The sequence below is a fragment of the Trichosurus vulpecula genome, chromosome 2, assembly GCF_011100635.1.
Source record: "Trichosurus vulpecula isolate mTriVul1 chromosome 2, mTriVul1.pri, whole genome shotgun sequence".
Taxonomy (NCBI): domain Eukaryota; kingdom Metazoa; phylum Chordata; class Mammalia; order Diprotodontia; family Phalangeridae; genus Trichosurus; species Trichosurus vulpecula.
Window position 1 is genome coordinate 181,688,448 of NC_050574.1, and position 72,089 is coordinate 181,760,536.

General features: G+C 37.6%; 1 pseudogene; it reads right to left on the reverse strand.

The window, feature by feature from the left end:
• Window positions 1-9,907: 9,907 nt before the first annotated feature.
• Window positions 9,908-58,020, reverse strand: LOC118836871 (annotated as a pseudogene).
• Between the last annotated feature and the right edge of the window lie 14,069 nt (window positions 58,021-72,089).

Genomic DNA, 72,089 nt, shown 5'->3' on the forward strand with positions numbered 1-72,089 from the left:
ACTCAATTTGAAACCCCATTCTTATGATACTGTTATGCTTCAATTCAGTCTATGTCTGGCTAGGTCCCTTGTGGGCTAATTGGCAAGAATTCTACATTTGGAGCCAGGGGTCCTGGGTTCAAATCAGAGTCCTACTAGTTAAAATTGATTTTATCATGATTAACCCATTTAACATTAGTGGGCCTCAATTTCTTCACCTGTAAGATAAGATCCCTTCTAGCTCTAAATCCTATGGGAAAAATATTTTAGTGACACAATTCTAAGAGATATCCCTGTAGATTAATTACATGGACTTCTTAGTCATAGACTCAGAGATAGAAGGATCCTCAGAGGTTCTCTAATCCAGTGGTATCAAACCCAAATAGAAATGGGGCCTCTAAACTCTACATAAGGATCCCTACAGTTGACAGATTGACTTAAAAACCACATATTAATGTGGTTTTTAAATATTATGTTTTATTGGATTTTTAAATTTTGTTAAGTATTTCCCCATTACAACGTCTCCAAACAATCTGGTTGCACCATACTAAAATGTATTGAGACTGGGATAGTGTAATAGCAATTTAGATTTGAAGATCTCTCCCACCCATTAATAGGCCATATGACTTGCTTACATCACAGGAAGCCTAAGTCATATGTGGTGGGAGGAGCTTGCTGAGAGGAAAAGGAAATTGTGTCACAGGAAATGCTGAGAGAGGAGTTACTACAGTTAGAGCTGAGGGAAAGAAAGCAGACATGTGATAACTGTGCTGTGAGTCTGCTTGTTGGTGGCAAGGCCCCAGCAGGAGGCAGAAGCTTGTGGGATGGAGTAGTTCTCTGCTATGATGTTGTGGACTTCTTGGTTTTGGGATTTGGTTATTTGGTGTCTGAATAACTGGTTTACTTCTTCTACCTTCTATGTGGAGAGTCTCATATATTTTGCTATATAGAACCACATAGGCATTTTGACAATTATCATCTATATTGTGATTATTGCCTTGCTGATACAGGTAGCATATTGGACACTTCTGATCTAGTTTGCTTTCCTCATTTTACAGATGAGAAAACAAAAATGCCAAAGAAGTCAAGTGATTTCCCTAAGGTTAGGATCCAGGAGTAAGTGACATGGCCTGAATTCCAGGCCAGATATTTTAATTCTAAATCCAGCACTGTATCTTACCATAGTACCTGTCACCTCATACCAAAGACAAATGAAGCAACAAAAGAGACTAGTCAAAGGTTTCATTTATTGGATGGAGTGAGGCTAGAGCTTCCAGGAAGGGATTAAGGGCTCCCATGATATACTGGTCAAATATACACTCCTCTGAAGTTAAAACAAACACTTCACAGTAGATGGCTTTAATTTGATTTAAATTCATGTTTTCCAAGTAAATTTGTGGTCAGCATCTCAACCTTGTAGTTTTTGAACTTTCAAGATGCCCCGTATTTAATCATGGATTCTTCACCTGCCTATCTTACAGTCACAGCTGGACTCACCCATGTCAGGGACCACCGAAGCCAAACTTCACATTTGGTGTTAAACAGGATGACCAGAAGTACAATCTTGGAATGCAGCCTGTCTATCAATTTTGAGGCTGAGATTGTTGACACAGAACTCTGCCAGGCTGGGCCTATATGGGGAATGGATGGTAGCTGGGGAGTCTGACATCTGGGAGAGAGCTGGCAAAAACCAAGCAACTGCAAAGGAGTGTGGGTAGGTAGCCCAAATATTCTAAGGACATCCTGGAGATTTTCAACTGGTCAGGGGAAATTCAACTTCATTTCTGAGATTTTCAACAGGACAAGTTATGATTTTCCAGCTAAAATTAACTACATATCAAACAATTAAAAAAGAAAGACTCGGCCCTTCTGGAAAGTTATTCCAAGGCACAAATAAAGCAACAAAAGGCATTCAATTGTAAGACTTTTTTGCTTTATTCACATACCTTCTCTCCCCGCTTCTCCCTCCATCATTGTGAGACTTGTCTCTCCCCTGGTTCAGTGTTCTCACATTATTTCTCAGAGTGGTGCCTGTGTTTTAAACAGTCCTGGGGCCACTGGCAGGGATTCTGGTGCTCTGTCTTCTTCTTCTGTTCTGTCATCCCCGCCACTAGCTCTGCAGTTCTCTGAATAGAGTTACTCATGATACCTTTTTCAAATACAATATGAGTTCTTTATGTTTTGCTAAATGAGTCCTTTTACTCACCCTTCGCTTCCTTGCTTTTTTCTTTAAAATGTAGTTCTGTGTCTTTGTGTCTGATTTTCTGGGCACTGGGCCTAGTTTAGCTTATTTTTCTTTTTGTTTCAGCATTGTTTTCTAAATGAGCTCCTCCTTCATGATTATCCTTGTTCATTCATAATCTCACTGGAGGAATGAGCAGTGAGTAGAAAAGGATCTCCTTTCTGAAACTTCAGGAGAGACATTTTCTTTTTTGTGTATTTTAAAATGTTACTCAATTTTGTCAGGCCTTATACCTTCCTTGAAGGGCTCTTCAATGTCTAAAATGAGCTTTATTTCTCCATATAGCCACATAAGAGGCAGCATTATACAATAGAATGTGAACTGGCTATAGACTCAGAGGGCCTGGATTCAAATCCTGCTTCTGAAGCTTACTTCTTTAACTTGTTGCTTAACTTCCTTAGGCCTCAGTTTCCCAATCTGTAAAATAAGAAGGGTTAGATTAGATGATCATGAGAGCTAGAAGGGACTTTAAAATCTAACTTCCCTTTTTCAAATGAGAAAACTGAGGCACGGTGAGTTTAAGGATTTGCCTAGGGTCATATAGCTATTAAGTATATATGAGGCAGAATTTGAACACATGCCTTTCTGACTCAGAATTGTTATACCTTATGTACTATACTATACTGTCCCTTTCTCCCTTAGCCTTTGAAGTGCCTTCTAGCTCTAGGTTCTTTGATTTTTTTTCTGCCTACTTACCAATACTGATAACAAGTACTTGGTAGTAGTTTGTGTGTCCGTGTATGCTTCTGTGTATAGGAAGTGAAGGGAATGTGTGTGTGTATGTGGAGTAAGAGAGGTGAATGTTACACTGAGTATTGGCATGGTTATTTTGCCTTGTCACATCCAATTAAATCTAACATTTATAACCTGCCTCCCTTTGTGGCATTCTGTGCCACAGTTAAATGCCCAAGAATAAACATGTCAGCTCTAAATGGAAGATGATGGCAGCAACCAAGACAAGATTCCATCTCATCAGTAGCTTAAAAATTAAAATCCTGCTCCTTACCACCCTCAGCATGCCCCCTTCCATCCCATGATTGAGCTTGCTTATTGCTCCATTTATGGGTGGTAAAGAAAGGAGATAAGTAGGAAGTACATGAACTAGCTATATGATCTTAAAGTGACAAAAACACCTTGCCTGTCAATGAAAGTTACAGAAATAGCATGATATTGAACCAAAACACTTCTAAGAAACTACTCCGAAACCTCTGCTGTCTGGTGAAAAGCTGTTGTCTTTGTAGTGGGATATGCATTATAGAGGCATTAGGAATCAGAATCCCATATTAGTGAGCTATAAAAGCTACCCAGATATTACTAAAGCCAAAAATAATGCACCTCTATACCGCTAAATGTGCTTTCTTCCCCTTTGCTACATGGTAATGAAGTTCTTCCCCTTTATTTTTCCTTTTTTTTTTCTTCCTTATAATCATACTCATGTTGTCAATACCAGTACTACTCCATCTCTGTCCCCAATCAGTCTATTTATAAACAACCCATGTTATTTGGAAAACTCATCAAATGTTGCCCATCTCCTTTGGAATTGTATAGTTTGCTTTTGTGTCTAAAAGTGAGCATAAGCTCAAAAGGAGTGAATGTTTTGGTAAGTTCAACACACATCATTTCATGCCCTAATCCATCACTAGTTCTCTTCAATTTTAGAAAAAGAAGGAGTTGAATCAGAACTAATATTACCCCAGCACTCAAATTTAGTAACTACATGATCTTATGTAACTAAGTCAAACTTGATTTGATTTATTTTCAGGTAATGAAAAATTTGAAAAAAAAACCCACTACATTAAAATGATATGTAAGGTTGAATTCAGTGATATAATAGTATTGTACATTATATTTATAATATGGTTCTGTTATTATATTTTATCCAATATTATATAGCTAAGTATTGTGAATTGTAAAATAACACATTTCTTATCTTTCACCATCACTAAGGTAATTTTAAATAGATTATTTGAATATTTTCAAAACTGCTTTTTTTCCTGTTATTTTTATTATGTCATTCACTTTTCTGGTTCATCACAAGAAAATTGCTCACTGTCTTAAGATCCTGTGATCATATGATGAATGTTTAGCCATGGAGACTCTTAATATGGGCAACTAAACTTTGAGAGGAAAAAAAATGCTATTTGACATTTCATTCTGGTTTGTTAAGTAAAATAGCAGAAATTTCCAGGAAAAAATTTCTGGTGTTTATAACAAAAAGTGTGATCCTCATGAAAATCTTTTGTGCTGAAGAGATCAGAAAGAAACTGCCATCTCCTCAAATGATGGGATAGCACAATCAGCTGGGCTGATATTGCCAAATAGTATCATGACTAAACCAAACTCGAACTTCCTTAATGTGGAGGATGAAAACATCCTTCTTGCCTAGTTGTAGCTGATCATAGTAGGCTATGAATGTCTTCTTCAAAGGCAGCTGTGAAGAAACACCACTCACTCTAGGATATTATTTGGGGATTATGAATAATCTCAACTCTGGTAATTTATTATAGCACAAAGGCTTTTTAATTGAGGCTTCATGAAAATAGATGGTCCCTAAAACACTTAAAAGGGATTCTCCAACAAATAACTCTAGTCTCTACTGCAATATGAAGCCATAATAGTATCTCTTATGAGTATAACAGTTGAAGTCCAGTTTAAGCACTCTCTGCCTACACTCTATAGACCTTTTAGGGTTCTGTGCATAGATTTCAGGGGGTCTATGAACTTGGATAGAAATGTACATACACGAATATAGGTACCTACATATATATCTACACATGCATATATATTCAATTCAATAAACATTTATTAAGAGCTACCTGCTTCCAGGCGCTGTCCTATGATCACTAACTGTTGGTTTATCACCCTACATTCTCTATTACACATTTAAAAAAATTATTCTGAGACGAGGTCAATAGGCTTTACCATAATGACAAAAGACTCCATGTCACAAAAAAAGTTTAAGAGCACCTGATCTAGATATTCACACAAAAATGAAAAGGCTTTCTTTGTTCTAAGGAGCAGGGTTGGAGGAGAGGGTAGGAGGCAGGAAAGAAACAAGAACAGAGATATATTAACAGATGTTCCATGGGATTGTCATACTTTTCATCTGAGAGAGCATCAAATGAACAGCTGTTGACCTAGTGAGGTGGATAAGAAGAAACTTGAATTTGTTTTCTTATCTTTCAGTTGGGGTCTGATTATATTTCAAACCCAGCTGCCTTTAATAGGTAGACCCATCAGAGTTGGGGTATATGAGATGGTTATTGGGTATGACCTGGCCATGCATATAAATAAAATAGAACAGCAGTGAGAAAGTGAGTCTGGGTCAGATATGCACATCCCAAATGTGGTATGAGATGTTGTGTCTCATGTGGTAACTGCAAGAGGCCAATCACTTCTTTTCAGGAAGTGGTTAGCTTCTTAAACAAATGCTTCAATGAATGTTCTTTCCATTACCATGGGTTAGTTTAACTTAGGACCTTCCTCAGATGAATGACAGTAAATGATGACCATCTTGTTCTCAGCACACCATTCAGGCTGTGTTTAATCAATTTAAATGTAGTGGAGAATTGAAGCATTTGCCAGGTTAATTCCAGCCCCAATCCCTGTTTCTTTCTTTATGTTATAGGTTAAAAATTAGTTATTTTTATTTTTTTTTTGGAGCAGGCTGGAGGTGGGCTTGAATTATCTGCATAATTGCCCAAAGGCTTGTTTCACCTTTCATGGGTAGATCCAACTTAAGAAATTCTTATTTTAGAAAAATAAAGAGCTGATGAGCATTAAACTCCTATTCTTAAATCAATGGGAGATGCAGTGAAATGGAAAGAGCATTGACCTGGGAATCAGGAAGCCCAGACAGTGCTCCCAATTCTGCCAATAGTTAGCTACGTGATCCTGAGCAAATCATAATTTTTTGCAGTCTGTTTCCTTATCTCTAATATAAGGGAATTGAAGTAGACCTAGATCCCTTCCTGCTCTACCATTTTATGTTCCTGTGTATCCAAAGTTACACATGGCTCCTAGATTTGCATATCATTAAAAATTCAAAAATAAAGCAGCCCTTGAATGTATGTACAGGTTATTATGGCAATTAATTAGTCATATGGGTGAAGTCCTGCTGATACACTTTATAGTACTCGTGAATAGTAATCCTTTCAATCTCTTTGCTTACAGAGAAATCAAATGAACCAAGGCTATCTAATGCTGTATCTGATATTTCCCTACTCATAGTATGACTCTGGTTGAGAAAACTGATTTTAATCTACTTGCCCTGGCCTGGCAATATTCCCTTTATTTCTATAATGTTCAGCAGACAGAGCTGACATGTGGGTCAGATGGTGGGCACATGTGGGATTATGGGTGCGAACTGGCCTGGAAAACCTCAAATTCACAAGTAAACCCTGCTGTACATGGTGTCTTATTTACTAGAGACATTCATAAACATTTTCTTCTTATTTCCCTTCAAAGTAGTGCTGGACACAGCTTGTCTTTCTTTCTGTATTCTTTATTAGCCTACAACCACAGACTGCAATATGCCAAGAGGGAACGAAGAAAGCAAGTGAACTGCCTCAGTAACACTTAAGACCATGTGTTGATGAACTGAAGTCATATTCAACAAAGCATTTACTGTTGCACAGTGGATTAGCTCCTATTCTCATATCGTTAATTTTCCCCAACAAGTGGCCCTGGGCTTACTTTTTTATTAGAGGGTCCTTGCAAGATTGTTCTATACTGTAAGGGTCTGGGGCTGGGCGCGAGGAAGCTGTTGCTGACCTCCTGGAATGACTTACAAATATAAACAGAACATTGGACTCACTTCAAACAAAGGTGCTAACTTGATCCATGAGGTTAGATTTAGCAACAAAAAGAAGACTCACCACTCTAGTGGAAGATAGGAGGGAGGACACCTTTACTTCAGATAGCTTGCACTGTCTTGTGCAAGGGACATTGAGTCCCTTGTTATTAAAGATATAGATTTCCTAACTGATGCACCTAAGTTGTTGATGAGACAGCAAGATTCCAGAGGACTAGAGCAGTAAGTAAAGTCTCAGTCATGGTCTAAACCAGGGGTGGGGAACCTGCAGCCTAGAGGCCACATGTGGCCTTGTAGGACCTCAAATGTGGCCTTTTGACTGAGTCCAAATTCTACAGAACAAATCCTTTTATTAAGAGGTGAAGTTTGAATTCAGTCAAAGGACTGCACTTGGGGACCTAGAGGGCCATAGGCTGCAGGTTCCCCACCCCTGGTCTAAATCAAAGTTCTTTGAAGTTTGAGGAATTTGAAGAAAATTAATTGATAAAGGATTCATTCTGTTGGCTTTAATCAAACAATTTTGTTTACTGCCATTGGTTGAATCTCCATAGCTGCTTCCAAATGCCTGAACTGAGCTTAGTTGTCACTGTTCTTTTTCTGTGTCTCAGTGAACAATTAGTGTCCCCGCACCTCCCTAATTTCTTGTCACACTTGAAATCAGAAGGTGATGATCTCCTCTAACTTGGGGTATAGCCTGAATGATGACAGTACAATTAATCTCAGAGGGAAAATAAGAAACCATGAAACCAAAGTGAATGAATTCTATTTCTCACAGGGCCTACTTGTTGCTATGTTTTCTATATCATACTCAAAGGGGACCAATTTGTCAGACCATTACTGGTAGAGGGAGTGTCATCTAGCATGAGACAGAGTATTTGTGAAATATGAACAGATCAATCTTCTCATTGGAAACTAAATGACTAATTCTCTGTCCTCTAGCAAGACACTGCATGACTGAATTAGTTTGTTAGGCCAAGTACGGTGAAAGATTATTTAGTAACATTTTAGTAGTAATTTCTCATTTTCAATCATGGAGACATTTATAGTGATCAAAATGGTCTCTGTTATTCACTGGAAATCTTCTTTAATGTTGAGCTTTTAATTTTTCTTTTCTCTTTAGAGTTTCTTTGGAATGGTGGTGTAGAGATGAAGGAAGAAGAAAAATATGTTGTACCCTGCTGGTGACATGGAAGATTGTAATGAAGAGAAAATGGCACTGTGGTTGCAAAAGACCAAAAAACATGTGTCAATTCTCCAAAAACAGCTGTCAAAAGATAAGAGTGGGAAATAAATTACAGTGTAAAACTGTGCATTGAATACACACTGAAAGGATTTCTTGGCCACTAGGTTACCAGGGGAAAAAATTAGTTCTTCGATCACATTTTATAATGTCTTGTAGGAAAAGACTGAATGGCCCCTTATTGTAGCTTGATGAATTGGACTGATGTTTCTGGTTTGTCCTTGCTTCTTCCAATGTACTCTTTGTTGTAAACACCCTGAGACTCCTTGAAGACAGTTTTTTTTTGTCTTTGAATTTCCAGAAACAATTATAGAAATGGTCATATAGTAGATGCTTAATAAATGTTATTTGAAATAAATTTAGAATTATGAAGTTATTTAGTCACCCCTCTGTACTTTCATAAACTCTTCTGATGTCACGTTCCTTCTTCTCCAACCTTAAATTCAAAGTTAGGCATTTTAATCATACATCATCACATTTTTTGGAATCTTTACTTACCCCTACCCCACCATACCCCATTGCTGTTCTTCTTACCAAACCTTAGCCATGGGTTATATCCCCCATCCTCCGCCTCTACGCTTACTTGTGAGAGGCTGAACACAGCTGGAAGGAGTTTCACAACCATAACAAATGGGAGCATTACACATTCATGTTATTCAACCTCAACTGTGTCCTCACTGCATCAAGGCAATCCTTTTATTCCTCCCTAATTAATTCTTAACTGTACTCCCCACAGAAGCTATTTCAAATCTCTTTCCTTTTCATTTTCTATCCCCTCCCCCATTTAAGGACTTTGCCTCTTATTTTACCAAAGCAATTGAGGACATTTGGCTTGAGCTCTCGTTTCTCCCCTTCTCTTCATCTTTTGACATTATCTCCCCTTCTTTCCTGTTGTCCCTTAGCCTCTGACAGGGGTTCCTTTTCTCCTTGCCAACCTTTCCAAAATGTGTACTTGATACCACTCCCTTCCATCATTTCTACCAGATTTCACCCTTTTTCCTCCCTTCTCTCTTTTGAGTCTTCAGCCTCTCCCTATCAACTTGCTCCTTCCTTACTTTCTTCAAACATGCCTGTCTCTCCCGTATATAAAAATAAAAACCTTTCAAAATATATTATGTAACAATAATTATCTGAATTTCACAATAGCAAATCATTCTAGGCCTTTTTTCCCCCTCCCACTCTACAGAATTTATTGCATTGATAACTGGGCAAGTCACACGTGTACAAAATGGAGTTCATACTATCCAAAAGCAGGGGGCTGGGGTGTGGGAAGGAGGAGGCAAGAGGCAGTTACTGGTCTTTCAGGGAGGTGCAGAGGCTAGGGGCTCTGGGAGAGGGTCAGAGGCACCTCCCCCCAAAAGACCCTGGCCTGGCTTTGGTCACAAAACTCAAACAGAGCCCAGAGCTGGGCTGGGAAGGACAAAATGAGGGTTGGGCGACTTCAGGGTCCTGAGGGCCACTCTGTTCATCCCCTTCATGGTAGGGTAGGTCCAGTCCAGACCTAGTCTAGGGGCTTGTGCAGGGGGTGTGTAGCGATACAGGAAGGAGGAGTTGGAGCAGACACAGCCCAGCCTGGCCGCTCCCCAGGGGGCACCCAGGTTGGTGAAGATTTCGGGAGACCATGGCCAGGCAGCTAGCAGCGCGTTTTATAGATACTACTGCGGCTGATGTAGCACATTCATTTGATGACATCACGGTCGATGTAGTTCAGCTTGGGTTCAAACACCTTTAAGTATCGCACCTTCAGGCCAGAGGGTACAAAGGGTACCTCCAAGTTCATGGAGACAGAAGGCCGGGCCCACTTTCCACTTGGGTTCAGCTGTGTTAGGACACGGACCTCTATTTTCTGGGCCAGCAAGAAAGGTTGGACTTAATGACAACTTGGGCCTCCAGTTTGGTCCGCCCCACATCCTGCACTGGGGGGATCACCCGGAAGGGAAGGAATGATGTCCTTGGTGGTCCTGTACCTCATAAGCTCAAACTCTCTATCAGGGAGAGTTCAGAGTCAGACTCGCTGAGCCCCAAACACTGGTGGAAGGTGCAGTCATCTATGGCAATGGACTGCTTCCCGCTCTTGCCCGTCTCATCTGATGTGCCCTTGCCCTGCTTCTTATCAAAGACAATATTATCGTTCATCCCAAACTTGCACTCGGGCATCCCACGCAAATAGCGCTTCCTCAAAACCCGGTCAAACACGTACGTGCTGAGCACCTGCCCTTGAGGATACGTGAACAGGTTGACACTTTCAAGAACATCCAGGAAGAGCTCATTCCGATGATATTTGATGCTCTCACACTGCCAGCCAATGTGTCCTGTCTCCTGGCTGGTAATCTGAGACTGTTCTTCCATTTTCTGATGCTGGCTCTTAATGCCCTGCTGAACTATGAACTTTTTCAGAACTCGGGTCTCCGAGTTTTGTGGGAAGTCGAAGTCTAGGATCTCATCCAGCACGAAGCTGTTCTTGCCAAAGTAGGCGGCCATGACGTCACACATCTTTTCCAGGAACTCAAAGACCGTGGTGGCGTTGACATTTTGCTTGGTGATGGCTGCCAGCCAGATATTGGAACGTTCGACGTGAAAGACCTATGTCATCTTGGTAGACCTGGGAGATGAGCACCTCCCGGCTGTGGTTGCAGATGAAAAGCCCTTCGATCGTGGTGGAGACTCAGTCTCCTCTGCCCATGGCTGTGAGGCCAGAACAGGCGCCGCCCGGGGATCCTGTCAGTTGCTCGGGCAGGTGACCAGTGGGAGGGTCTGGCTCCGCCTTTTGTTTTGATTTTTGGTCATGACTGTAAATGATTATGATGTAGAAGATTTATTTTATTTCTATGATGTAGAAAATTTATTATCATTAATTTGATAATAACTGGACTTTATATAAGGTTTCTAAAGTGCTTTACAAATATTAATTCATTTGACCCTCACAACAATCCCAGGACAAAGTTACTATTATCCCCATTTTACAGGTAAGGAAGCTGAGGCAAATAGAAGTCATGTGACTTGCCCAGATGTATGTAGCCAGGAAGTTTCTGAGGCTAGATTGGGGACTCGGGTTTTTCTGACTCCAATCCTGGTGCTCTATCCACTGCCCCATTTCACTGCCATCTAGTAAAAACCATCAGTTACTATGATACGGGAGTTGGAAATGATCATTCAAAGGGATCTCCTCTTAATGTTTCTCTAGTCCTAATAATTCCTGTTCTTTAGAGAGGCAACTCTTGCCCTGAACCCCTTATGACCAACCCTCCTCCTGTATAGCTCAAGGGCCCCACATCCCTCAAACCTATTGCATGAATTTGGGTATCTCTCCCTTTTGCATATTAAGAAAGAAAACCAAAAGGGAAGGCATTTCGGATAGACACAGACTAGAACACGGAGGAAATGCATTTTTTGCTTGTTTGGTTCAGCTTTGTTAACATGTGGCCTAATGTAATAAAGGTATTTTATAGATGATTGATTATATAACATATTCTTGTATGTTTATGAAATGTACTTGATAATGTAGTAATTGGATGATTCACTTTTGTCAATGATTATAACATTTACAGTTTGAAAAAAACCTTGAAAATTAAGATTTAAAACAGTAGTATTGTAAATGTCTGCAGTTCACACTACATTGACTATTTTTATGTGTCTGCAACTTAATTTATATGTCTATCTTGTCTAATTCATTATCCTGATACCTCTACCCTTTCTCCCCCATATTTTAAATTATAGTCTTAGAGTAGAATAGAACAATACAATTTCTAGGGCAGAACAACATTACTTCTGAACAACCTTTCAGTCACAGGCCAGTAGTTTTGATAGTTGAAGTTGTATTTATCCTGTACAGCAGGGTAGATATGGCTGCTCCCATGGAAAGAAATTTACTAAGGGACTAAATGCTTCCCATAGGACAAAGATAGGCATCATTAACAAGGGCAAGTACCAAAGCACATTTTATTGTGAGCTGGAGCTCCATGATGAAGTTTGGTGCTTAGACAGGCATAAATCACATTCACAGATTAAACTCATTTTCTATGGCCTAAAGGAGCTTTGCTGGATTCGGTCATTAAATTTTTAGTTTAACCATTTTCATATGTGGAAAAAAATGATGTTTTCCACAGAGATGCAAATGGTTATCACTACTCCTGAAAAATCCCCAGCATTAGATGGGCTGGTACTTAATAGAGATTTGCATTGAATGAAGGCAATAGAATTGAGGTAAAATCTAATAGTGCATTGAACCACAACAGTGGGTAGTAGCCATAAGTCAATTGAAGAAACTCTCAGAGATGAACACAATTTGCCTTCTTCTGGGTAAATAAAAATGTGAAGAATCAAATTAGAAATGACGTCTTATAGTATGATTTTTTTATTTCTTTTTTTTGCCTATAATCAAGCATCTCTTTATTATTATAATTTGCCAAAGAGTTTCCTGTTTTGGCAGTGGGATTTTCCTTCCCACAAACTCTGCATGTCAATGAAATCATTGGTCTAGACAAAAGGAAAAAATCAAACATTACACAAGATTATTGTACTCTGGGATGTGGAGAATGGGAATAAAATTTAACTCTGATTAACAGTAGTTATAAATTTTTTCTTGTTAATCCAAATGGGAAAAAAAAAAAACCTAATGGATTCTTACCTTCTTACCCACTCCCTACCCATGGCTTTAAAACATCTATCAAAAAAAGAAGAAAGAATATTCAGATAAATAATACAGTGGTAAGTCCCTAAGATTAAGGCCGTAAAGTATAGTCCTGGTGCATCTCATGAGTCATTGTAATAACATAGAGATCGATTTAGGAGACTCAGAAGTTTGAGGCAGAGTGGGAAATTCCCAGAATGGTGCTAAAGTGATTTTGAGGGGCCCAGAACTGGTGAAGAACAAATGATAATGGAGGTAAAACTCACCTTCATGTCCTTCTTTCCAAGAAGGAAAAATGGTCCCCATCCTAAGGGATCCAGTATGTGCTAATAACAGACTCATATATAGAATCCCTATAGTTTGAAGTCCTACATAACCCTTTTCTCTTGCTCTGGACCTCTTCTACCCACCCCTCCTCCTTGAGAATTTCTAATACTGCACCCCATTCACTTAGGATTTTGGTGTGAAGTTGGAAAATATTTTAATATTTATGACAAAGAGCAACACTTTTTGAATAACAGGTGAAATTTTATGATCATTGAAATTACATTAAGTTACTACATGGCAATTCAGCCTGATGTCTTTCTACTCAACTCTGGCTCCAGCTCACTATTTATCTGCAGTGATTGTCCAAGCTATAATTGCTAACACATAATTTCCATCTAGCTACGTGTTGAGATATGGCCAAAATAAATTTTCATCTACTTTGTTTTTACAGAATGAATTTTTATTCTCTAGGTTATCTTTGATTCCACCCTCTACTTTACTACATCCAAGTAGTTACAAAGTCCTGTTGACTGGATTATATTTTTTATCCTTTTGTTCTCTATTTCCACAGGTCATCATTACCATATGAATGGCCTATTCAAATAACCCAGTAGATAAACCTGGCCATAGCATTTCTGCTCAATGCCTCCCTATTGTCTATGAAACAAAATGCAAATTCCTTTACCTTTAGACTCTCCTTGAAATCTGGTTTTCACAATGAACATTCCGCTAAAGTTCATAATTTACCGAAAATCTCTTAATTCCTGAATCCAAGGGATTTTTTTTTTTACAGGTGCTGTTATCGTTGGCTTCTCTGTATCATTGCCAACTATCTTTTCTTCTGGAAATTCTCTCTATTCTTAACTTCAGAGACACCACACTTAGAAGTTCTTTCTCTTCCCTTTCTATTTGTATTTCTAATTTTGCTCATTTACTGCTCTTTGCTCTGTACTCAAACCTGAAAGTATGGATATTCCCAGGTCTTTTGCTCCTTACTTGGTCACCTCTCTCTCTCTCTCTCTCTCTCTCTCTCTCTCTCTCTCTCTCTCTCTCTCTTTCTCTCTCTTTCTCCTATTTCTAGCTACGTCAATAGCTATATAATTCATTTCTTTATCTCTGCCTCTCTCTGTCTGTCTCTCTCTGACTGTCTCTCTCTCTCTTTCTCTATCTGACTCATACTCCTAAGGCTTCAATCAGGATGTTTGTGCAATGGTGAGTTTCAAACCTATATTTCTAGTTTTAATCTTTTTTCCCATGTTCTGGATTTGAATGCCCCAGATATCTATGAAATAACTCTAACTGCGTGTTCTATTATTTTTCCAAGCCTCCATACCTAAGAAATAAGGCTACAGTTTTTAGAGACCTACAATTCACTGGAATCCATGGTTCTTCATGAACCTTTCCAAATTTCAGAAGGGATTGGGATAGAAAGGTCATAGCTGAGAAGTTCTTGCACAGGAATGAGTTAGAACCAAGATAGAAACAAGCTAAGACCAAGAAGGGCAGTTAGGTGGCACAGCAGATGAGTGCTGCACCTGCAGTCAGGAAGCCTCATCTTCCTGAGTTCAAATCTAGTCTGAGATACTTACTAGCTGTGTGACCCTAGGCAGAGTCATTTAAGCCTATTTACCTCAATTTCCTCATCTGCTTATTAAATGCTTGGTGACTTGACTTGAAGATAAAATGACAGGTTCAAAGGCTACAAAGAGGTCAAGAAGCACGGAGAGTTTGGAGGAAAGCCATTAGATTTAAAAATTATTGATTGCTTTGGAGAGGGAATTTTCAGTTGAATGATGAAGGTTTAGAGGAGAGTGAGAAGAGAATGGGAGCCACTTAGTACAAGCAGAGACACAGCTCTCTCTTTCTCAAAAAGCAAGGAAGGAGCCAGTAGAAAGAAAGAGATTGACAATAAGAGTGTGGGCATGATATGGGGGACAATTATCTGGAGAAGACGGAATCAAGGAATCATGTGGGGGGGGTTAGCCTTAGTTGGCCAGTTTTCTATCAAGAGTGAAGCAAAGGAGAAAATAATGGGGAAGGTGTCTGAATGATGTCAAATAAGAAAGAAGAAAGCTGAGGGAGTTCTAAGCAAATGATCTCAATTTTTTTCAGTGAAGTATGAGGTAAGGTCCTCAGCCAAGAGGGTAAAGGGAACACATGCTGCGGGAAGCTTGAGGAGAGATCAAACAGTTTGGAACAGCTGCTGTGGAGAATGGGATAAAACAAGAAAGAGCTTATGTGTCTATAGAGTTTTAACTTTTTAAAAAATGCGTAGATTATCTCAATGTATTCTCATCTACAATTCTATGGTGTAGATGCTACTGTTAACTCCAGATGAGGAAACTCGGGCTTAGAGGTATTACGTTACTTGCTCAGGGACACACTAAAACTTAAATGTCTAAGACAGGACTTAAGGGACATTGAGTGTAATTCTTCATTTTACAGATGAGGAAACTGAGTCTTAAACTGAGCTTATTTTCTAAAATTTACTCTTCTTTCTGATTTCATAGTTTTTGTTAGTGTAATTATCATTCATCTAGTTCTAGTGTTTGAAACTTTCATTTTATAGTGGATTTTTCTCTCACCTGGGAAATCCAATTAGTTAACAAATCCAGTCAATTCTATCTCATCAATCTCTCTCGTATATATCTCTCACTTTTTGCACAGGCCAAGCAGGTCCAGATGAATTTTGATCTGCATTGTTGGTAGGGACATCCAGGCCAGTGTGGTGCTTGGGTGTATTTGACACAAACCCAGGTCAAGAACTTGCTGATCTTCTCAGACCAAGTGGACAATGCTCAGACTTCATCCTGGCAGACCACTTTGGGCACACTCAATGCTTGCATGTCCTGTGTCTGAGTTGTCCACGAGATCCTTGAATAACATAACATTTACTATCCCCCCGAAGCAGCAGCAGAACATAAAAGGACACAAAACAGGGCCAACCATGGCCCAGACATTCCTTTCAGAAGTGTGCAGAGCTTAGCTCTCACATAAAGTTGGAAGTCAGGGAGTAAGGCTGGAAGAAGGTGAGAACAGAATGAGACTCCCACCATAAAGGGTTATGGGACAAACCCAAAGAGGAGAATGATTCAAAAACATCTAGGAGCATGAGCTTGATGTGTCAACACATTTTGGAACTAGCATCCCTCTGAAGGAGAGGCTGCTATGAGAAGAAGGAAAAGGGCTTTCCTTTTTTAGAGTAAGAATTGTTTCTTTATATTTATGTTCCTAGGACCTAGCACAGTGCCTAGAATATATTAGATATCTGGTAAATCCTTGTTGATTGATTGGAGGCCAATGTTTGCTCCATGTTGTCTCAGGACCCCCAGGCCCTTACTTTATACACATCTGTGATTTAAACTCAGAGTACACTTGGGATGGCATTAATCTGGTCCTGTTTCTACATGAAACAATAGTGGATACATAAAGTAAATGCCCTTCAATGGGGGTAATATTTAATGCTGTTACACCATGCCACCCTTATCCCATTTTTCTGACACAAGGACATTCAAAAAAACTTTGTTTTTAGTTATCTGTAAGTATATAATCAAAACCACTTGTCTTTTGGGTTCAGCTGACAACATTAAGACAAATTCTTTTTTTTTTCCTTTCTAAAGTTTTCTTCAAAAATCACACATACTCAAGAAATTGTTTTTTCTGTTCAAGTAAAGTAAGACCTGAAGTGGATTTAAGATGATTTCTAGAGCATTCTCATAGATATCCTTTGAACTAGACCAAAAAGTTTTTAAATTTGAAAAGACATTGTTGAAAGCATTTTATTTAAATGTATTCAGGTATTATAATAGCCATTACCTAGAATTTTCAGAACATTGCTGCCTGATGGGATTAAGATCAATTTTATTAAAATATGTCTGAACCAATTAAGTAAATTATGATACAATGTGAAGTACAAAACCCCCACCAATGATAATAATTTCTATCAACATTTCACATCTGCAGTTAACCTGAAGCAGATGCTATAAGACATGGCCCATTGTTTTATATTTGCATGTGACAACGTGTTTTGATGTTTTCCTTTTAATTGTAACATTATGTAATGCAGCTTTTTTAGATGCTCTTGTGTGGTAAGTGTCAAAGCCTGAGTTAGAATTTAATTCCCAAATCTCTTTATAGAATTTCCAGTGATCCTATCATTTTCCATATATTCCATTGGGAAAGGCATATTTGGATTGTGGAAAATCACGTTGTGGATCATACTACCAACAAAAAGCCAGGGCACACACATCTTGGGAGGAACCAGTTTCCAAAGACTCTATGAGAAACCCAGATTTCTCAGTGGATGCCAGTTGTTCCTTCCCTATGACATGCTTAGATGAGGTGTTCAATGTAAATTAGAAAATTCAAAGACTTTCTTTTTAACTAAGAAGAAAACAGAGAAGTGTACATCTGGGAGGCCAAGGTGGTTTTTTTGCTTGTAGGCTATCGACTGGTAAGAGTAAAAGAATCATGAACTTCTTCCTTCTTTTGTCCTATGGTGGGATTTCAAGGTCATGACCTTTTAAAAGGATAACTCTTTTATTAAAAGACACACACACACACACACACACACACATGCCCATTTTTTTCTCCTAAAAAAATAGATTAGTTTCATTAATCAAAGACTGAATATTTTGTTGTATTCTTGAAGAGGAATATCAGTCAACCAAAAAACATTCATTAAGCACCTGTTGTGGGTCAGGCACCGTGCTAAGCACTGGCTACACAAGTGCAAAGAAAGAGACAATCTATATTTATAATTGAATAGAAGAGAGAATAATTACATGCATAAATTACACACAGCATAAATACAAGGAGAAGAAATATGAAGTAGTCAAATCCAACTTTTTTGGGGGAGAGGGAGAGGACTAGCATTGGAGGGAACTAAGAAAGGTTTCATGTATAACATTGTACTTGAAGTATATCTTAAAGAAGAGAGGTACTGTATATGGCAGACGTAAAATGCTAATAAGGGCAAAAGTGTTTCTAGAGTAACTTCCAAAGTGAATGCTATAGGTAGAAGTTAGAAAGTCTTGAGGATGATAGCTAGGGGAGAACAAGAAATGAAGATTTCAAGAGAGACTTTATTTCCAATAGTGAAAATATGGGGGGGGGGAGGGGAGAGGTGGAATATTGTAATCCTAGGACATTTTAGGACCTTTAGAGCCATCATGGAGTAGTGGCAGTGTGATTTAGTGGCAGTAGTTGTAAGAATGGTGGGGTTGCAGTCTAGACCTGGGTTCAAATCCTGTGTTAGATACTTGCGACCCTAAGCATGTCATTTCTCTCTAGCCTTAATTTCCTCATCTAAAATATGAAGGGGTTAGACTTGTTGACATCTAAGTACCCATTTGACAATAGATCTATATCCTAGGCCCCCTAATCATTGATATAAATGAATAATAAATGATTAGTAATAAACTTGGTTTAAAATAACTATTTAGAGTTTTCTTCCTTATCTGTACATTGGATTTTTATTTTCTGGCAAATCAAAGTTGTTGGGATGCCATTTATCTCCCTCCCCCCTTTCCTTTCTCTTTATAGATGTCATTTTTTATTACATCGTAATGTACTTTATAGAGAATCATAGAATCTCAAAGTTGGAAGGGACCCGAGGTCATCTGTTCTACCCCATTACTGAATGAGATCCCTGACAAATGTTTAGGAATATTAGGAGTCTCCTCCTCCTTTACCCTCTTCCCAATGCACTGAGTTGAAGACTGTTTTAATTATTGGACAGAGATTGGGTCCATAGAAGATCAACAACATGACTATTCTGCAACTGATTGCATGTTTTTGGCTACAGGGAGGAACAAGTGCTGGAAAATTTATTGAATTGCTGCATGGTTGATTGGATTTGGGTGTTTAGAGAACTCAAATAGCTGAATCAATCGTGCTGAGGTTTAGTTATTTTAGCCATCTGAACAACTGAATCTGATTGACTGGGCAAAAGTACAGTCAGTCATTCAGCAGTCGACCATTACTACAATTGAAAAACAAAAAGTGAATTGCCTGTAGCCATGTTGTTTAGCTGTGGCTATTGTACAGAAGAAGAGATTTGTTCCAAAATGCAGAAGCTGGCCTCCAGAGCAAGGAAAATGAGGCGTCACTAGCCACAAAAACCAGATCGTTGGTGATATGAAGAAGACAGTCTTCTGGTCTAAATTAAGCATAGTTTAAAAATACTCCAGGTTATTTTTACACCTTGCACGGATGGGACATTAGAAACAGGGTGGTGATTAAAGATCAAATTGAGGGGGAGGATACACCCTGTTTTGCACATGGAAAACTTGTTCCTAGGGCCAACAACTGGAGTCTATATGTATGCTTCTTATTTAAATATGTTGTATATGTTTAAATTTAAGGATATATTTTTGGTGTTCCCATTCTAGCATTGAGAAACAGAGGCACAGAGAAGAATGGCAAAGAAAATGTTCTGTGCTCCTTTTTAATTAAATATATTCAAAGGAAAATATTGGACTTGAACCAACATAACTGACTAAACAAAAGCGTGTGTTGGAGTTTAAGCCCATTGGTTTGTTGTGCATGATCAAAAAATGGCACATTTATGCAGGAACATTCTGAATCTAGCTCTCCTTTTTGGGCCCTGAATCCAGAAGCAGTAGGGTTTTCCCAAGCCAGAGAAGGAAAGCATCTTTCTAAGCTACTTTGAGACAATGACCAGAGGGAATATCGGCACAGAATCCTTTTCTATAGCTCTACATTGACAATAGGAAAATATCAGAACTAGGATGTGAGGTGGCAGGGGAAAAGCAGTGATCACCAACATGTACTGGGCCACTGCCTAGTAAAATAAAAGCTTTTTATGATATTCTCCTAGGGGCACCTCCATTTCCCTACACTGATCCTATTTAGACCTTCCTGTTAAAAATCTGAGGTGGGGGGTGGGGAGAGAGAGAGAGAGAGAGAGAGAGGTATACTGTACTCCTCAAACATTTTAAAGACAGCAGAAAAAGCCATCTCCCTCCTCGAGAAAATATAGGCTCATATATTCCTGCTTTCCTACTCAACACTAGGGTAATCAAACTTACTACTTTTGCCCTTAGGTATTTATGATAGAACTATTTGCATATAGATATTAGGCATTCCATGAACAACCATTGAATTGAATTTTAGCTAGAGGTTGGATGCATTCATTGATTGGCCTTGTCTCACATCATCCTTTCTTTAGACAATAGCAGACCATCCTCTCTCCCCTTTTCTTATCCTCATGCATTTGAGTTAATTATCTTGGGAGTTAATAGGCAGACCAGTATAAAAATGCAAGGCTTGAAATGTGTAGAAAATATCCAGAAATCCATTAGAATATAACTTGAAAAAGATTGAATGACTCTCTGGGAAAACATTATTTGAAATAGCTTTTTGGTGGAGGCAGAGGAAAGAGTAATATAGTAACAGAGAAAAGCTCACCTGTAGGTGTCCATGGACAAAAATCAGTAATACTTGTCAGACTGCCATGCAAAGATTGCTACTCTGTGTGCTTCTGGACATTTCCAAGGAAATTAATCTTACACCCTCTCCACTCTGACAAGTTTATGTTCTATTGGAGGAGAAAGGACAAACATAAAAATACAGTAGGACCCTGTTATAACACCACATGTTATTACACTGATATAGATATATCAGATCAGACCATGTCTCCCATGCATTTCTATGCCCAGTAAGAGCTAAAACTGTCCATCTATGAAGCAGGCATTATTCTTTCCCTAAACAAACAGGTAGTCAGTTACTTAACTAGCATCTATTAAGCATCTAGCTTGTACCAGGCACTGTGTGAAGTGCTGGACCAAGTATTGCAAGAGAGTTCCACTTCGTATGAGACTAAATATGGTATAAATCGATGAAATAATTCAAGCTCTCAAAAATGTGAACATTAATACTAGAAGGCTGCTAGGGATTTATTGGAGAGAAGTGAAATCAATCAAAGGAGGTTTTGTGAACGAAGTGAGTTTTAAGCATTTGGAAAGATGGAAATTTCCTAGTATAGTGAAATGGTGTGGGAAAAGTCATTTAAGAGATAGAGAAATGTTGCATGTCATGGTTCAGAGGTGGAAAAGGAGAAAGGCATGTATAGGAGATGGAAAAAAAGTTCAGAATACTTACTGAGATTTGGTAGACAATTGGGCATTTAAGTTGGGTGTACTCTTCACACCACTGACATTGTTCAGTTGTGCCTGACTCTATGACCCCATTTGAGGTTTTCTTGGCAAAAGATAATGGCATTTCCTTCTCTAGCTCATTTTACAGATGAGGCATTGAGGCAAACAGGTTTAAATGACTTGCCCAGGGTCACACAGCTAGTAAGTGTCTGAGGCCAGATTTGAATTTAGGAAGATGAGTCCTCCTGACTCCAGGCCTAGCGCTCTACCCACTGCTCCACCTAGCTGTGCTATCTATCACACCAGTGATAGAAGGATTCAAAATCTCCAGATGAAGCATCCTTTTCCTCTACCTTCTCTTCCTACTACATCACCCCCACTTCATCCAGATTATTTTATGGGCTGAAAGTCATCAACTACAATCCTTCTGGTGACATGGACCACTTATTGTTAGCATCTGCCTTGCCACTGTGTTCCAAAGTCCTCTGACTCTTACTATCTGTTCTTCTACTATGCCCTACAGACGCCTATAAAATGTTCTCTGACCTGTAGGTATACCCCAAGGACCCCTGAGCCTTAACATGTGCCCTTCTGCTTAACCTTTATGACTTTCTGTCCTTTCCATCTGTCCTGCAACTGAATTCTCTTGTATTTGTTATCTCCCTCACTCAATTAAAGTGAGAGATATTTGAGAGCAGGAACATTATAGCTTTTCCTATTTAAATCTCCAAGGTATCACATAGTGCTTGGAATAGTAAATGCTTAAGAAATGTTTTTTTTTTTCATTCAATTATTCACTCTGAAAAGAGAATGGAAATGATACAACTGATCAAAATGATACTTGAAAGAATGAGTGACTTTCCTTAAGCCTCACAGAGGCGTAATCATAAAGCCCAGACATATTCTTGATTCTGGGGTCATTAAAGCATGATGATAACTCCAAAGTATTGAAAAGTTCTGACCAATTGAAAGAACCTTATAAAATTTGGTGAGTAAAGAAAAATGAGAAATAGCACCTGGCCTAGGGGTCAAAGTACTGGATTTGAATTCAACTATACCTGGATTCAAATCCTAAGTCTGATCTTACCTATTTCAACATGGGCAAGTTACTTAAACTCTCTGAGTGTCAGGCAACTCTCCACGCATATGTTATAGACCATGTGGATGGATGGAGAGACTTCCTACACCGAGGAAGTCACATGTGCTTGACATCTGGAAAATGTTCTGAAGTAAACTGTGAGTTGTAATTATAATGTAATCTATACATTCACCTCCATGTTCGTGTAATTATACAGCATATCCTTTCATGAACTCTATAGAAAATTGATGAGTTTACAAGCATTTATTAAGCACTTACCACATACCAGGCACTATGTTAATCACTGGAGATACAAAGACAAAAAGGAAACAGTTCACGTTCACAAGTACCTTACACTCTAATGAGAGAGACCCATGAACATATAAAAGAATGCACACACCCTCACCACTCACCACTCACACACACACAAATACAAATACAAAATGTATATGAGGTAATTTGGGAGGGAGTACACTAAGCAACTGGGAGGACCAGGAAACACCTTGTATAGAAAGTGGTACTTGAATTGAGTTTTGAAAGAGACCAGGCATTCAAAGAGACTGAGGCAATGAGGGAGTATATTTCAGGCATGGGGGAGGGAGGAAACCTATGAAAATGCGTAGAGATGGGAGAAGGAACACTGTATGTGAGGAATGGTGTAGGCCAGTATGGTTGAATCACTAAGGTGTAAGACATTTGGAAAAGGAGGAATGGTCCAGGATACACAAAGCTTCAACAACAAACTAGTGCATGTTGATCTTAGAGAGAACCCTGGAGTCTATTGATTATGGGATGGATGAGGTGGCACGATCAAACATATACGTTAGAAAAATCCTTTTGGTGGCTAGACAGAGAATAGGGAGAGGCCTGAGGTAAAGAGAATGATTAGGAGGTTACTGTAATAGTCTGGCTGAGAGAAGATAAGAGCCTGAAATAGGGTGATGGCTTTATCACTCAAGAAAAGGGGGGATATAGGAAGGTGTGGTGATTAAAAACAAGATTTTGCAACTGACTTGATATGTGGGGTGAATGAGAATGAGAAGACAAGTATGCCATTAAAGTTCTCACCTAGCTTAACAGAAAGATGGTGTTTTCCTCTCCAATAATAGTGAAGTTCGAAAGGGGTAATGGTTTTGGGGAAAATATAACAAGTTCTATTTTAGACACATTGAGTTTCAGATGCACACTGGACATCCAGTTTTATATGCCCATTGGACACTTTATGATGTGGAATTGGAGCTCAGGAAAGTGACTAGGGCTGGATACACACATACATATATATGCACAGATATAACTATATATACATGCATATCTGTGTATAGATGGATAGATGAATAGATAGATAGATAGATAGATCTGGGAGTCATCTGAATATTGATAGTAATTGATCCCTTGAGAGCTAATAAAGTATCCAATTGAGAGGTTGTAGAGAGAAAATAAAAGAGGGCCTAGGACAGAGCACTGGGAGATACCTATTGTTAGCTGGCATGGCACAAATAATAAATTGGTAATGGATTCTGAGGAATGGATGGATAGATAGGAGTAGAATCAAGAGAGAACAGTGTCAAAAACACCAGAGAGGAGAGGTGTAACCAAACTGGCCTCACTGTTTCTCCTGTATCACATATCATCTCCCATATCTGTGCCTCTTCATTGTCTGATTCTCCTGCTTGGAAAGCATTCCTTCTTGGCATCTGCATTTCAGAATCCCAGGCTTCCTTCCAAACTCAGAACATGTCATCTTCTAAATGAAACCTTTCTTGATCCTCCCAGTGGCTAGTGAATTCTCTCTCCTTATCTTGTATATCATTATATATGTACACATTGTCTCCCCTCATTGAATGTAAGCTCATTGAGGGTAGGCATTATCAGACTTTTGGCTTTGTATCCGCAGCCTTCAGTAGAGAGACTGAATCTGAGATTTCATTGATATGGAAAACTCTTGGTATCTCAGATGAGGAAACTCTGATTACCCATGCAGATCAGCACCTTCTCTTTGCCTTAAACTGGTAGAGCATAAGGCCGGGGCATTGAGAGGTTGAATGACTTGCCCTGGAATCAAACATTAACTACGCAGCAGAGGCAGGAACAGAACTCAGGTTTTCCTGAATCTGAAACTAGCTCTTTATAGACTATGTCACTCAGCCTGTCTGTGCCTAGCACACAGTGTATACTTAATAAATGCTTCTTGATTGAGTTGTTGATTTGAGAGCAGATTCTAGCAAAGCCATGGGATCAGTGGATACACAGGAAAAAAAAAGCTTACATACATGGGTCCTTTAAAGGTTACAGATATCTTCTTCATAATAATTCCATGAAATTAAAAGTGGAAATATTACTCATCCCTTTTTCACAAATGCAGAAACATACGATACTTACAGAAGTTAAGGGACCTTTCCCAGGGTTAAGTGTAGCTGTTGATATTTGAATTCATATCTCTTGTATCTCCATATTCAAGACTCTTTCTACCAGATCTCCCTGCTTTTCTCCCCTAATGGTATTTAACTCCTTCTTCTTCATTACTATTATTAGCAGAAACCATTAGAGTATTTGTGGGGATTTCCTTTCTTGGAACCTCGAGAACTAATCTCCTATAAATGTCCTGTCTCTGAAATGCTGTTTTTATTTTTCCTGGAAAAAAAAAAGACCTTGACTTTACTTGTTCTTTCCTGAGGAGCAAACAAGAGATTTTTAAAATGTGTGTGCAGATTCTTGTTTTTAACTCACAGGTGGACAATTACCTTTAGTTCCATGAGGGAGCAGGATAACACTTTTACTATATCATAGCTTTATGTCACATTCCATTGTGCATTTTAGAGAGCTTAATTCTGTAGGACAGATCATGGAACACAAGGACCCCGTTTGGAAATTGTGTGTCAATAAAAAGGGGGCGTTAGAAACAATGGCTACATGTCTGCTTACGATTCCTTTTTTAAGTCAATAAGTCTATGAAGCTCAGAAACTAGATTGTGCCTTCTGTTTTCAAGCCCAAATATTTCAACCTTCAGCATTTACTGGAATATTCCAAGAACTGGAGTGAGTCTTTTGGGAAGTTCTGAGTCCATTCCACAATGGGCTAGCATGTGATATATTGAGTGGGCATTCCATCTCTGTGCATTTCCTTGAACCCACGTTGAGCCTGCAGAAGCTAGTCTTAAAATTTTCATTATTCTGACCTTCATTAGCCTTAGACAGGATAGTGAAGCAGGGAATTTTTATTAGTACTCCTCACTCCAATTTCCAGAGCCCCTCTTCCTGTTCTTGGTAGCACCCTCTTTCTCCTTTCTTCAAACATCTTCCCAAGGGTCTATGTGTCAACTAACTCCTACTGTTGTGTTGGTAAGATGAGCGCTTAAGGTTTTGTCCTTTCCAGTTATATTTATAATAGTTCCTTAAATTCCCAAGTATGTTGTCATATCTTGTCTTGCTTGATCTTCACAGTAACCTTTTAATGGTGGGCACAGTGAGGGCCCCCACTTTACCGGTGAGGACATTCAATCTTAGGGAAGCTAACCATTCAAATTCATACAGTTACTAAGTGACTGAAGCAAGGCTTAAACCCAGGGCCTCTGATTCCAAACAACAATGCAATTTCCACTACATCCTGATTTAGGGAACTCTGGAAGATCAAAATGTTTTCCAGACCTACCCAAAGGAGCAAATTATTAATGGTGGCCTAACAGACTGTGTGGGGCTGGTGGCTGAGAAGATATCTGGGGTAGGTAGACCCTTCTCAGGGCCCTTGAAATCACACTAAGCAGATGGTTGCCTTCTCTTCAAACTCATCAAGTCGGCCCTGGTTTTAAGAGCTGCAGCTTTGTCAGTCAGCTTGGTCCCAGAACCCAGGAGTCTAGCCTAGGTGCCACATCTGGTGGTTGTTCCTATTGGGCACACCATCTTGGGAGATTTTATACCCGAAGAAAACAAATTCATGCTGAGGCCAGATTTGCAATGGAGCTGGTGCCCCCTGCTGGATTAGGTTTGCTGGAACCCCTTGTTCCTGTTGGGCTTTCTGTGCCAGCAGTCAGGGAGGGCATGGCTTTGCCAAAAGAGCCTGCGGGAACAAGGGCAAGTCACTTAATTAACCTCTCTGTTTCAGCTCCCGGACATGTAAACGGGGATAACAATAGCAGCCAATCTCAAGGTTCTTGTTGAAAGGTAGAATTAATTAGGGATGACAGTAAAACACTTTGTAAAATCAAGTACTAAATAATGATAAGTGTTCCAACATGCCTATTTCTAAAGCAGGAATAAGACAATGTGCTAGGAATTATTATTATTAAGGCTAGTGCTGCTAATTTCTTCTCATTAGTAATTTTAACTACTCTCAAATTTAGGGGGGGACCCCCTCCCCAAAACCTGTTCTAAGCTGTAGACTTCTTTTTTGATGATATAAAGGAGAACAAGAGATTCCAACTCCATTTACAAAGGTGCCCATAGGTCAAAACCTGTGACAATAAAAGGCCTTCTGTAGAACTTGGTATAAGCAAGGTCTTTTCAAGCTTCCCCTTATGGCCTGGGGGAGTTACTTGCAAACAGGCAATTCACTACAATCCCAGTATAGCCCTCCGATGTGGCTGGTCCCTTGGAATTTGATTCAATGGAATTTGACTTGGCCACTTGTGACCAGTCCCTTAGGAGGTTCAGGAGATGTTTAGAACTTAAACTGAGATCAACAAATAAACAAAATGAGTATACCACATTCTAAATACTAATGAAATAAAGGTATAGGACAGGATTTGAGAAGAGTGAGATTCTTAGGGAGTCATTGATTAGAAGAAGAGAAGATAGACAAGAGAAAGCAGCAAAAAATCTGAAGGCTTTTCTGAGTTTAGCAAAACTGCATCAAAATGTGGATCATCCTGACATCAGGATTATGAGTCCAGATTATAAACTTTTTTGCTTATAGAACAACAAACCAGTCCCTTATTCTATTTGAGCTTTGGTTTCCACATCTATAAAATGGGGATAACAATATTTGTAGTAATAATAATTATGATTTATCTATCACTTTAAGGTCTTTTATTTTATCATCATGACAACCCTATGAAGTAGGTACTATCGTCCTTCACATTTTACAGAAGAGGAAACTGTGGCAGGTGGGAGGTTAAATGACTCGCCTAAGGTTACATAGCTAGGAAGTGTTGGAAGCTGCATTTTAACTCAGTATTTCCTGAATCCAGTTCCAGGCCTCTATTCCGTGTGCCACCTACACTGTTCAACCTGTTTTTCTACAGTGTCAAAAAATGCTTTGAAAGCTGTAAAGGCTGAATTAGAATCTTACAATTTAGATTTACAAAGGACCTTAGAGATCATTTAGCCCAAACCCTTCATTTTATGTGAGGAGACTGGGGCCTGAAGAGAATAAGTGATTTGCCTAAGGTCACACAGCTAATGAAATGGCCATGCCAGATCTCCATCCTACAAATTTTGTGCTTGACTCATTCTGCTGCACTTCCTCCCTGATAAATGTGAGATATCATTATTTAGAAATAACAAGGATGCAAGGTCATGCCTGAAAATTGTATGCTTCAGTGATCACTTTGTCTACCAAAAACTCCCCAAAGCAGGGACTCAGAAACAAAGACCACTTTAACAAGAACTTTGTAGATGGAATGTGCCAAGAAGGCATTTTGTGTTTTCCTGCTAATGTGTAGCATCATTGTGGTGAGTACCACTAATGTAATCATAATCATAAATATTTCTGGTTTTATTTCATACTAATTAAAAAGTGGACAGAGCACTGTACATGCCCTAGACTGTGTTCTGATGCTACATTCTATTTGAAGGCAGATAAGCACAAATTCTCTAGCTCCCCACATCCCCCAGCACACAGTAGCAGCTCTGTTCTAGGAGATGAGTGACAGAAGTAAGGTGAGGGGAGTCAGAGTGAATTCTCTAGGAAGTTTAAGATGTGTTTAGTTATGAAATCCAGGTCAGTGGGCAAGCAAAATGAGCTTGTGGCATTTTAACTATTATTAAGATATCTTTCCTCTACAAAAAGGGAAAGGTTCAGCTCCTGGCCTTCACATCATCAGTCTGAACAATAACTGAGTAATGTTGCCTCAGTCAAGTGCTTTCATAATAATTGAATAAGATGATAATTGGCATATTTTTAAAAAGCATTTAGAAAATTGTCAGGAGCAACATAGACTCTCATAAGAGGAACCAATATTTGCAATCTGTATGCCACATGGTTTTCTTTACATTAGGTCCAGATACCTAGAGTATCTGCTACTTTAAAAGCCTTAGATTTGCCTCTGCTACAGACTTAAACTCCAATCCAATCCCATTGCTCTGACTGCTATGCCTATTGAAGACCCAGAGGCAGCACACAAATATTAGGGTCCTCTGATTCCTGATTACCAGAATCTCATTACCGCTGACATAGGCACACATGAGAAAGTAAGGAAGGGCTTGGAAAGTACAGTCAAGGATGGGATTATTGTAGACCTTGGTGCACAGATTTATCACTGACAAGCCCTTTTCTAGGATTCATGCATGGCTAGAACCTCCCAAATCTACTTCCATAATACAGATGTCAAATCTAGACCATAAACCAGAAGCTCAAATTCACCCTTCTTTTATCTACTGACTCCAGATGACCTTAGAATATAGATGGATCTCATGAACATGATGGCATAATTGGTAACAGCTGTTGCCTTTCTGTTCCACAGACCAATTGCCCTGCCTTTCTGTTTGTGCTAACACAGATGAACTTCTACTATCTGGTTTCTATCCTGATTGTGCTCTGCATCATAAGGCTTCCCTCAGGCCTTAGCTTCTGTTTTCAGCTCCACACCAGCAAAGCCCCTCCATGGTGGTCCTTAAGCTACTTAATCTCTTGTAGTATCAGAGAAGAGAGAAGAAGTAGGACTGAGCAGAGACAAGTGAAAAAAAAGGGAGGAGAAGGGTGAGAAAAAGTAGTGAACCAAGGGAAAATGTCATGTGACTATAAAATAATGTAATATTTTATCATATGATTGGGATTTTGATATCCTGAAGGCAATTCCTAAAGATGAATTCCAGAAAATACATTTTTTTATAAGGGAACAACATTTTGTAATTTATGGTATGATTGTTAGGGAAATCAGCCTTATTATTCAATGCAAACAATGTATCTTTATTTCTAGAGGTCCCAATGATAGTTAAAATTCACTCCTGTAAAGCAACACATAGGACTTGTGAATGAGATGAAGACTTTTTTTGCATTCAGTAATAAATATTGAAAATGTTTGTGTCTAGGTATCATCCAAGCCAAATCTCTAAGACTTTTGAATATGAAAATAGTTTATCTGTGTTTTTTTTCCTCCATGTAGCCCCACTGGGAGACCATGGTGATTAAAGGTATAAACTGCTGTCATAAAAACTTTGAGATCATTGAAACTTCTGCACAGTTTCCCACATGAAATTGTTCTGATCCTATTCAATTCAGTTCACCATCTATTTTCAGTATCTCTATATATTCCAGACATTTTGTATACTGGTATTTATGTCTATTAACTTCCTTTTTTATCCTTTTTGTCCAATGAGGAACAAATTTCCTTTCCAGAAGGCTACATAAAGTCAGTCCTGAAGACCCTGTTTCATTTAGTTTTTTTAATGTTTTTATTCATTTATTTAATTTTGGGCAGTCACTCCAGTAGTATGCCTCTCCATTGGAGCAGTCCCTTCTTATGTCACACCTCAACTGCTGCAATAGCCTGTCTGTTGGTCTCTCTACCTTTCTCTTCAACTCACCTCACCACCCACATAGCTGTTAAAATGATCTTCCTGAAGCCCAAGTGTGACCGTTTTATGCCCCTCTGCACAACAAACTCCCATGGCTACCTATTACCTCCAATATTAGGGATAAAATGTTTTGTTTGGCTTTTGAAGCTCTTTATAACTTTTCCATTTTTCATACAGTTTACTTTCCTCTATGTACTCTACAATCCAGTAACACTTACCTTCTTCCTGTTGTTGCAAACAACATCCATCTCCTGTCTCAGGGCATTTTCTCTGGTTGTCCCTTGTGCCTGGAGTCATCTCCCTTCTCTTCTTCACTTCTTGGATTCTCTAGCTTCCTTCTAGACTAAGTTCCAATTCCACCTTCTGCAAAAGGCCCTTTCCGGTACCCCATAATTCTAGCACTTTCCTTTTGAACCAATCTTCCAATTGCACTGTATATTCTTTAAATGTACATAGTTGTTTGCGTGTTGTCTCCTCTATCAGAATGTGAGATCTTTGAGGGAAGCTATTATATTTTTTTCCTTTCTTTGCACCCCCAGCACTTATTCCAATGCTTTGCTCATAAGTGCTTAATAATTGCTTCTTTACTGTGTTAATGGACTAATTTTAAAGGTTTTCAATTAATTTAAATTGCACATTATGATTTGTGAAGTATTTATTGCCTATACTGTCTATAGGATAGTATCTCTTTTGCTTTGCTAAGAATTTCATTAAGAGTGCTTGACAGGGCAGAGCCAGGAAAAGAAAAGCAGGGACTTGCTTAGGCTCTCCCCCAAATCCCTCCAAATACCTGTAAAAATGGCTCTTAACAAATTCTAAAGTTACAGAACCCACAAAGTAACAGAGGGAAGCAAGTCTCCAGACTGCCTGGATAGTTGTGGGAAGGGTCTGTTGCACTGTGCTGACAGTGGAGCACAGCCCAACATGGGCCACACCAGGACAGACCAGGTGCTGAGGAGATCAGGTGGAGCAAGCCATAGTGCCCTAAATCACTGAGCTGTGGCAGCTACCAGACTTCTCAACCCACAAACACCAAAGACAACTTAGCAGGTCAGTGGGAAAACTGCTAGAACAGGGTGAGAGGAGTGCACAGTTGGCCCCATCACCCATGGGTGGTGGAGATGGTATAGCACTGGAGGCTGAAGTGGCAGGAAACTCCTGTGGTTGCTTCCAGAGCTCCAGGTTGATCAGAGTGGGAGTGCAGGGAGCACTTTACTGGTGCAGAGGCAGGGTTCTCTTGCTTTGCCCTGCTTGGATCTGGGTTGTGGTCCTGGTTGGTGGTTGTTGGGGGAGGAGGAGCACTGGTGTGGCAGAGCATGCTGTGTAGAAGTAGCTCTGAAAACAGCGCAATGCCCCAAAGCTCGGGATAAAGCACTCATCATCCTGAAGCCAGTCATACCTTGACAAAAACCTCAAGGGTCAAGTAGTTGGCTGGGAACATGGTCAGGCAGTGAAAGACTCAGACTATTGAATCTTTTTTGGGTGACAAAGAAGATCAAAACATACAACCAGAAGAACTCAACAAAGTTAAAAAGCCCACATCAAAAGTCTCCAAGAAAACTATGAATTGTTCTCTGGCCATGGAAGAGCTCAAAAAAGATTTGGAAAGGCAAGTTAGAGAAGTAAAGGAAAAATTGGGAAGAGAGATGAGAGTGATGCAAAAAAATCAGGAAAAACAAGTCAATGACTTGCTAAAGGAGACCCCCCCAAAAATACTGAAGAAAATAACACCTTAAAAATAGACAAACTCAAATGGCCAAAGAGCTCCAAAAAGCCAATGAGGGGAAGAATGCCTTAAAATGAAGAATTAGCCAAATGGAAAAGGAGGTCCAAAAGACCACTGAAGAAAATACTACCTTAAAAATTAGAATGGAGCAACTGGAAACTAGCGACTTTATGAGAAATCAAGATATTATAAAATGGAACCAAAAGAATGAAAAAATGAAAGACAATGTGAAATATCTCACTGAAAAAACCACTGACCTGGAGATAGATCCAGGAGAGACAACTTAAAAATTATTGGACTACCTGAAAGTCATGAGCAAAAAATGATATCATCTTTCAAGAAATTATCAAGGAAAACTGTCCTGATATTCTAGAACCAGAGGGTAAAATAGAAATGGAAACAATCCACCAATCACCTCTTGAAAAAGATCTCAAGAAGAAAACTCCTAGGAATATTATAGCCAAATTCCAGAGTTCCCAGGTCAAGGAGAAAATATTGCAAGTAGCCAGAAAGAAACAATTTGAGTATTCTGGAAACACAATTAGGATAACACAAGATTGAGCAGCTTCTACATTAAGGGAATGAAGGATTTGCAATATGATATTCTGGAGGTCAAAGGAGCTAGTATTAAAACCAAGAGTCATCTACCCAGCAAAAATGAGTATAACACTTCAGAACAAAATATGGATTTTCAATAAAATAGAGTACATCCTAGCATTCTTGAAAAAGAAAAGACCAGAGCTGAAGAGAAAATCTGACTTTCAAATACAAGAGTCAAGAAAAGCATGAAAAGGTAAGCAGGAGAAAGAAATCATAAGGGACTTACTAAAATTGAACTATTTTGGTTACATTCCAACATGGTAAATGATATTTGTAACTCATGAAACCTTTCTAAGTATAAGGGTAGTGGAAGGGAATATATATATATGCATACACACACATATATGTTATATATATATATATATATATATATATATATATATATATATATAAACAAAGGGCATAGGTGAGTTGAATATGAAAGGATATCTAAAAATAAATAAATAAATACAATTAAGGGGTGAGAGAGAAATATATTGGCAGGAGAAAGGGAGAGATAAAAGTGGCAAGAAAAAGCAGTTCTATTGAAAGGGCAGAGGGGCAGGTGAAAGGGAATGAGTGAATCTTGCTCTCATCAGATTTGACTTAAGGAGGGAATAACATACACACTCAATTGGGTATCTTACCCTACAGGAAAGTAGGGGGCAAGGGGATAAGAGAGAGGGGAATGATAGAAGGGAGGGCAGAGTGGGGGAGGAGGTAACCAAAAGCAAACACTTTTGAAAAGGGACAGGGTCAAGGGGAAAAATGGAATAAAGGGGGACAGGATAGGACAGAGGGAAATATAGTTAGTTTTTCACAACATGAATGTTGTGGAAGTGTTTTGCATAATGATACATGTGCGGCCTATGTTGAAGCACTCGCCTTCTCAAGGAGGGTGACTGGGGAGGGAAGAAGGGAGGAAATTTGGAACTCAAAGTTCTGAAAACAAATGCTCAAAAAATTGCTTTTTTACATGCAACTGGGAAATAAGATATACAATCAATTGGGGTATAGAGATCTATCTTGCCCTACAAGAAAGCAAGGGAAAAGGGGATAAGGGGGGAGTGGGGTGACAGAAGGGAGGGCAGACTGGGGAAAAGGACAATCAGAATATATGCCATCTTGGGGTGGGGGGAAGGTAGAAATGGGGAGAAAATTTGTAACCCAAAATCTTGTGGAAATCAATGTTGAAAACTAAAAATATTAAATGAAGTCAAACCTCACTTTAAAAAAATAGAATTTAATTAAGAAATGTTTTTGATATTATTTGGACAGCTGTATGAAGGACGTATTAGTTGGGAAAATGAAAGTATGGAGTATAAATGGATGAATATTACAATAATGCAGGGAAGTAATGAAGGCCTGAACTAGAGTGGCATCTACATGGATTGAAAGAAGGGGACAAATGCAAGAGATATTGTAATGATATAATAAACAGAACTGAGCAGCTGATTGAATAAGGAGGTGAGAGAGCGGCAACAGTCAATAATTGATTAATCAATGAGCATTTATTAAGCATCTTCTAAGTGCAAGATATTGTTCTCTATGTTGAGGATGACATTATAAAGAAGGAAATGAATTGATTCAGAGGTTTATGAACCTAGGTGATTTGGAGGATCCTCATAGATCCTCATAGAGGGACAAAATTTGAAAGAGTGTTGGGTTAAGGAGGATTTATAAAGAATTCTATTTGGGACATGTTAAGTTTGAGCTGTCAGTACTACATTAATTTGGAAATACCAGTGAGGATTGGCAATACAGGAGTAGGAGTCAGCAGACAGATGAAGGTCATATGTAGAAATTTAGGAGTCATGTGCAAAAAAAATGGTAATTGAAAACATCAGGGCTAATGAACTATCTAAGGGAGAGAATGTAAATAGAGGATTAAGTAGAAAAGAAGACATGGAATACAGGAAATTTGGGGGGTTTAGATGATGATCCAGGAGAATGAGAATGGTCAGAAAAAAGAATCAGGAGAGAGTGATGCCATGAAATCCAAGGGAGAACAGTATCCCAGAGAAGAATACAAGCAACAGTGTTTAAAGCTGCAGAGTGGTCAAAGAGAATGAAGAAAGAGAAGAGGTCAATGCATTTGGCAGTTACGCATCCACCGTAAACTTGGAGAGAAGGGTTTCAGTCAAACGGTGGTGTCAGTAGTCATAATTTGATGGTTTGAAAAGTAAAGAGCTGATGAATAAGTGGAAGGAAGAACTGTAGATTATTCTTTTGAATAGCACAGCCAATAGACACAGGACTAGTGGTTTGAGGGGAAAAGCATGTCATATGGAAGGTTATTTATTGGGGGGGATGAGAAGATGGAGCAGGGGGAGAATAGAATAGTATTACCTGAACTTGTCTGTAAGTAGCAGAATACAGAAGGCACCCTTGATAGAATGAACGAATATGGAATAGAGAAGAATTGTAGAAGATGTAGGTTCAAACTTCAGGTGCTCAGAAGTTTAAACCTCAGGTGTTCTTTTTTCCCCTTTTGCTTCATCAACAAGTTTTTGTTTCTGTTCCTTTTGGAGGGGGGGTGGGGTAGGGAGGAGGGCTAAGGGAAGATAATAGTTCTAAATTGCTTTCCACAATTGCTGGACCAGTTAACAGTTCCATGGACAATGAATTAAATATCTGCATTCCCACAGCTCCTCTAGCATTCGTCAACTTTCAATTTAATAAACTTTGCCTATCCAATGTGTGAGGTGGACCTCAGAGTTGTTTGTATTATTAGCAATTGAGAGCAGTTTTTTTTAATGTGGCTGTTGTTTGGCTTCTTCCTCTGAAAACTACCTGTTCCTATCTATTGACCATTTATCAGCTGGTGAATGATTCCTATTCTTATAAATTTCAATAAGTTCTCTGGGTATGTTAGAAATGAGAACTTTATCAGAGAAACTTGTATCAGAGATTTTTTTTCCCATTTATCTGCTTCTCTTCTGATTTTAGTTGCATTGATCTCATCTGCACAGAAACTTTTTAAAAATGTATGTATACAAAATGGCCACTTTCATTTTGTATGATCTTTTATATTTCTTGTTTGGTCATGAATTCTTCCTCATCAATAGATTTGACAGGTAATTTCTTCCTTGCCCTTCTAATTTAATTTATAATGTCACCTTTTATGCAAAAAATGTGTTCACTTGGAGCTTAACTTGGCATACAGTGTAAAATGTTCATCTATAACTAAAATCTGCCAGACTATCTCCTAATTTTCCCAACAGTTGGTTTATCAAACACTAGGCTACTGTCCTTGTTGCTTCTGCATATTATATACATACTATTTTCCACTGATCATACTCTATATTTCTTAAAAGAACTATCAATATATTTTGCTGGTTTTTCTTCATAATACTGATTGAGATCTGGTATTGCTAGGCCCCATTCTTTTTGACTTTTTCTTCCCATTATTTCCCTTGTGAATTTTGACCTTTTGTTTTTCTAAATGAATTTGCTATTGGGTTTTTATTTTTAGTGCTATAAAGCAATCATTTGATAGTTTGATTAGTTTGGTATTGAATAAATAAATTAATTTAGGGAATATTGTCATATTTATTATATTGGCCTCTACTAGCAACTAGTATTTTTCCTATTATTCAGATCTGTATTCATATAGAGTGTTTTCTAGCTGTCCTCATATAGTTCCTGTTTGTCTTGGTAAAAGATTCTCAGGTATTTTATATGTTCTGTAGTTATTTTAAATGGAATTTTTTTCTATCACTTCCTACTAGATTTCATTGAAGTATGCATGAATGCTGATGATTTATGTGAATTTATTTTATATCTTTCAACTTTGATTAAATTGCTACTTGGTCAATTTTTCATTTTTTTCATCCTTTTTAGTTTTAATTGACTCTTTAGGATTTCTCTGTAAACTATCATATTATCCAATAGTTTTGTTTCCTCTTTGCCTATGCTCATTCTCTCAATTTCTTTTTATTTTTTTTAATTGCTATGCCTAGCATTTCCAGCATCATATTGAATAGTGCTGGTGATAATTGACCTTCTTGCTTAATTCCTGTCCATAAGACTTTCTCTTTATCACCATGACAGAAAATGCTAGCTCTAGATTTTAGATAGGTACTACTTATCATATTAAAGAGTGATCAATTTATTCCTATGCTTTCTATTTTTTTAAAAATTAGGAATTAGTGTTGTATCTTGTCAAAGAGTTTTTTTTTCCTCTATTGATATAATTGTGTGATTTTTGTTGTTCTTTTTATTAATATGGCCAAGTACATTTATATTTTTTCCTAGTATTGAACTAGCCCTCAATTTCTGGTATAAATCCAAGCTGGTTATAGTGTAACAACAACATCTGCAACAACATCATCATCATCACCACCACCACCACCACCACCACCACTATTATCATCATCATACCACTACAACAACAAAAATAACAACTAAAATTTATATTGCACTTACTCTGGGCCAGATACTATGTTAAATGCTTTATAATTATCATGTTAACTGGTCCTCATAGCAATCCTGAGAGTTAAATGCTATTATTATCCTCATTTTACAGATGAGAAACTGAGGCCAACAGAAGTTCAATGACTTGCCCAGGCAGTGCTAATATGTCTGAGACCAAATTTGAATTCAGGTGTTTCTGACTCCAGGCCCAGTACTCTATCCACTGTGCCACCTACTTGATATGTTGCTAAAATCTTCTTGCTAATATTTAGTTGTTTTTGTTTTCTGCATCAATATTGATTAGGGATACAGGCCTATAGTTTTCTTTACCTGTTTTGTCTCTGTCTCATTTAGGTATTAAGGGAAGGGGAAACAACAACAAAAAAAAGACTGGCATATTGAGTTCCGGGCACTGTGATAAGCATTATGCAGATATCATATTTGACCCTCACAACAACCAGGCAGGTTAGCACTATTATGATCCCCATGTTGCAGTTGAGGAAATTGAGGCAGACAAAGGTTAAGTGACTTGCTCAGAGTCACACAGCTAGTAAGTTTCTGAGGCTGAATTTGAACTCAGGTTTTCCTGACTCCAGGTCTAGCATTTTATCCACTATATCACCTAGCTACTGCTAACAAGACCACAGTTGTATCATAGAAGGAATTTTATAGAACCTATCTTTCAACTTTTTTCAAATAGCTTATATAATATTGGAATTACATAGAACTGGAATTATGTAATATTGGAGTTGTTCTTTAATTAATTGATACAATTTGCTTCTAAATCCATCTTGTCCTGGAATTTTTTTTCCTTTGGAAGTTCATTACACTTTTTTTCCTCCAATGTCTTTTTCTGAGATAGAGTTATTCAAATCTCCTGTTTTTCTGTTAATCTGGAAATCTTATATATGTGTAAATATTCATCCACTTTATTTAGACCGCATTTTATTAGCATACAATTAGGCAAAAATTGATCCTAATAATTTTTTTTCTTCATTGGTCATAAATTCACCCTTTTTCATTTTTATTAATACTGTTAATTTGATTTTCTTATCTCTTCTTGATGACAAATTAGCTAATGATCTATTTCTCCCCCACTCCCAATGGCAACTACTTCTATTTATTAATTCTAATTTTTGCATTCAACTTTGTTAATCTCTTATTTGATTTTCAGGATTTCTATTTTGGATTTGAGCTTTTAATTTGTTGTTTTTTTAAGTTTTTGCCCAATTTATTGATCTGCTCTTTCTGTTTTACATTAATGAAAGTGTTTAGAATTATAATTATTCCCATAAAGACTGCTTTGGCTGTATCCCCAAAATTCTGATATGATATCTCATTTTTGCCATTAACTTTAATGACATTATCTGTTGTTTCTACAATTGCTCATTGAATTAAGTTAGTCTTAGATAAAGACTTTTTATTCTTTAAAATTCTTTAGGTTTCTAAATTGTATAGAATTGTTATTTATTTTCTGATTAACTTTTAATAAGTTCTTCAGGAAGTCTTTATTGTTTATATTTTGTTGTGGTCTAGCGGTGATATGTATACTTCTTTCTATTCCCTTTCAACGATCTCTAGAGGGCTCTCATATCTGTATTTTCTGATATTCTATTAAGGCCATTCACTTCCCTTTTTATTTTTGGTTTAGATTTATTTAGGTTTGAGTGGGTAGGTTGAGGTCTCCCAACTTTTATAGGTTTACTATGTTTATTATAGATTGGACTATTTGTGATTGACCTGTGGTAAAGCCTTCTGAGCTTGCATTGGTCTGATCAGCCACAGTCAGACACACTGTATCTTGACCCCAACATAATGATGTCATTTTTCTCCTCTTCAAGGATGAAGGACAACAACCAACCAATTACGTAGTCCTCCTTTAACTCATTTAATCTTTCCTTTAAGTATTTAAATGCTATGCCATTTGGTGGCACATATGTTTTGTATTTGTATTACTTTGTTTTCTATGGTACCTTTTCAGCCAAATTTAGCTGTCTTGTTCATCTCTTTTAATTAAGTCTATTGTTTTTGTTGTTTTTGCTCCCTCTCCCTTTTTTTTACTTCACTTGAAGCATAATATATTTCAATATGTTCCTTATAAATAATTTCTTGTTGGACCCAATTTTTAAAGCATATTCTTCTTTTCTCTCTGTTTGTGTGAGTTGTGTTCTTCAGATCCAAACCCAGGTCAAGAGCTTGTCAGATTCAGATCAGGATGGCAGACAGTTGGAAAGTTAAATAGGTTCAGAGTTGGAGACTGAACTGTGGGCTCCCTTTTGGCCTAGGCTTTCTGTCTTAGATATTCTATTACCAGCTTCAGCTTGGGCCAAGGGCTGGATCTGAGACCCCACTCTATTCCTAGGGCCAAAGACACATTCTTGTTACTTACTTTTGTCTCTATTCCTTTCTAAGTACACAGCCTAGAGATTTCCCAATAAGGAACTGGTCTGTTTTGTTTTCTATATCTTTGTGGAGGAGTTTTGTTGGAGAACTTTGGCTATTCTCCTTGCCCCTCTGACATCTTTGCTCTTCCTCTAGATATATGATCTTATGTCTCCAAATACAGTCATTACTATTGCACCACACTACCACTGAGTTATGAAATGAAATACTCCTAAGGCTTACTGAAGGCAAATGTTAAGAACACCAGTCATGTGGAAGAAATGGAAAGACCTATGTCTAGATCTACTGTTATCCAACTAGCATTAGGTCTATTACCATTCACCAGAAAATCTTATGACCAAGATCCAAAAGCCAAATGCAGATGCATCATCAACATCTGGCTGGTTGGTAGAATAACTAGCCAGAGGTATCGTTTTAGAGAGAAGATGGGCTTCATTTATCCACTTCAGAGTCTACCTAATCTTTTTCATGTCTAAAAAACACATTCTTGCATCTTAGTGGCATTAAAGCAGCTCTGCATGTATGTATCATTGTATAAATGTATAAATAATGTATAAAGGATGCTATCTAAAATAAGTGGGAAGAGAGAGAGAGAGAGAGAGAGAGAGAGAGAGAGAGAATATTCTAGGAGGAAAGAGTAGCTGTTCTTATTTTGTTTCCATGAGTCAGTGGCCAATAAATCATGTCTAGACTTCGTTCCTCATTCCCAATCCAAGGAGTTCTGCTTTTCTTATATAATAAATGAATGAAAGGAAAATATCCATGGGTGGGAGAAGTGTCTTCACTCTGCTTCCTATATGCCTGATCTACCAATAAGAAAGCAACTCTCCTATCCAAGCCAATGGATGTTTTAAGAAAACTGCCTTTAATCCCAGGTTTTCTTATAATGTTTCAGTTCACTGACTAGCCAAATAGTTCTTGGGTAATTCAGTGCTTCTCACTTTGGCTCTGGCCCAGTACTTTCTTGTACCCAAAATTTCATATGAAGTACATTACATAAACTTTCTGTGACCATGTCTTGTTCCTAAAGCTTGAAACCAAAGGAATGCTTAGAGTTTTCATTATCTCCTTAGAATGCTTATGCTTTCTTAGAATTAATTGGTGGTTGTTAAAGAGGAAAAATAAACCAAGGACTCAGCAGCTGGGAAAGAAAGAATCATTCGGCACACTTTCCATAAAAGTGGATACACAAATATAGGTCTTATTATACATAACAATGAAGATAGTGGAAAAAAAAAACTTTGGATTTATAGTGTTCATTTTTATCCCTTTTAGAACAATAACATTCTCACCAACACTCTCTTTAGTTGTTACCACACCTTCTGAAGAAGTTAATTTCCACATTCTTTTTCTCTAAAGAAGAAAGTGTTAGTAGACAGAGTCATTTTGAGTAACTGAGATATGATTTGGGATTTTGTGACTGTGGTCCCAATCACAGTCCTGCTCTGTATCACTTGTGTGATCTTCAGCTAGTCACTTAACCTCAGTTTCTTCATTTGTAAAATAAAGGAATTGGGTGATATCCAAAGTCCCTTCTATCCTTAAATCTATGGTCACTTATATGTTTTCATGGAGCCTAACATGAAAGCAGAGAATATGCATTCACCTGTGTCTAAGATGTAAGCCTCCAAAACCACCACATCTGTAAAATAAAAGCCTATCCATGTGGCCAAACCCCAGGCATACCACACAGGCTTTAATGTTCATTCCTATAGGACTGTGACCAATTTGTGGTTTGCTGGAGTTCTCCATGTGTGAATCCAGTGCAAGGATGCAGCTGTTGAGCCCAGACAAGCAGCATCAGGGAACTGATAGATCTTAGTGCCTGTCTCCATTGGTTTAAGCCTTCATATGCCACTGCTTGAAGTTGTCACATCGTGCTATTATTTTCAAACAAAGTCTCCTTGGTCAATAAGTGTTAATGTGCTAATAATGCACAAAACATCTTCCTAAAATCCTTGGTCAATAATTTCTGCCATATTCATTGGAATATTAACAATAATGATAGCAGAGCAAGGATCATTGTTGTTACTACCATCATCCAGATGGTCCTGCTGTCTCAGTTATACTACTAATTCAGATCATCGACCCTCTGTGGTTTTCAAAAGTTGAGGTAGTCAAAAAAATTCATTGACTTGCCTCCACCTGGCAATGAGACTCTCCAAATTAGGCTACTACTAACAGAATTAATATAATCTGTCTGTAGACCCACACTCTAAGGTTTCCAGTGGGTTACATCTGTATCACAATGAGGCATCAAAATAAGGAGGGCTTTGGTAGAGGATTCTGTTTGGGATCTATCTTACAACAAAAATTGAAATTTTGGGGGAATTTAGCCCTTATTGATTCCTCCATGTGGAAAGTCAGAAGCGTCTTCTGTTGGACTTGTGATACTTTCATAGGATGAGAGATGAGATCGAATAGAGAAGAAAAAGCTGCATTCTTGGCATTTCTATGTCTGTGGATTTCTCTGTGTCTCACAAATGAATGTTGCTAATATTGTGATTGTTGAGCAAGTCAGAGAATTGGGTCCAGAGGTTCTTTCCTTTTCCACTTGACCCCAGAAATGCTAAGTGATCCCATCAGGGACTGTACAAACAGGATCAGTTGTTGAGTAAGCAGGATCATCATGACCCCGAAATGCATATGTGAATTATGTCTAATAGAGAAAGGAGTAGGGGTAGGAAGTGGGATGCTCGGTAATAAGCCCAGGTATAAGAACTTTGGTCCCATATTTCACATTGCAAACTGTTTAGTACAGTATTAGGGAACACATTTGGCATGGAATTCGTATTGAACAAAATCTCCATTCATGATGCCACTCATTTTTTCTCATATCAACCGAAAGCTGACACATGACTACATCTATGGTATAAAAAGCTGAATAGGTTATCATGTCTGTTAAATTCTGTTATATAGGGAAATATGAGTCATTTGGGGAAGGGTTCTTAGGATCATAAGATAAAAAGTTTTAGAACTGATAAGGAACTCCGAGATCATTTAGACCAAACTTCCAGTTTAACTGAGTCCCAGGGAGAAGTAAACTGACTTATCCAAAATCAAGCAGCTAGTAAGTAACAGAGCTAGTGTTCACACCAATGTCCTTTGACTCCAAATTCCAATATCTTTTCACTATCATATACTGACTTAGGGGTTTATTATAATTTAAATTTTTAACACCATGTTGACATAATACAAAATAAAGCAATGTTTTTGGCAGCTCTCTAGCACTTTTTAGTCTCAGCCATGTACAATTTAGATTGGCTGCCAATATTCAATGAAACTAGCAGATAATTGCCAGATATCTGGTTTTTGTTGTATAGACACATTCTTGGTGAAAGGTGAGTAACAGCAAGCCTGATATTGTGTGAGATGATAGAAGGGACCAAAGGATGTTAGTTACCAAAGCAATCTGGGTACCAGACAGCATGAGCAGAGACACTGGATGTGGGCCCTGGACTAGTACATGAGAGGCTGCATTCCCTGAAGCTAGAGTAACGAAGAAAAGATCCCTTGAGCTTATACCTGGAGGGAAGAACTGTGTTTTCTATGAACCATGCTCTGATTATTGGAATTGTGTTTACTGCTTTCAACTCTGCAGAAATGCTTTCAATAACTTTTTAGTATTTTATCTTGGCATCAGAGATGCTTGGCTCCTATGTAGTCCTTTCTTTTCAGTTATGTTTTTGCCTGGTTAAAGACAGTTATTCCAACTTTTTATCTTTTACCCTATTTGTTGTCATGACATTATATACAAAATACATGAAAAGAGATGCTTAAGTAAAATCAGATGATCAAAAGGTCAGTTAGTATTCTAAAAAGATCTCAAAGATTCTATGAATGAGTTTATATATTTATGAGAATAGCTTCAGAGGACAGAGCTTATATGTGCATAAAGGCAGATTCTTTAAGATGGGGGCTTGTTTTTAATTTATAGCCACGTAATGGGTTTACTTTAAACTTAAGAAAATTTGGAATATCTGATATAAGATTGTATTTTTATTTTACTTTATAGGTATAAATGTTTTAACTGTTTTAAGTTAATGTAACAAATGAGAAATAATAAATATAGAAATGAACAAAAAAGAACCAATGAAAATAATAGGTCTAGTTTAGTAGAACTCAGTCTTGAGTATTAGGTGAAATATGATTTATCTAGGAGTTCTTCTGGTGTGTGTTTATGTTTGAGTGTTGGTATATGCAGGTATGTGTGTACAAGGACAGACCTTATTAAAATAGGAGCAGGAAATTGATTATATTGTTTACTTTGAAAGATATCATTGAAAAATAATTTCTCTTTGCTCATGTTCCTGAAATTCCATGTTTGCGGTGTAATTCCATATAATGAGTGCTTAGTAGATGTTGAAGTAAAGAAGGAAGGAAAGAAAAAAGGAAGGAAGGAAGGGAGGGAAGAAGGAAATTTTTCACCTAACTTTATCTTCATGCCAACTTGTACTTCACTGTAGTGACAAGTTCATCTTTTCAGTATGTAGATCTGATTGTGTCATTCAAAACCCAATAATGGCTTCTCATTGCCCATTAAATAAAGCTCAAACTCTTTAGCCTAATAATCAAGCCCTTTTATAATCTGGTACTGTACTATGTTCCCACATTCATCCAACCTGCTACTTTTCATGCTTGTATTAGCTGAACTACTGATAGTGACCCATAAATGTCCCAAACCAGCTTCCACATTTTTGTTTTTCCCCTATGCTTCAAATAGAATTCTTTCTCATTTTAAGTTGTTGGAATTCTAGCCATCCTTTATAGAACAGTTTACATTCTATCTGTGATTTTATTCCTGTTTAATAACTATCATCTTTTGGATTTGCAGATAGTATTTTATCTTCCATGTTCATTTAATATGATTTTTGTGAATATACATTATACCTCTAATAAATCAGATGTCCATAAAGGATTGTATTTTCCTTTTCTGCCTTATAATTACCTAGAACATAGTAGAAACTTAGCATAGTTGTTGAAGTTGAAGTGTGTGTGTGTGTGTGTGTGTGTGTGTGTGTGTGTGTATGTGTGTAAAGGGAGGTGGGGGGGCCCGTTGAGTTGTGAAAATTTTGTTTTAAATTGTGAATTATTTTAAGCAAAGGATAGAGATGATGACAAAAATGATGATAATGATGAAAGTTAGCATTTATGTTGCACTTAAAGTATGAAAGCATTTTTCATATGTTGTCTCATTTTATTTTCACAGCAACCTTGGGAGGTAGGTGCTATTATTATTCTCATTTTACAGAGGAGAAAATTAAGGCAGACAGCAGTTAAATGATTTGCCCTGAGTCAAATAGTTATTGACTCTCTGAGGCTGGATTTGAACTCAGGTCTTCCTGACTCAGGGCTCAGTACACTATCCCTATGCCACCTAAGTGCAAAAGATAAAAGGGATCATTTTTAATTCCAAGAAATTGAAGTTTTCCATGAACAAAGTCAATGTAAGTAGCATGAAAATGGAAGCTATTGATTGGAGAATATCATAATATAAAACATCTGTGATAAGAGATTGAAGTTCAAGATATATAGGGAACCAATATTACTATGTAAGACCAAGAATCATTCCCCAGTTGTCAAAGGATATGAATAACCAACTGTTAAAGAAGAATTGCAAACTATTAACTACCATGCGAAAGAGTATTCTGAACCACTAGTAATAAGAAATGCACATAAAAATAAGTATGGGGTATTATCTTGTTACAGTTTCAAAACTGACAAAATATGGGAATAGTAAATGTTGGAGGGATTATGGAAAATCAAGCACATTAATTCACTGTTGGTGGAACTATGTATTGTTCCAAATATTCTGGAAAGTAATTTGAAATTGTTCTAAGAAAGCTACTAAAATATCCAAATATTTTGACCATAGATGCAACAGATGAACACACACACATATGTATTATACACACACACACACACACACATATATATACATATACATATATATATATATATATATATATATATAAAATATCACAAGGATATAAAAAATAGAAAGAAATGTCCTATACACACTAAAAAATTCTTATGGTGAACTCAGGAAGATGAGGATTTAGGACTTGACTTCAGTCCTGGAACTCTGTTGTACCACCTAGCTGCCCTAAAAAATTCTAGCTACTATTATTATTAAATGGAGATGATAAAAAATTTATCAATAAAAAGTTTATCAACAAACATTTTAAAACCTATGAAATAGCTACATTACTTGTTCGATACGCTTTAAACACTATGGTTATAATAAGTTATTGCTACATTAGTATAATTATTTTAAATGCTTGCAGGAGGGAAAATAGTGACTGTTCAGTATAGATCAGTATCAAAAGTCAGGAGGTTTTTTTTTTTGGAAATGTATTTGATATTTAAATTTTCCCCCATTACACCCAAAAATGTAGTATTTTTTTTGAGTTCCAAATTCTCTTCCCTCATTGTGAAGGCATTACTTCTTTTTTTAGTAGCCAGGAACTAAAAATAAAATTGCTGTCCCCTGAAGGAAAACAGCAAAACATTTTGTGATATATGAACCTAATGGGATATTGTGGCCTTGTAAAAATGATAAATTCAAAAATAATATGGAGAAGGATGGGAAGACATAAAAACTGATGCAACGTGAAGTGAAAACAAATGGGTAAATGTGATGATTCCTAACATGCAAATGAAAGAATAGCAAAAACAAAAGCAAAACTGAAAGGAAAACCAACAAAGCAAAGCCAAAACAAAACTGCATGATTTTATTTACCAAGTTTGGTCCCTAAGACTAGATTGAGGTGGGGAAAAGGGTTCTTTGTAAAGATGAGGTCCTATAGCTGTTGAACATTGCATCTTTTGTCCAATTCAGTTGATTTATTAATTGTTTTAGATAAACATAGTTTCATATCAGTCAGATTATAAAAGAAAACACAACAAAAAATAAAAGTGAAAAAAGTATGCTTCAATCTGCATTCAGACTCCAACAGTTCTTCTGGAGATGGATAGCATTTTTCATTGTAAGTCCTTCAGAATTGTCTTGAATCATTGTGTTGCTGAGAAGAGCTAAGTCATTCACAGTTGATTATTGTACACTATTACTGTGACTGTGTACAGTGTTCTCCTGCTTCTGGTCATTTCACTTTGCAACAGTTCATAGGTTCTAGGTTTTTTTGATAACATCCTGCTCATCATTTCTTATAGCACAATAGTATTCCATTACAATCATATATCAAAACTTGTTCAGTTATTCCCCAATTGATGGGCATCCCTTCCATTTCCAATTCTTTGCCACCACAAACAGAATTGCTATAAATATTTATGTACATGTAGGTCCTTTTTTGTTTTTTAAAATCTCTTTGGGATACAAACCTAGTAGCAGTATTGCTGGTTTAAAGACCATGCATTGCATGTTTTATAGACCTTTGGGCATCCTTCCAAATTGTTCTCCAGAGTAGTTGAATCAGTTTACAACTCCTCCAATATAGAATTAGTGTCTCAATTTTCCTACATTTCTTCCAACATTTGTCATTTTCCTTTTTTCTCACATTAACCAACCTGATAGGTGTAGGGTGGTACCTCAGAGTTATTTTAATTTGCTTTTGTCTAATCAACAGTAATGTAGAGCATTTTTATATATGATTATAGATAGTTTTCGTCATGAAAACTGCTTGTTTATATCCTTTGACCATTTGTTAGTTTGAGGATGGTTCTTATTTTTATAAATTTGACCCAATTCTCTATATATTTAAGAAATTAGGCATTTATCAGAGAAACTTGCTGTATTTTTTTCACACTTATGATTACTGTGTATTTCCCTCTATCCTATGCCCCTCCCCCTTTTATCCTACTCTTTCTCTCTTTTTACCCTGTCCATTCTCAAAAGTGTTTTGCTTCTGGCTACTGCCTCCCCCAATCTGCCCTCCCTTTTATCAGCCTTTCTTCTCTTATCCCCTTCCCCTTCTAATACTGATTTCTATGGTCAACTGAGTATGTATGTTATTTCCTTTTTGAGATGATTCTGATGAAAGTAAGTTTCAAGGACTCTTCTCTAAGTCCATTTTCCCTTCTACTTTAAAAATTCTTTTACTCCTCCTTTATGTGAGAGAATTTACCCTATTCTACCCCTTTCCCCTTTTTCCCAGTGCATTTTTATCACCCTTTATTTTTTTTTAGATATCATCTCATCATATTCAACTCACATCCTTATCCTGTGTTTTTGCATACTCTTTCTAACTTCCCTTATAAAGGGAAAGTTCTTAGGAGTTATAAGTATCATCTTCTCATGTAGGAGTGTAAACAGTTGAATCTTATTGAGCCCTTTATAATTTCTCTTTCCTATTTACCTTTTTATGCTTGTCTTAAGTCTTGTATTTGAAAGTTAAATCTATTCAGCTCTGGTCTTTTCATTAGGAATGCTTGAAAGTCCTCTATTTCCTTGAAAATCTATTTTTTTTCCTTTGGGGTTATATTCAGTTTTGCTGGGTAGATGATTCTTGGTTGCAATCCTAGCTTTTTTACCCTCCAGAATATCATATTCTAAGCTCTCAGATCCTTTAATATAGAAGCTACTAAATATTATGTTATCCCAACTGTGGCTCCACAATACTTTAACTGTTTCTTACTGGCTGCTTGCAATACTTTCTCCTTGACCTGGAAGTTCTGGAATATGGCTATAATATTCCCAGGAGTTTTCATTTTGGAGTCTCTTTCAGGAGGTTATTGGTGGAGTTTTTTCAATTTCTATTTTTTATTTCTGGTTCTACAATATCAGGGCAGTTTTCCTCAATAATTTCTTGAAAAATGACATCCAGACTCTTTTTTTGATCATGGCTTTCATGTAGTCAAATAATTCTAAAATGATCTTTCCTTGATCTGTTTTCCAGGTCAGTTATTTTTCCAATGAGATATTTCATATTTTCTTCTTTTGATTTTTGTTTTATTGGTCTTGCTGTCTCATGGAGTCATTAACTTCCACTTGCACAATCCTAATTTTTAAGGAATGATTTTTGTTAGTGAGCAAATTTTGTACCTTATTTTCCATTTGGCCAATTCTGCTTTTTAAGGAGTTCTCATAAGCAGATTTTTGTGCCTCTCCCTTTTTAACCATTTGTTCTATTTTGTTTTGTAAGGTGTTATTTCCTTCTGTATTTTTTGAGCCTCTTTTGCCAAGTTGTATATTTTTTCATGATTTTCTTGCATCACTCTCATTTTCCCCCCAATTTTTCTCTACCATTCTTATTTAATTTTTAAAAATCCTTTTTGAGCTCTTCTAGGAATTCATTTTGGGCCTGTGACCAATTCACAATTTTTTAGAGGTTTTGATATAGGAGTTTTAACTTTGTTGTCTTCTTCCGAATTTGTGTTTTGATCTTCCTTGTCACCACAGTAACTTTCAATGGCCAGGTTGGATTTTTTGCCCATTTTCACAGTTGTTTTCTTAAATTATAACTGGATGTTAAAATGGAGCTCTGCTCCTGAGGTGGAGGAGGCACTGTCCCAAGCCTCAGGTGTTTTTTGTTTGTTTTTTTTTGTAGTTATTTTAAATGTCAGTTCTGGGGGGGGGGTCTGTAAATTTTTAGTTCTTCAAGGCAATATGACCTAAGGAGAGGTATGGTCACAGCACTCTTGGCCTGTGCTCTGGTCTGTGAGTGACCACAAGCACTCCATTTTGCCCTGGAACTGTGACCAGTGTCCCTGCTCCCCTGTGGCTTTTTTTAATATTTAATTCATTTATTTTCAGTTTCCAACATTCATTTCCATAAGTTTTAAAATTTTTCCCCCTCCCTCCCTTTTTCCTTCCCAAGATGGCATGCAACCCTATATGGGCTCTGCACATACATTCCTATTAAACACATTTTCACATTAGTCATGTTGCATAGAAAATTATAACAAATGGTAACAACCATGAGAAAGAAAACAAAACAAAACAAAAGAGAAAAGAGTCTGCTTCACTCTGCATTCTGACAACATAATTCATTCTCTGAATGTGGATGGCATTTTCCATCATGAGTCCTCTGGAAAAGTTTTACGTCCTTGCATTGCTGAGAAGAGCTAAGTCTATCAAAATCAGTCTCCATATACTGTGGCTGCACAATGTTCTCCTTGTTCTGCCTTACCTCACTCAGCATCACTTCGTACAAGTCTTTCCAGGTTTTCCCAAAGTTCACCTGCTCATCATTTCTTATAGCACAATAGTATTCCATTACATTCATATACCACAGCTTGTTCAGTCATTTCCCAATTGATGGGCATCCCCTCAATTTCCGACTCTTGGCTGCCACAAAAAGAGCTGCTATAAATATTTTTATACATGGTGGTCCTTTCCTCCATTTTTATGATTTCTTTGGAGTATAGCCCTAGAAGTGATATTGTTGGGTCAAAGGGTATGCACATTTTATAGCCCTTTGGGCATAGTTCCAAATCATTCTCCAGAATGGTTGGATCAGCTCACAGCACTACCAACAATGAATTGGTATTTCAAGTTTCTCACATCTTCTCCAACACTTATCATTTTCTTATTTTGTCGTGTTAGCCAATCTGACAGGTGTGATGTGGTACCTCAGAGTTGTTTTGAATTGCATTTCTCTAATCAATAGTGACTTAGAGTGTGGCTGGAAGTTCTTGTGTGCTAGTGCTCCTCCTTGCCCTGGAACTGCCACCTAGCACTGTGACCTGGATCCATATATGGGAAATTCAATAGAGTCCTGTAACCAGTGCCAACAGAAAGACCCCTGTAATCTCCTTCTGACCAGTTGTCTGACCCCCTTACTGTCTGTGGGTTAAGAGCTCTGGAGGCTGCTACTGTAACTGCTGATTCAATAGCTCTGGCTAAAAAAAATTGTTTCCCCTGTCATCTTTTGGGTTCTGCCACTCCAGGGTTCATTTGGGGTGTTATTTAAAGTTGTTTGGAGAATTTGGGAAAGTTCAGGCAAGTCTTGGCCTTTTCTCAGCCTTCTTGGTTCCACCTCTCTAGTACTTTTTTTTGAGGTCATTTAATCCAGTCCTCTAATGCTTATCAACAGATTTTCAGACTCACTGCTAATTAATTTAAATCTCTAGGTTGTTGAAGCATGCATATAGATCCATGATCTCTTTAGAAATCTTGATATGATCCTTATTTTGTGAATGAATGAATGAATGAATGAATGAAATGAATGAATGAAAGGAAATACTGGAAAGAGATCAATAATCAATCTTATAAATAAATTTTGTTCATATTATTGTACTAATGTGAGTCTTTATTTTATAAATTAGACATTTTAGTTTGAAGTATATTTGAAGATGCAAAAAGTAAAAATTTTAGATTCATCTATGAAGACAAGTTTTTTAAAATAATAATTCTGAAATTATTTTATTTAGTTTTACTATTTGGGAAATTATTCTCATAGAGTTTCTCTATTCTAGAATATTGTCATTGTTGAGAATTTCTATGTTCTGCTTAGTGAATAGTAAATAATATATATTTCTTCTTACATGTGAATATTTGCCCCGACTCCTCCTTTGCTTGCATTGGCTACTTTTTCCTGGTGTTTTCTTCCTTGAAAATAATCTAAGTTGTAATCCCTGGTCAAAAGCTGTATGTAAATCTCTGATTGGGGGGTTTCTTCAGAATAGCTAAATCCTCAAGATTAGAGTGCAGCAGCTAGGTCCCAATTAGTGCAAATAAGGACTCCCATAAAGTCATCTCAAGTATTCAAATTTTACTCTTCCAAATTATAATTATGTGAAAAAGGTAATTGGTTACAGCCCAATGGAAATAAGCAGTGTGAATTAAAATAATATGACCACTTCATAGGATCGATTGTTCATGTTAATTGTGATCTAGATGTACAGAAGCAAATGAATCTCTTACTTGGAGGGCTACTAAGTACAAATAAATTCTCTACAGAACCTCTGTATCCTGTGGAAATCTTTTTCTAAATCTGAGTTTTTCTTTTCCTTAATCTAACAATCAGTTTCTTTTCTCCAAATATTCATCTTATCTCAGCCCCTATTTTAACTTCAACTCCCACATAGACTTTACATTGTTTTCATAATTTTTCTCTTGCACCTGCTGACATGGAACTCATTCTTGGAATTTGTCACCCCCTTTTAACTCCCTGTTGCTTCCACCGTTGCTTTCTAACATCTTTGTATTTCTCAAATCTCTGCTCCATTACAGTCTGCCTCTCCACCCTCCCCATAAGATATTCAACAAATATTTTTATTAACTTTGATTTTTCTATTCATCAGATGACATTAATCTGAGCTCTATCCAAAAGATGGCTTTTCTACTTCCAATTGATTTAATACATTTGGAGCCCAATTTTAGCTTACCTGAAGATTTTATTCTGAATAAGGTGGGAGAAGTTAGGAGCGAGTGGAGGGAGGAGAACTTATACTCCACTTGAAACATTTTGGTAATCTACTGGATAGGTTATCTCAAGTCACTTGAAGAATATCCTAATACTTAATAACAGTGACAGAGAAACTTGCTTTCGTTATGTCAGTGAAAAGACAGGGAAGAAGGCCAGAGGGATAGATGATGTGCTAAATTAGCATTTGAGCAACCGGGGTGGGAGGAGGAATAGAATTAAATAAATCAACAGCCCTTTCCATTCTAGTTTACATAGACTAACTATCTCAGGAAGCTGTAAAGCCATTTTCAGTGGCTCATCCTGTGTTTGGGTGACTAAGGACCTTCCAGAGGGGTGGAAATCCAACAGCCAAAATAATCTTAATAGAAAGGAAGAATACAAATAAAGTTCCAAGCTATTTGCTAACACTTTACCACTTTGTTCTGTGGTGGAATTAGTGGTTCTTTTAATTGGATTAGTATTGTATATTCCACTCCATTCCACATGTACTGTGGCTCAAAGAGCTCAATGACCCACCCCGTTTCAGGTTAAACGCCATATTAATCAGCCAGTATACAAAGACCCCATGTATGACTCAAGCAGGGTTTACAGACTTAAAAGAAGCCTTTGATTTGGTCACACTCTCTTCATTTCTAACCAAGTCTTAAAACAATAAAACATGGGCGATGTGTAGCGATGTGTAAATCTTGAAATCAGTTACCATCATCATACTTATCCAGTGGCAAACAATCATGGGGAAAGCAGTGGCACATAATTTGATTTTAAATGGCCTTTGACAGGTGTTCCTTGGAGGCTCCCATTTATTAACTGGGTATTTTCACTTAAGATGACATATTCATCATGTGCTTAGAACGTGCTCTCATTTTGAAAGAGATAAAAATCAGTGGTCTTATCCCTAGTACCAAAAATAATTATGTTTAGCACTGGGATCTAGTGAAACTTATTTTTATATAGCATCTGTGTCAAAACCCTTCTGAAAGAGGGCTATAATAGAGAGTGAGCAAATGCTTAAGAAATGTGACAGTGATCCTTTTGGTGAAATAAAAAGAAAAATGAGCAGAAGCTAAGAGTGGACAAAAAAATTAAAATTTAGAAATGTGATGACTAGAGCAAGAAAGCACAACTTTATAGCCCAATTAACAGACCTATGAACAAAGAGGAAGCTTTTCCAACATGGATATTCTAGGCTTGGAGAGGAAGAAGATAATGGAAGAACATAGCAATGGATAAATTACACTGGTAATTAGAGGGAAAAGTGAATAAGCAAGGAAATTCAGTCTCAAGGAAAGCTCTGGATGGACATGAGTCAGTGGCTTACAGAGAAGGAGGGAAAGTTCTTTGAGGAAGCCATAGGGCAATCTGTCTCATGTATTCTTTCTTTCCTAGTTATAAGATTGGGGTATTCATTGATTTCATTCACAAAATCTTGCCCTTAGCCTTTCTGTTTTCTTTAACTTTTCTTATTTTCTTAACTTTATTTTTGTTTTTGATATCTTCCAGACTCCTTACTGTAGCACTCTGGAGTCAGAGGTTGTTGTTGTTCAGTCACTTTCCATCATGTCTGACTCTTCATGACCATTTTGGGGTTTTCTTGGCAAAAATACTAGAGTGGTTTGCCATTTTCTTCTCCAGCTCATTTTACAGATGAGGAAACTGAGGCAAATAAGGTGAAGTGACTTGTCAAGTGTCAACTGGTACATGTCTTAGGACAAATTTGAACCCAGGAAGATGAGTCTTCCTGACTTTAGGTCTGGCATGCTATTCGCTATACCACCATTCAAATCTGACCTTTGACACTAACTACTTGTACAACATTGAACAAGTCACATAACCTCTTTAGTTTCCTTATTTGTAAAATGAACATATTGGAATATATGGTTTTTAAGTTCCCTTTTAGGTCTAAATATATGTTCTTATGACTACCCTTCCACATATCCATTTAAGAAAGGAAACAAAGACTTTCAGGCACAAATGAACACACATATTAATATACATATATACATATATGTGTATGTAGAGACATTAATATAAATATATATATGTGTGTATATATATACATATATATGCATATTATATATGTGTGTGTGTGTATATTATATATATATGTAATTTAGATCATCTGGACACATTAGTAGTGCATAGTCAGGGCCTTGCCCTGAAGAGGTAGAATGCACAGTCTCTTAAATAAATTAAAGCTCACCCTATCCTCAGGTATCTTCCCCATCAGCCACTGAAACTGAATAGGGAAAAATGAGAAATGCTGCAGTTGAGTTTTTTTTTAAAGCCTCAGACATAAAGATGTGTGAGACATTGATGTATATGACTCTGAAACATGTATATTTACAGCCCTAATCTCATTTCCAAAATTCAGATACAACTGCCTGTTAAACATGTACTCCAAACTAAAGATGTCCAAAACTGAATTTTCTTTCCCTATAAATTAGCTTTTCTTCTCATCTTTCCTATTTGGGTTAATGAGACCATAATTTTCCCACTTTTACATGTTCGAACCTCGGTGTTTTTCTTCCTTCTACTTGATGCTCTTCTCCATGCAATTAGCTGCCAAATATTGCTTATTCTATATGCACAATATTTTTCACATGTGCCCTCTCTTTTTCATTTCCACCATAGTTTAGACCCTTATTACTTCTTGCTTATTGTTATAACTTCCTGACTGGATTGCCTATCTCTAGTTTCTCCCGCTTCAAACCATATTTTTTTTCTCCCTAGATTGATTCTTATTTAAATAGTTCTTGGGGTGAGGGTGAAGTCACATGTCTGAAATATCTAGGTAATTAAATTATGGAATTACACTTTTTAAGGTAAAATAATTTTTGTCATGAATTATTGAGATAATGTGTATTGTCTTCATTTAGTAAAGGCACAGCCTAAGGGTGATGTGATTTGATGATATTTACAAAGAGTTTTTTGCTTATCTTTCCAGGGACAATATGTAAAAGAATAACTTCATCTCAATGAAAATCCACATTTCTTTGTTACAGATAAAACAAAGGAAAGCTCAAGTTTTACTATTGTGTCCAACTCTATCAAATTCTTAGGGACTAAATGAATGTTAATATAATTGTTCAGGTTAAGTTTTCTCATATATTTTCTGCTTCATGCTATCTGTTATGAGATAGTTGGGAGCTGGTGTGTGTGTGTGTGTGTGTGTGTGTGTGTGTGTGTGTGTGTGTGTGTGTAAAATGGGCAATGTACAAAGCTAATCAACATCCACAGAATCTTGCATGTGTTTAATAGAAGATAACCAAGATTTAATCAGCAGATGCCACTGATTATTATTTGATGTATCAGCAACAACTAGGTGGCACAGTGGATGCAATGATGGACTTGGAGTCAGAATGATGTAAGTTCAAATACAGTCTCAGGCAAGGAGTGAGGAATCTGTGGTCTTGAGGCTACATGTGGCCTTCTAGGTCCTTGGGTTTGGCCTTTTGACTGAGTCCAAGTTTTATAGTACAAATCATTTTATTAAAGGGATTTGTTCTGTGAAGTTTGGGTTCAGTCAAAGAGCTGCACTGAGGCCCTCTGACACTTACTAGCTGTGTGACCTTGGGCAAGTCACAACCTCTGTATGCCTCAGTCCCCTCACATGTAAGATGGAGATAATAATAGTGCCTACCTCCCAGGATTTTGGGGAAGATCACATGAGATAATATATATATATATATATATATATATATATATATATACATATATATATATATATATATATATATATGTATATATAAAACTCCTTGCAAACCTTAAAATGCTTTTAAAGTGATCTTGTTGTTGCTCAATGATGTCTTCAGTGTAGGTATTCCCTTCAACATTCACTACTCATTCCATTCAAACAGCCCAACTCATTCCCTATACAGGACATTCTTCTCCTGCCTCTAATACTATCTGCTCAAACTTGAGTAAGTTATGTAACCTCCATTGGCTGGGCTACATGTCCTTTGAGGTCCATTCCAGGTGTATATTTATGATCCAACGAGCCTAAAAAGAGGCAGTTAGGTGGTGCAGTGGAATCCCTAGGTCTTATCAAGGATCAGCTTGAGCTCCCTGCTTTGTCTTAGAATTGTTGTTTTGTGAGTTGTTGAGTCCTTTCAGTCATTTCCAACTTTTCATTACCCCATTTGGGGGTTTCTTGGCAAAGCTACTGTAGTGGTTTGCCATCTTCTTCTCCAGATCATTTTACAGATGAGGAAACTGAGGCAAGCAGTGTTAAGTGATTTGTCCAGGATCACACAGCTATTTAGTGTCTGAGGCTAGGTGTGAACTCATGAAGATGAGTCTTCCTTACTTCAGCCCATGCTCTATCCACTGCACCACCTAGCTGCCCCTTCTTCAGCTCATTGTATCGCAAATATAAAACTGGAATGGACTGCAAAGGACATGTAATCCTTCCCCCCTCATTTTGCAGATGAGTAAACCAAAGCCAATGGAGGTTATGTGACATACTCACGATTAAACAGATAGTATTAGAAGCAGGATTTTCAGGATTCTTTCTACCAAATTACCTTCAAGAATAATTTCTTGATTACCCAATTATTATCACCCCCATGTACTTATTTTTTTCCTATATCTGAACATGTTGTATTCTTCCAGTAGAATATAAGCTTCTTGAAGGTAGAGATTATTTCTTTTATATATTTGAACCCCCAAGGCGTAGCACAGTGCCTGATTCATAGTAGATTCTTTTAAATAATGCAGGCAGACCTGCCCATTCTGTGCTATTTTTTCTCTTATTCTCCCATAAGTCCATTGCAAGGAGGAACAAACCTGAACCCAAACTGTGATATTATTTCTATGTCTTTTGACATTTCTTGTATATCTGTGGGATATTCAAACTATTCACTAGGATCTTTTTCCTTTTATATATGACTGGCCCATTTTATATCTCTCTGATGTCTCGCACACCACTTTTCTTCCATGTCTCCACATTGCCCTTTGAGTGATCATTTTGGACTAAGGATAACAGAAAAATAAGAAAATGTCAGGAATCCTGATCAGACACTGAGAACACCCATGAATGGCATTCACAGTGTAGTGTAAGATAGTATCCAAAGCATCCACTAGAATCTAGAGTGCCTAGATAGCACAATTCAGAAGTGTTGAAGGACACAACAAAAAAACTTGGTGAAAAATATGAATCATTTTGGTTATTGGAATCACAAGTGACAGCGTGAATGGCAAAGGGGAAGCTTTCAGAGGTGTCATCTCTCAGTTGGTCATAAACATTGTGGACTCATTTCACCACTCAAGGCCACCAACTGGCTTTTGATGTGAGCAGCCTAGAAATCAGTCCATTACTGTCTCTAGTGGATAGTTCAGTAAAATGCTCTTAAGAAGTTGTCACATGAAAAGCTGAAATGAGCGCCAGAGTATGGATCATCATAAAAAAGCAACTTCCAATAAGTGCCTCTCCACATAGACCCCTTGCTAGGGCAGAAGAAATGTTCTAAGGATGCATTAAAAAAAACCAAACAATTTCAAAATCTGTAGGGATGACCAATTTACTGCATAACAATCCAAGGTGGTTGGCTCCTTATGGACAAGACAATAAACAGCAGGAAGGCAAAGCTTTAGCAGGAGTTCATCGTTTAGGCTCTTCCAGCAGCAGCTATATCTATCAGACACCTGTTGGCCTTTTTAGTTAGATTCCAACTCATAGAAAATGATTCCAAAGTAGCACTGACCGCAGCAGCTTAATTAAGCAAGGACAGTGAAAGGGATGGTTTCCCAGAAGAAGATTCTGGAAAGAGTGAGACTCTTCTCCACTCTTGGCTTCTTAGCATGATCTCCACTACTCTTTCTTCACCACTTGGGGACCTGATCCAAAACCTGAGTTCCAGCTGCAAAGCAATCCCTAGGCTTGGCTGAGTTCTGTGAGGGATGGAGAGAGATGAGAACCTGGACTCTCAGTGAATTTGGTCTGGCTTGGGTGTCACTGAGAATATTTCTCACAGCCCAAGAGGAAAGCTCCTCCAGTTCTGGCCATATATGCCAAATACTGAGAACATGGAAACTAGTTGGAGATAAGGCAGGAAAATCCAGAGGTTCATTGACCCTGTGCCTGGCTAAGTCGGGAGCTTCACTGTGAGACATTAAGCTCAATAATCCATTCTCTCCTCACCTCTCAGATGAGTACTACAGGAGAGGAGCCATGTGTATCCTTGGCTGCCTCCTGGCCAGGGCTGAGTCTCAACTGGCATTGGCAAAGAGGCTTGCTGCTTGCATCTCTCGTCTCTGTTGGCAGGCAGACCAGAGGCAACATCAGCCTTGGAACACTCCATGCGCTGGCATACAGAGAAGCTCTTTGCTATGTGAACAGCAAATAATTTTTCCATCTGTTTGTGGATACAGCATGTGTGCAACAGGTTGGTGGGTGTAACCCGTCCACCCTGATTTGTGGTCTGGGCTCCACACATAACTGATGTCTCTGTGGATATGCTAGTTCTCATCTTCGTCCTACTATTCTATCCCTGGTGATCTGTCCCATTCATTTTATTTTATTTTACTTTTTTTAAACTTCATTTAGCACCAGAGTTGATCAATTAATCAAAGAATTTATTAAGTGCCTTCTAAGTGCCAGGCAAATGTAGAAAGATGTGAAATGGAATAGGGAAGTGAGGTAGGAACAGGCATGTGGGGGAGCCTGTTTGAATATGCTGCTGAGAACCAATTGTTACATTTTCAATGGGAGCACTTATACATTAGAAATTATCAAATGCTAAAAATCAGGGCTTGATTTATTATTTTGTTGACTATCTAAACTTAAGGAAGTGATAGATAAAATGTTAATGGTGCAGATTAAACTTAAAAATGTGTTATATGCACTTTTTTTCTCCAGAGAGCCAACCAGTTGTTAAATATTTACTAACACATAAATATCTAGGAGGGCTCACAAGGTACCTTTGATAAGATTTCAGGTAGTTGGTATTGGGGAAAGAGCACTGGATTTGGAATCAGAAGACCTTAGAGTTGAATCTCATCTTTGATACTAGTGCTTTTGTGAACTAGGAGAAAATACTTAATGACCCTCGGTCTCAGTTTCCTCATGAGCAAAATTAATGGGTTGAACTAGTTAACCTCTAAGGTTCCTTATAACTCTCAGTCTATCATCTTATGACCCTTTCCTAGTGAGAAGGGAAGCAGTAAGAGTAATAAGTTTGGAGAAGGAAAGATAGCTCTGGAAATGTGGATATGCTAAGCCATTACAAAGTAAATTTAAGGTTTGGAGAAAAAGACTAAAGTTGTAAAAGGTCAAGGGCAATCCTAAGGGCAAGTCAAGTCAATTCCATTCCATTTTATTTCACCATTTTTTTCACCATTATTGATTAAGCACCTACTCTGTGTATAGACGTTCTTGGAGATTGTGACATCGACTATTGGTTTTTTGGTCTTAAGGTTTATAGGGTTAACATTCCAAATTCTTTCATTGAATTTATTTCATCCTTATATGCTTAGCCTTTAAAGAACTGAAAGTCTACAGGTTCACAATAGAGGGGATCTTAAAAATCCCCTCTAACTTCATCACTTTACAAACGAAGAAACAGAAGCCAAGTGATTTGTCCAATGTCACACAAATGGTAAGCATCGGAGGATGATTCAAACCCAGGTTCTCACACTCTAGAGTCTGTATATTTTTCACTGTATTTCATCTGAAAAAGCTCAAGCAATGTTGGGAAAGTGGGATGAGCACTCTTCTAGAGATCAGAAGAGCTAGGTCATAGTAATCCCAGAATTTGACTACCTGTAAATAAGTTATGAGATGTAGGGCAAATCATTTAAGTTTGCTGAGACTCACTTATAAATAGGGCATAATAATGCTGTCCATTGTCAGAGCATAGCTGTGGAAAGGATGGAGGAAGATAGCTGGAGTTAGATCTATGGATACTGGGTATGTGGGTGCTGCTGAGTTAGTTAGATCACCCCTCCTGCTACCTATGAATTCATGGATATTTTCTGAGCAATTCCAGCACACAAATCATTTTCTCTCTGTGCGTTGGTCCTTTTTTGTGTAATGGACCCTAAATATTGTGTTTCTTTTTCTGCCAGTGGCTAACTTGTGTTCAATCTTCATTTGTGCTCATATTAAGTTCTGGAGAAGAATTCGGAATTGATTTTCAGTGTGGAAAGGATTTTGACAAATGAAGGGGAGGAGAGAGAACATTTAATTCCTAGGAAACAGCATGATTAAAGGCAGAAAAGTGGGAATGAACATGATCTGTTCTGAAGTCAGTGAGGAACCTGGCTAGTTGGAGTGCAAATTTAACATCAGGAACTAGGAGGAGATGTGTACATAGAATGGGGCCAGGTTGTGAAGAGCCAATAGTACATAATCTGCTGTTTCTCACTCTTTAGAACTGTCACATCTGGTAAAAAAAGTACGTGTCTTAATCCAACAGAACATCATTGACAAGGCTCTATACTTAGGACTTTTACATTCCTGATTTATTATACTTAGGTAACAGTTCCATATTCATTGGTACCAATACAAATCTATACTGATTACTTCATCTGGATGCTTGTAAGTCTCTTTATTCATCTTCTTTTGATTCTCTGTTACATTTCCCATGGAAGTTATTTCCAAACCTTCTCCACTTTTCTCAAACCTCTTCTCCACCCCCTAAGTCTTAGAACATAATGGAAGAGTAGTAGTAATAGTAGAAATGTAGATCACACTTTAAAGTATACATAGTCTTACATATACACTATCTAGTTTAGGCTTTAGAACAGTTCTGTGAGAAACATATAATATTTATTACTATCCTCATTTTAAATATGAGGAAACTGAGATGCATAACAGCTTAGCAATCTGCCAAAATCATAGAGCTAAATATCAGAGTAGGATACAAATCCAGAGAACTCAGAGTCCAGTTTTCTATTGTCTATGTCATGCTTTGTAACAACAATGTTACTTGTGCTACCGTGGTTCTGTAAGGCCAATAACACTAGCACACAGAAGGGCTGCTAGCACAGGTTTTTTGATTGCTTTTCTAAGGAAAGCAACTTTAAGGGGTTTAGAATCTCACTTTAATTAAACATACATATATCATTCACTTAGTTCAGGGGAAAAAATCAGCATCCTGAACTTCAGAGCAAATACAAACAGAGAAAATATAAATAGACCAAATAGCGCAAATCAATGGATAGGCTTCTAGGTGTGTGACCAAAGCTATATATACATAGTTACCAGAGAGAGAAGCACCAACATCTTGATGTTTAAAGCCAGGGGTGGGGGATCTTTAATGGCTAACCAGAGTTTCCACACCAATGAGTGAGCCCCAAACAAAATGCTAACCTCAGAGTATACATACACACCTTCAGAGTCAGAGAGCTTCACACCTCTCAAGAACTAATTAGCAAAAGGGTATGGGCCTTCCTACAAACAAAGGCAAGGCTCAGTTAAAGGCACTTGATAACTTTAGCACTGAGAAGTACTCCAAAAGAAAAGAGAACAAAAAGTCCCACTTTACTTGCAATTACATACTTCTCAGATAAACTTGCCTCTTACTTAACCAAGAAGATTGAGAATATTTAATTGTACTCCTTTAACTCTTTTTTGTTCATTTTTCAATCATGCCCAGCTCTTCACAATCCCATTAGGGGTTTTCTTGGCAAACATACTGGAATGGTTTGCCATTTATTTTTCCAGTTTATTTTACAGATGAGAAAACCAAGGGTTAAGTGACTTGCCCACGATCACACAGCTAGTGTCAACTCACGAAGATGAAGATGAGTCTTCCTGACTCCAGGCCCTATTATATCCATTGCATCACATAGGTGCCCCACTCCTTGATCTCTGCTCTTCTACATTTCAAAAATTCCCTCCTTCCACCCTTGCATCCTTCCTTTCTTCTTCTTTGTCAAGGTTAATCCTTCCATCTGTGCCCATCTGCTCCTTTTTACTCTAGAACTTTCTATAATAGTATCATCGATTTAGAGCTGGAAGGGACTTTAGATGGCAGCTAAGTCCAGTCCCTCACTTTATTATTGAAGAAACCAAGGCCACTTTTGAATGTGCCTTTCTTAACTTTGACTTAAACATTGAAGTAAAATCTCCCTCTCTGCCCTTTTGTTCTAGCTCTGTATTTTGGGGCCAGGCAGAACAAGTTCAAACCTTCTTTTCATTATATGGCTTTTCAGATTATTGAAGACAACTATTATGGCACATATCTTCACTTGTCCAGGTGCAATTTTCCTTGCATTTCCCCATAGGTTCTATTTTTTAATCAAAGCATAGAACCTTTGACTTACTACTGCTAAAAATCACCTTATTAGATTTGGACGCATGATCTAGCCTGTTGAGATCTTTTTCTATTCCAAATGTTATTCAACAGCTCGGCTGCCCCTTTCAACTCTGTATCATCCACAAACTAAATAAACATTCCATCTATGCCTTCATCATTTAAAAAATAGCAATGGGAACAGGACTAAGGATGAAGACCTGAAATGTTGCACTACATGCTTCCTTTATGGCATATAATGATCCCTTACCCACTCACCCCCATTTTTTGGCTCATAACTTAGAGAATGTCTTTAGTTCCAGGCAGTTTCAAATCCTCCACTGTCATATTGCCCACATCTCTCTAACTTGTCTACAAGGATATTACAAGAGACTCTAAAATTTCTTGCTGAAATACGGGTTTTCTATGTCTACAACTTCCCAGTTTAATAATCAAATTTAAAAATAGGGGAATAAGGTTAGTCATACAATTTTTTAAAAAAAATTGTTATTCCAAACTTGAGAAACACCAACAAATGCACGAGTATCTACATGTGCAGAGAACAGAAAAAAGAAAATTGTGTTAGAAACCTTTATTGCATATAGCTTACTTTAAGAAAGAAGTATATAATACATTCAATACTTAGTTTCAAAACTAGCCTGCTCATCTGGTTTTTTTTCCTTCTAAATTCTGAAGGCAAGCCAATTTAGCTTAAACAGCAAAGCACCCTGATGGACAGATAGGAGGGCAAATGTGCCAGTCAAAACAAATCACCACCTCCACTACTTTGACCACCATCTCTACTCAGGCCCCAATGAGGATAGCCCAGGACCTTGAATCCAAGAGCCTTCAAATAGCAGTATCTTCCAGGCAACAACACTTGCTTCCAGCCCAACACTCACAGCAGTCATTGAGGGAAGAAATCACTGTGGAGAAGGGGCCCTCCCTCCATCTTCATCACTACCAGTGACAGCTGCTTGACAACTGCTGACAATAGGCAGATAAGTGTAGGGGCTTTGGAGGTCACAGCACCCCTTCAGACCACCACTCCTGCTATTGGATCAGCCTTTAAAGCCACTGTTTGGTGGTGCAACTTCCATGCACAGGAGGCCACTCATCCCCACCACCTGCCACTATAGGGTAGGCTAGCTAGCCTAGATAAAGTAGTAAAGAACCATGAGGGAGAGACAGGAGGCAGTGTGTGCCAGGCAGCTCACACTACAACCATTATTTTCCCTCAGACCCTGATGGAACAGGCTGGGACCCTGACCATTAGAGCTTCTGCAATAGCAGTGCTTCAAGGACAGTGTTGAGTGGTTCAGCTTAGACAATGATATGATTTAATTAGAGGAAATGACACCAAAGGAGAAGCATTTACATCTGCTTTGCTGTTGCACCCTAAGGTGTTGCACCCTTTCCATCTGACTTGCAACTGAAACCTTCCATTTGTGTTATCTCCCCCATTAGAATGTGAGCTCCTTGAGTGCAGGGACCATCTTACTTTTTTTCTTTGTATTTCTAGCACTTAGCATAGTGTTTTGTACATAGTATAATCACTTAAATTTTTTGTTCACTCATTCATTCATTCATTCCTTTTTCTGTCTCTTTCTGTGAATTTTTAAAACATGCTTTCAGGAGGCAAAGAACAATCAATTGATCATGTAATAAACATTATTATGCACCTACTATGTGCCAGGCATTGTGATAAGCATTGGGGATATAATAAGGGGAGATACACAAAAGGAAACCAAAAAGTAAAAAGAGGAGGAGAGAAAGGTAGGGAAAGTATCCTGTGTGGGGACATGGCGGAAAAGCCAGTCAGAGTATTCCCAAAGTAGTACAGCTAGATGAGAAATGAGGAGATTTCTGAGCTGACCTCTCTCCTTATCTGGAGGTTTGGAGTTCATGGCCCCACTCTCTAATCAGAGAGGCAGAAGATAGTGTTGATGGTGATGAAGGTGAAGACCAATGCTGATAAGACCTTAGAGGATCATAAGATAATCCCAAAAATGACTCCCTGGGGTGTGGTGGAGAAATCAGAGAAGTGCTAAAGTAGTGCAGCCAAGTGAGAAATAAGAGATGAAACAAAAAGTTACAGAAAAAGTTATGTGAGAGATTGCAAAAGACAGAAATGATGACATCATTATCGCTACCCCTATAACCCTCACTCACCTCCAAATTAAAAAAAATATGAAAATAAACATAGTTAAATAAAACACATCCACTTACTGGTCACGTCTGGGAATGTGTTTTAGTTGTTTCCTAACAGAGTGGTGATGGACTTCAGGAGCAAATTGATACAAAGATGTGTATGGTCTGTTCTTGAATAATGCATGCTAACTTATCAGTGTCACTTTTTCTTTTGAAGCGCTTGCATAGAAATCATTTAATAATTAAGAATTTTGGCAGGAATTGAAATCAAGTTCAATGGCTTATTCTTTGAATTTACCTGCTTCCCTTTTTGAAAATCTGTCCATTTGACTATCTTCAGTCCTGTAACACCTCTCCACTAAGGTTTTTTCTTCCTGTGTTTTACCTCAACAACTCTGTGCTCTGGCCAGACTGGCTCACTTCCTATTCACTGAATGGTCCTGGTACTTTTTGAACTTTGTATCTGCTCACAATCTCTTCTTGTCACCTCTGCTTAATAAATTGATAGCCATCCTTTAAGGAGAGCTCAAATGTGACTTCCTCTGGGAAAACCTTTCTAATCACCCTAACTACAAGGGATCTTTTCATTCCTTATTAACATTGCTTTCTGAATATGCATTCATATGCACCAGCATATGAAACATTCTCCAAATTGCTGTTATTTTCATACATGTATTACTTTCTCTTCTTGCCCAAGGACTCCTCGAAAATGGAGACTATGCTTCTTCAAAAATAACTTTATATACCCTGAAATACCAAGAACCACAAAAAGTATGCAATGAACATTGAATTTAAAGAATGAATCAGCAAACCCCTTAATCTCTCATCTCTCGTTCAACTTCTTATACTCAATTCATCTCTGATCTAACTTCATGGGATGGTCTCTTAGCCATCTTCACTTTCAGATGACAAAGGTTTGTTGTTCTCCCTTACATTTACATCAGTCTGCCTTCTTTACACTTAGTTAATCTTGTTATATAGACTTATTTAATTATTTCTTATTATTAATCTTATTATACAGACTCACTGTTCTAAGTTTGTAAGTTCTAATTATCACGAAATATCAGGTTTTCTTCCTTTAAAACCATTATAAAATATATCCACTATTCTTTAAGTCTCATGATCAATATGTCCGTCCTTGTTTCCTGCCACATTCCCTTTCTTAGCTTTTCTGCTAAAAATGTCATGTCTTAATCCTAGGCTTCTTTCATTCCCATCATGGATCTGCCTCTGCTGGTTACCTAACTGCTTCAACATTCATGGAAATTGATGTATCCTTGCTCTGACCCTGCTCACAATGGCTTCCTATTCCTGTACAGTCTTGACTTTGGCCTACTCAGGCTGTTTTCTACATCTTGCCTCATTTTCCCAGTCTTCTGAACTCTCCTCTTTACGTTTTTCTATTTTGCCCCAAGTCACTTCTTTCCTTCTAATCCACCAAGCCAGTTCCCTTTCATCTTTCAAAATTGCTCCTTAAAAGCAACTCTTTCAGCAAGTAGTCCAGGCCTGATGGCTTATCTCCCAGACTCAAGGCAACTGGTTAGAAGAGAATGAAAGAAAATGTGAAGGAAAAATGCAAAGAGAAAAGGCATTAACTTCTGCCTTTCCAATATTACCCACTCTCCCCTGATGTTTTTACAAGTCTTTGTCCCATTTAATATATAAGCCCAATGGGCATGAACATCTTTGTTTTCAAAGTTCACAACAACTCCAAGGATGCTGTCAGCTTTTAATTATTAACGCATGATAACAATAAAAACAATACCAGCAACAACAGGCAGATACAACCATCTGCTCCTCCTTCAGGGCTAAGAGGGGGTATACTTTTTTTTTTCAAACACAGTTGTCTTAGAAGTACTTTACTTTTTGTAGAGTTTGTTTTGTTTCTTGGAAAGTAAAGAATCTGAAGACTTGGTCAGAATTTGATTCCTAAATGGTGCACCATTAATTTTATAAAATCTCTTTCTACATCTAATACTCCAATGTTGCATCATTTAAAATATCTTAATTTTTCAGCTTTTTTTTAATCCATATTTTACCCCTTCTACAAAGTGGGGATTATAAATGCAGAAGCAGTCACACCAGACTATGTAAAGCAACATTATTGCCTTCCCAGTCTTACATGTGAGCTCCCAATTTAAGACATCCAAGAATAGCATTGGCTTCTTTGGGAGTCATTTCATTGCAAGCCCATGCAAATGCATGGAGGGGGAAGCCATGGACTCCAGCTTGGTTCTAAACCAGTAACATCTGCTTTCTCCACCTCCTTGATTCCCAAGAAAGATTTTTTTTTTCTTTTGACACCATCAATTAAAAGCTAGGCCAGTTTTACTTTCCTCAACTTCCTTTTTTTGTTTTAAGAGACAATAGATCTCCAATTAGTGCTGGGGTTCCAGTGTTTTCAATGGGATATTCATCTCAAAAACAGAAGAAACTTCACAGGTTCTACATGGTATTTAACTCTGTTGTAATAATTTGAAGAACTTTAAATCTCCGTCCAATGGCATTTTTCTGGAAAAGACAGAGTTGTAGTATGGATATGACAAGTTGGATATGACAAGGGAGTAAACATTCATTGAACTCCGATTATGAGCTGGGCACTATGCTAAGAACTTTATAAATTCCTCTGGTCCTCACAATGGCCCTGTAAGGTAGGAGCCATTATTAACCCAATTTTACATTTGAGGAAACTGAGGCAGACAGAGGTTAAGCATGTTGCCCAGGACAACACAGCTAGTAAATGTCTGAGACAGGGCTCAGACTCAGGTCTTCCGGATGCCAGGGCCAGTGCTGTAGCAACCGTGCCACCTAGAAATAAGAGGTGGCAATTTGTACAGCGCTTTAAGGTTCTCAAAGTGCTTTACAAAGATCTCATTTGTTCTTCACTCCAACCCTAGAAGGTAATTGTTATTACTTTTATCCCCATTTTACAGATGAGCAAAATGGGACGAATTAGAATTCAGGTGCCTTGTGCAGGGCAGCACAACTAGTGAGTGTCCGAGGGAGGGGAAGGGAGCAAGCATTTTTTCATGCATTTATTTGTCATAAATTAATCTTTTGTCTCCCACACCTACATTAGTGTAAGCATAAATACTTCTTTCAGGGACACTTTTTCTTCTCTATACTATGACAATTCTATGATAGAGGTGGTCCCCCAATATAAGTTCTATAATATGATTCTATTATATCTGTTATTTTTATCATTCAATAATAATAATTTTTATAATATTGATATAGGGGCATGGGAATTATATCATATAAGCTATTTATACTATTCATATGTAGAATATCAAGTGGTTTATTTTTGCAACCATGCTTCAGACAAGAAATTATTTGCCCTATCATGTAATCAAAAGCATGGAATAACAAAATACATTACAAGTTTTTTATAATAACACCAGTAAAATGAGAGTCATTCATAAAATCACAGATTTAGAGCTGGGAGGGATTGCTGAGGTCATCTAGATTGACCCTTTCATTTTACAGATAAGAAAACTGAGGCCTGAAAAGGTTAAGCAATTTTTGCTCAATATCATAGAGCTTTAGTCAAGCATGCAAAGTAGAATTAAAGCATAGGTCTTGAATTCAAGTATATAATACTCTCTACTACACCATGTTGCTTCTTGCCACTCTTATTCCCACTCATATCACCAATATTGAACTGTTTAGATGAAAATAAAGAGCTGCATTTTCACATAACATCCTAGTACAAAGGTATTAAAGTACATTGCAAGAACAGTCAGCTACTCTGGTCCCTGACCACCTTGTAAAAGTGCCCCAAAAGTGCAGCTAGGTGGTGTGGTATATGGAGCACCAACCTGGATGCAGGAAGACCCGAGTTCAAATGTGACTTCAGACACTTACTAGCTGTGTGAACTTGGGTAAGTCATTTAACCCTGAATGTCCCAAAAAATGAAAATAAAAGGGTGACCCGAGAAAATATTTCATCCTATCACTATCAAAATACCCTGAGACAATCTGCTATTTCAATAGTCCTTAAAGTACCATGAGAGAAGAAAGATATCTTTGGCCAAAAATGGTTATGACCAAGAGTTTAAACTCAGTCTATTGACTCAAAAGCATTTGCCTCACTTCATAGACAGTGAGCCTACATGACTAGTCTGGTCTCATCCAAAGAAAGAATTTATTATTCTGCAGCTATTTCAAAGTCCCAGCATCCAAGATATTTCCCAAGGAACTTCAGGGTAGCTTAGATATGCTACAGGAAGGGATTTCTAAGATCAGAGAAAGTTGCCCCATGTAGGAATTCATGGATTTCCCAATGTAGCCATAGATGGAAATAGCTTCCTCTGACCACCATTGCAACCTGAAACTCCATGTCTAAGTCCAGAGAGACTGGGGTTTTGTGCACCTGTCACACTAGCACCAAGTGCCCCTTCCAGAAAGCAAGGAAAGCTGACTACCATGGTTTCCTCTTGATGTTTTACCAATGTGATAATCATGGCCTAAACTGTAATCTGGTTTTGCTAAAACCAACTTTTGTTCATTCAAATGAAACTTAAAAATCTGACTGTTAAACTGATGGTTCATGTTTATGGTTACAGAAAGGGAACAAATATTTGTCTTATAACTACAGCTAGAATTTATATAGATCGTTAAGGTTCGTAAAGTGTTTTAACCAATATTATCTCACATTATCGTCACAACAATCCTCTGGGGTGAGTGGTATTATTTTTATTATTATCATTTTATAGATGAAGGTAATAATAATTATAATAATTAATAATAGCTAACATTTATATAGCATTTACTCTGTGCCAGGGCACTATGCTAAGCACTTTAAAATTATTATCTCACTTGATCTTCAGAACAACCTTGAGAGGTAGAAGTTATTATTATCATTTGACAGATGAAGAAACTGAGGTAGTTGAGGTTAACAGACCTGTTCAAGACCACATAGCTAATAAGGATCTGAAACTTCATTTGAACTTGAGTCTCTGATTCTGGGTCTAGTACTGTATCTATTGTACTGCTATCAGAATAGCATTTATGTACCACATCTAAATGTTTAATATCGAAAAATGATAATATGATACATGTGCTCAGTCAAACAGCAAGTAAGTGAGAGTCAGAATTCAGCCAGGTATACTGACTCCATATCCAGGGCCATATCAGTGTGCTGCCTCTCCGAGAGGTAGAGGACTGATCCCAATTAACAACTTCATGATGGGGGAAGGGAATAGCCCATCAATTTAATAGTGATGGTCTATTACTGGTAGTAATAACAGATAGAGAAGTTGACAACTACTGTGAGCCTTAGACTTACTTTCTAGTAACCTATATTTTCTCTTTTTTTTGTCTTTACTTATGCTTCTAATAACATTAATAACAATAATAATACTCAGCATTTATATAGTGTCTACTTTGTTCCAGGTAGTGTGCTAAGAACTTTAAAATATTATTTTATTTGATCCTCACAACAAGACTGGGAGGTAAGTGCTTTCTTTAATTCCCATTTTATAGTTGAGGAAACCAAAGCAAACAAAGGCTAAGGGAATTGCCCAAGCTCATGCAGCTGGATTTGAACTCAAGTCTTCCTACCTTCAGCCTTACCCAGCTGCTACTATTTGTCATGGAATCACATTGGGTTATTAAATGTTATATCAATAGTTTGCAAGTACTCTTAGGCTCTACTCCACTAGATAGACCTCAGGCATAGAGGTGATGAAGTGTTCTTCTGAGGGCTAGTATGGAGGGCAAAGCTTCCAGGGTAACATAGCTAGATTGGCTGAAGGATGGCAATTATTTTTTATTCCCAACATAGCAACTCTTAAAGATTGCCTACCAAGTCATAGAAAAGCCACGATCAACGTTGGTGGATAGAATATCCAGATTGATGAAGTTATAGATCATAGGCTTCTAGGATCGTAAACTGAGAGGCAGAAGGGATTGCAGAGGGCATCTAGTCTAGTCCAACTGACTTAGTTTACCAGTGTAGAAACTGAGGCCTGGAGAGATAAAATGATTGCCCAAAGTCTCACAGCTAAACGTTCAAGCTATTATTCCCAGTTCTATGACTCTATGGTTCTAAGAATAACCCAGTTCTTCTTACTCTAACCCAGTACTCTTTCTACCTTCTAGATCCTCAAAGATTTAAAGTATAGTGAATAACACACATAATGGAACAGCTATAATATTATTTAATTAAATAATATTTCAGGAATACTACATAGAGGCAACTAGATGACATAGTGGATAGAGTGCTTGGCCTAGTGTCAGGAAGAGCTAAGTTAAAATCTGGCCTCAGTTACTTCCTAACTGTGTGGCACTGGGCAAGTCACTTCTGTCTTCCTCAGTTTCCTCAATTGTGAAATGGAGATAATAATAGCATTTACCCCCCAGTTTATTGTAATGACTAAATGAGATATTATTCATAAAGCTTGACACAAAGTAGGTGCTTAATAAATGCTTATTTCCTTCCTTCCTAAAATCTGGAGTTAAGAAAAAGGTGGAGAACCTTTTTTGGAAAGTCAAAGCTAGAACAATTAGGATATAAAATTCTTGTCTTTTTTCACCGATGGAAATAGTTGATGTTCACCCATGCAGAGCTGATTTAACTCTGCTCAACCTTGATGCTTCAACTACATTCAGCTCCAAAAGAAAGTGATATAACAAAATGACCAGTAACTTCTACAGCGCTCAGCTTTTGGGACAAAGGAAATCCAATAAGTTGTTACATTTTTAATATCAAAAGGATTGTTTTTGCTTAAGGGATAAAAGTTATTTTTTGTTAAAAACTCGATTTTATTTTATTCTCAGTTCTGAATTCTTTCTCTATCTCCCATCCTTCGAGAAAGGGAGAAAAAACTCATTACAAATATGTATAATTATGCAAAACAAATTCCTGCATTATCTATTTTCAGAGAAAAAAGAAAGAAGGAACAAGGGAAAGAGCTAAGGGAAGGAGCAAAGAGAAAAAAAGAGTGGGAAAAGAAAGGAAGGAAGGAATAAAGAGAGGAAAAGGAAGAAGAAAGAGAAAAGAAGGGAAATATATATGATTTGATCTGTTCTCTAAATCTATCAGCCTCTATCTGGAAATATATAGCATGTTTCATCATGAGTCCTTTGGAATTGTCTGTTCATATATTGGATCAGAGTTACTGACTTTCAAAGTTTATTATACTTATAAAATTCTTGTTCTCATATAAGTTGTTCTTCTGGTTCTACTCACTTCATTTTGCACTAATTCATATAAGTCTTTCAGTATTTTTCTGAAACCATCCTTTTATTCATTACTTATGGCCAATAGTATTGCAACACATTCATGTGCCATCACTTGTTCAGCCACCCATTAATTGGTGAGTATTCTCTCATTTTCCATTTCCTTGCCACAATGAAAATAAAGGTGCTATAAACATTTTTGTATATACTGGTCCTTTTCCTCTTTCTTTTATCAAAGGGTATGCATAGTTTAATAGCTTTTGAGACATAGTTCTTATGGATTATGTTTTATGAAAAGCTGAAAAAATGTTCTCTGACTCTCACTTTTCAATGAGGGACAGCCAACAAAACATCGACTTCATATGAAGTAGCGCCATCATCAACCTCTTTCCCAAACTTCCATAGAATGCTCATATCTTTCCTGGTTCAGTGAATGGTCCTGTCACAATTTAATCTTCATTCATAAAAAAGCAAGGACCCAAACTCCAATATTATGAGTAATAAGCCCACCTCCTTTTTTTTTTTTAGCATTCTTGGTTTCTTCTCATGGTTGAGAGGTGACTGGCATTTTGAAGGCTAAGCCAGATGGGCACAAGCCCTGGCAGGACCTAAGCTTCCAGAAAGTATTTGAGTATGGACTTGGCAAGTCTATTGTATGAAGATTAGTAATCCTACCATTGGTGTAAATAGTAAGCCATCCATATCTACTCATCTTGTGCAATTCTTACCTGTATTTTTCTATAAATCTTCCACTGAGTATATCTCTAGCATTCTGAAAGCCTTCCTCTAGGGCAGGGGTTCTTAACCTTGGATCCAAAGATTCCCAAGGAGCATCCATGTACTTGAATGTGGAAAATTACATCATTTGCACTAACATTTGACTGAATTTAAGCATCTAAGAGTCTTCTTTAATTATTTTTAAAATTGTTATTCTGAAAAGCCCATAGGTTTCACCAGACTTCCAAATA